Below are 67,864 nucleotides of genomic sequence, written 5' to 3' on the forward strand. Positions count from 1 at the left end.
TGAGAGGTCAACAAATACTTTTTATGCCTTGGAAGCTATCTTCTCTTCTCATGTCATCGATATAGTTGTGAAGTTGCATTTCAAGTCTTAGCAAGTCCGAGGCCGAAAAATCATTGGGATAAAATTCAGCAAGCCTAAGTACCTTGACAGAATAAATGAGGCAAATGAGTTTGAAGGATTCAAGACTGCCATACAAGAGAGCAACTCCATATTAACCTCATCAAATCGGGTATCAAGCCCTTGACTAATTCGATCAATGATGCCAATATATACTTCTCTTCTAAAGTGATCATCATTTGTTTGGATTGGAACAAACCGAGCTGATCTTCCTAAAGGCACGTAACCATCATCCATTGCAGGAACATGTATGCCATATTTTTTACAAAATAAAGTAACCTTTTGAAGAAATCCATTCCACCCATCAAACCTCAATTGTTGAATTCTATTCTTTGCCACGCTAACAAGAGATAGTGCATTTAGAATATCTTGGTCTCTTTGTTGCAAGCACAATGACAAATCATTTGTATATCCAAGAATTGTAAGCATCAAGTGTGCACTGAAAATGAAATCAAATGATTTTAGTATGAAAACCATAGCGCTTATTTTCGGCCAATCACTCTTCTGTGCACGATCTCGTCCAAGATTTATGAGTACTTCACGAATGGCTGGAAAAAGACTAATGATATTGACAATTGTTTTATAATGAGACCCCCACCGAGTCTCACCTGGCCTAGCTAGCCCCATCTCTTGATTTAATCCCTTTCCAGTACGGATCTCACCTGAATCAATTGCTTTCAATATATTCTAAAGATTAACATTTCGAAGCATGTCGTGCCGCTTACATGAAATCCCAACAATATTAAGCAAGAGAGACATTTGATCAAAGAACCAAACACACTCATCATTTCCCTTAGCAACACCAACAAGAACTAGTTGTAGCTGATGCGCAAAACAGTGAACATAATAAGCTGCAGGTGACTCTTTCAACAACAATGTTTTCAATCCTTTGATTTCTCCTCTCATATTGCTAGCCCCATCATAGCCTTGCCCACGAATTTGATCTAGTGTCAAATGTTGACCAACAAGTAAACTTTGAATTGCTTCCTTTAGTGATAAAGAAGTAGTATCTTCTAAATGTGCAAGTCCAAGGAAGTGTTCAACCGGTCTTCCCATCTTATCAACATAACGCAAACAAAGAGCTAATTGTTGTTTATGTGAAACATCACTTGCCTCATCAGCTAAAATTGCATAGTGGTTAGCACCAAGCTCCTCAATAATTTTTCTCCTAGTTTCAATTGCACAAGATTGAATAATCTCCTTCAGTATTTCTGGACTAGTCAAGGTACAATTAGCTGGAGCATTCTTCAAAACAACCTTATCCACCTCTTCATAATTTGATGCAAGCCATTTTAAAAGCTCTAGAAAATTTTCTCTATTCCTAGACTCTTCACTTTCATCATGGCCATGGAATGCCAATCCTTGATTCAAAAGAAACCTCAAACATCTAAGTGAATAAGTCAATCTGATTTTGTAAAGCCGTTTCTCCTCATTAGTCACTCTCACAATTCTATTATCAATTGCTGTGGCAGGAGTCAAATAAGAGTTATACCTCTCTTGGGCTGCATTGTGCGCACTACCAACATCACCCACATGTTTATCTAATGCATCATCTCTATTCCAATTTCTCCATCCACCTACAGTAAACGGACTATCTTTCCCTCCTTTCTTGAACAAGAAGCACACAAAGCAAAATGCAGCATCATTCTTAATGCTATACTCAATCCAATAATATTTCTGAAACCATAGAAGGTTGAACCATCGATCTCTAGTACCAATTTTTCTTTTCTTAAATTCATGTGCATAAGGTTGAAACGGACCTTTCATGATATACGCTCTACGAACTGCATCTTGGTCATTGATAGGATAACTTACAATGGGCAACCTTTCCGCGGGATCTTGTGGAAGACGATCCGGATCAAAAACCGGCGGTGGCAGCGGTGGCGATGGTGGCGGTGCCGGTGGCGGCGATGGCGGTGGTGATGGCGGTGCCGGTTCTTCTTCCGCTACATTAGTGTTGTCTTCACTTGATCTTGAAATAAGCGAAGATGAAGAACCTTTTTTTGCTGCAAATTTTTGAAACATAGATGCAATATTCCCATCTCTCTTCATAGTTTATACACTGATCTACAAAATAATAGAGTAATATTTCAATTAGTGAGTATATAAAATTATAACATACTGTGGGAATTGACTCATTGGGGATCAAACAATTGCGAACTTACTGCAGATCGGTGATCAAACAATTGGGGATCAAACAATTGGGAATCATACCGTGAGAAGCAGTGGCAGCAGGCCTCACGCCCTCACATCTACGGAGGGTCGAGGGAGCCGGGAGGAGTTGCGGCAGACACGGCGGCAGGGAACGGGTCGCGATCGCTAATCAATTTCGTGGAGTTTGGCGCCTGGCGGGTCGGAGTCGCTCGCATTGCAAGTCGGCAACGGAATCCCGATCGCCTGTCTGTGCTGGCCTGCAGAGTCCCGATCCAACTCCAAGTCGGTTTCTAAAAAAAAATCCAAGTCGCTTGGCCCAAACTCAGGGTGGGCCGCGGCCCACTTTATCCACCCACCAGCTCCGCCCATGCTCCAAACTGCAGTTTTGACGGTTATTTCCTGTCACAATGTATTTGTCAAATTTCCTATCACAATGTATTGTCAAATCCAATAGATTCATGATATCCTCAAGAGTATCTTCCAAGATTAATGTTAGTATGCGATTGTTATGATCCTGGACTGAATATTTAGAAAATTATTGGCCGTCAAAGTTTCAAAAGTTGAAACAAAAACGTGTCCAAGGCATCAAGTATTTTCCTTTTAGTGAAGGAGCAAATTGCTATGATCATCTGGTTACAAATACAAGCCATCCCTCTAGGCTGCCGGTCATTTGTGGGAAAGTTGATCACCAAACTCACCATGTAAACCTTCATACTGTATATGTGTAACATTTGCAATTAGCAAACACAATACTCCTTACATTTGCAAATAAGGCACTACGTAAATAATGTGATTGACAACAAAAAAGGAGCATGCAAGAACTTGCAAGCAACAACCTATGTACAGTTTGGCTGTCGTAACAAGAACAAAATAGCAGTACAGTACAGTATATAGCGGTACATTACAGAGTACAAAGCGCACACAAACTGCACTACATACCATCTGCACAACTGTCTCTAGTTTCATCTCCAACTCACTGCACCATTCATCCAAAATGACAGACCAAGAAGAAGAAAGCACTGAAAGATTTTCAACGCGATGAACAAAGCATGTCTCACAGCATCATGTAGCAGATGAATGGCAATTAATCGATGCACACGGATCGCCACTGATGAGAGCTTGTCGGCGTCGCGGCTGGCGGAGCGCTCCAGCTAGCCACGCGCCGGCGCTGAGGCTGCTTGCCGCCGCCATGATTGCCCTCGTTGTTCCTGGAGTTCGAGATCTGGTCGTCATCGCTGTTGTCGGCCAGGCCCAGCATTGTGCGCAGCGCCGTCTGCGCCATCTCCTTGTGAACGCCGGGGCTCGCCTGCTCGGCGATGAGCATCAGCGGCCGGTCTGCGCCCGCCGCCCTGGCGAGCCCCCGGAACCGCGGGCTGCCCCTGCTCATGGCGTACAATGCCGCGACACACCATTCCTGCAGCTCCGAGTTGCGGGATCCGTCGTCTGACAGGATGCCGGACGCCGTCGCCACGGCGCCCGCGTCCATCAGCGCGGCGCGGCCCTCCGCGCAGGCGGCCACGTTGCAGACCACCATGAGCGCCAGCCTGCGGATGGGCGCCGGCTCGGCGTCGTCCGATGCGACGGAGAGCAGGCTCCTGGATGCGCCCGGGGCGCGCGCGAGCTTGGACTGGTTCACGGCGGCGAGGGAGAGGTGGTACAGCGCCATCCCGGCGTCGCGGCGCGCTCGCGGGGCGTGGTCGCGGCCCGCGAGGACCGCGAGGAGCGGCGGCACGGCCCCGAGCACGCCGATGGCCGCGCGGTTGCCCTCGTGGAGCGCCAGGCCGAAGAGCGCGCCGGCCGCGTGCTCGCGCGCCTCCGGCGGCGCGGCGGCGGAGGCGATGGCGTCGACGAGCGCCGGCACGGCGCCCGCGCGCACGATGAGCACCCTGTTCTCCGGCTCCAGCGAGAGGTTCGCCAGCGCCGCGGCGGCGTCGGCGCGCGCCGGGGCGGTGTGGCGCGAGGAGAGCAGCACCCGCCGAAGCGCCGCGAGGAGGCGCGGCACGCAGAGCGCGCGCCGCCTCTCCGCGCCCTCCCGCGTGGCGCGCCGCAGCGCAGCCATCGCCGCCTCCACCTCCCTCTCGTCCCCCGCCTCCACCGCCTTCGCCACCGCCTCCTCCTCGGCGTCAGCGACACGCGCCGGCTCCTCTTCTTTCTCTTTCTCTCTCTCTTTCTCTTTCTCTTTCGGCGCCGCCTTCCCGCCGCGCACCACCTCCACCTCAGCCGCGGCCATCTCCCTCGACGACCTACCTGACGTCGACGACGACGACGTCGACGCAGCGGACGCCCCCTCTGACGAGCACGACAGGTTGGACGCCGACCTCGCCGGCGCCCGCGCCACCGGCACCGCGCGGAGCACGGCCTCCCTCGCCTCCTCGGCAGGAGGCGCCACGGGCGCCGCGCGGCCGGTGCGCGCGCACCACGTCCGGACGGCCGCCCGGAGCGCGTCGTTGGGTATGGCGACGGCAACACCACCGCCCGGCGTGCTCCCTTCGGCCGCCACCACTCCGTCCGGTGCGAGCGAGAGCCCCAGCTCGGCGCAGGCCCGGACGCACGCGCGCTCGTACGTCCGGCCCGACGGCAGGATGACTGGGTCCGTCATGGGCGCGCCCAGGATCGGGCACAGGAACTCCGCCGGCACCTCCTCTTGCGCCTCCTTCCTCGCCGGGGACGGAGGGACAGGGACGTCGGGCGGCCTGTTTTTCGCCTTGGACGCCGCCGCCGGCGGCGGCAGGGACAGGGACCGGAAGGGCAGCAGCTTCCAGCGCCGCGCGCGGTCGGCACCCATCTGGCCGCGTCGCCGGCGCCGGAGCTTTTGAGCAGCAAAGCAGCGGCCGCCTTTAGGTGGCGCAGCGCCAATAATGGCTGCTGCTTTTGGCTCGGGGCTCGGCAACTTTGGCCGGCTGGCTCGCTCGCTCGCTGGGGAGTGGAGAGTGGAGGGGCTTTTCCTGGGCGGTTAAATATTGCGAGGGAGAGGCGGTGGCTTAGCCGTGAAGCGACGAGCGGTTAGTTCGTTAGGCTGCCCGACGCGGGCGGAAGGCTGCGGCGGAGGGGGGCTGCCGTGGCTGCGGTGGGGCACCGGAGCAATGGAGCGTTACGGATGGACGGACGCAACCGCGTCGCCGTCGCGCGGGAGGAAAGCTGGCGCCGGTCGTTTACCTCGTCTTTTTGTCGGGGGTGGAGGATCCGGCTAAGCAACCATGGCCTCAAATTTCATGGAGTTTCATCATCTTTAACTAGGCGTTAGATGTAGATCCAACAACTCTATATCTTGAGAGTTAATAAAAATAGTGAGATATCAGTAATGGTACTGGATTAGTGTCGTGGTGACTAATGACACGTAGCAGTTCTAAATTTCCAATAGCGAAATTTAAAAAAGTTATTCTTATTTAAGTTCAATTTCCACCCTCCAACTAACACAAAGTTAGTTTTTAATCTTTAACTACAAATCGGATATGAAACACCATCCAACAGTTAAAAACGGACAAATTTAATCCCTTGAGTGGTTTCAAATATAGTTTTTCTTTTTTTCTTTTTGAAATTTAGAAAATTTTGGTTTGATCTAGAAAATTCAAAAGTAATTTTTTTAAAATAAAAGGAATATGAAACTGGTACCAAAAATCTTCTAAAAGTGTAACCTATTTATTTTGTGCTCTAGTTGAAGTTATTTGTATTTCATTATTAAAAATAGTATGTGTGACTACAAGGAAAAAAAAATAGATTCAAATAATTGACGCATTCTTCAAATAAAACCTAACTCTTTCAAAAAAACATAACTCTTCATCCCTTCGATGAACCCCTCCCTCCTCCCTCACACATTCTTATTGCCATTTAAACTCCCCCTTGTCACCTGAGCTTAAGCTATCAACACAACGAATAGCGACCTAACACGAGCGAGATCGGTTACTAAGTTCTGACTCGCTATATTTTTCGATGCACTATCTTGTGACATTGTTGTGGGTTTGTCAGTAGTAGCCAATAAGCTTACAAAAAGTTAGCGTGTTCGCTTATCTGGTTGATCTGGCGTGATGTGCGCCTCGCGTCCGGTTCAGAGCTGCTCGTTACCTGGCAAATCTGGTGCTTAGCTACGGTTCTTGCAGATACGATGCAGGCTGCCTATCACTCTGTCAAGAGTGTGACGCCGCATGCGAGACGAGAGCACCCTACCTGTGCGTGCTGTGTGAGATCTTGTCCTACATACTCCACTCCCGGCCATCAAATGTTCTGGAAGCTGCAAACGGCTGACGGCGTCCTGGCAAAATTGGCATGTACTAAACTGAGCTCGGCTGAGCTGAGCCCTGCAGGCTCATGTCCGTGAGCATGCAGCTGCAACTGTTTAACACTACCGCGCATCACAGCTCCATGGTTCAGATGCTCTATTTCTCAACAGTATATAGGATGGCACGCGCATAAGCTTGGTGCTTCTCCTCCGATTTTCACCTGTCAAAAGCGAGAGGCGCACATGTCTGCTGCTGGCCCCTTTCTTCAGTACTACCGGTACTTGCAGGGTGTTTTGTGAGAGTACAAGGAAAGAGGTAGTCTAATATTTCGAACTGAATCTGATGAACGCAAAGTGGTGGCTACCTGCTGGGTGCACTAAGATCCGGTATAGTATAAACTCTTCAGATCACAGCTCGCAGTGTTCAGAGCCTGCCATGATCCTGGCCAGATATACAAATCATTCCACTAGCAGGCAAGTGCGTGCGCTTTAACTTGAACGTGGTCGTGGTAAACATAATCTTTCTCCCGAGCACGATGATTTCAAGCGTTGTGGGGGGCTGTGGAGATCCCATCCCGGGAAGAAAAGGCGGTGGGAAAAGAGACCATCAGGCAAAAGCGGCAAGCTTTGCCAGATGCCCCGGTCCAGACAGCAGGATCCATCCGTGCCCAGCGACGTGCTTGGATGGAAAGCTTCGGTTCAGAGCATGGTGCGCGAGGTCAATAAGAAATTGTTAGGAAGCAGCTGAGACCCACCTTCAGATGATGAGAGCTCTGTGCACAACAGGTCGGATGAGATCATCGCTTCCAAGGAAGGTGGAGCCTGTGTGTCCGACCGTACCAGCAGAAACAGCGTCGTCACGAACCCGGCACGGCGCGTACGGTTCCCAGACACTCTGCGTTTAGGTAATGATATGGATTGGTCTCCACCGTATGATCTGAAGAGCACAAATCCGCGCAGGTATTGCAAAGCAGCCAGGTCACTCGATCGGCCAAGCTAGCGCAAGGTTGGCCTCCAGTTCTCGAGTAGCCGAAACAGGTACAAGGCCAACAAAAAGAACACAAAGGGTGTGTTCGTTTCCTACGCTCTAAATTTTAGACCTATCACATCAAAGAGAATCTTGTTATTTAGAAGTATTAAATAAAGTCTAATTATAAAATTTTTTGCACAGATGGATGCTAATTCACGAGACAAATTTAATGAGCCTAATTAATCTATAATTTGCCACAGTGATGCTACAGTAATCATCTGCTAATCATGGACTAATATACCTCATTAGATTCGTCTCGCGAATTAGACCTGGGGTTCTGCAATTAGTTTTGTATTTAGACTTTATTTAATATCTCTAAATGATAAGATTCTCTTTGATGTGACCCCTCTAAACTTTAGACCCCAGGATACGAACACACCCAAAGGCGCACTCTGCATCCACAAAAGTAAGGTCGATGCCGCTTCAAGTTGTATCCAAAGCATGTTATATACAGTGTATCTTGCCCATCACTCAAATTTTAGTGTAAGCTTCCAACTTACCATTGCCAAAGAGTATTTTCTTTTAAAAAATAGAATCATACCAATATACTAAATCTTTAAATTTTAAGAAATGCTTTCGTGCACGCGAGAGAGACCAAATTGAAAAATTAAATAAAAAAAATAGCTGCTACCGAGAGGTGTATCAAACCGCACAAATTTAAATCAACAAAGATGAAATTTACTGAACTGAATAAAACTGTAAATTATCTGTTACAAAATTTCATAAGACTTTCCTCACGTTCATCTGTCCATCTCTCACCTAAAATTAAAAGGGAAACTAATCTGAAGAGTTAAGCTGAAGCCGGAGCAGAAACCTCAGCCGGGGCTGACGCGGGTACAGGGGCCGGTGCAGCAGATCGAGCCGAGGTGGGTTCAGACAGCGCAGGGAACTTGGACACATCCTCGACGTCCAGCGCCGGCGCAGAATTGCTGCACTCCCGGTACCTATCATTGGCTGCCTGCCTCTGCCGCTGCGGGTAGTAGCCACCATTACCAGCGCGCTCCTGTTGGTATCTACCAACATTGCCACCCTGCTGCTGGAAGCCTCCATTGCCTTGGTAACCGCCGTTGCCCCTGCCGTAGCCATAGCCATCGTTGCCCATTTTGTACTCGTTGCGGCGACTGGAGTAGTCGCCCCTCGGAGCGTCGTCGCCTCGGCCATTGTAGACCCTTGACGCACCATTGCCATTTTGGATGGCAGCTTCGTTCTTGGTGCTGTTGTCACGGCTGCCACCCTGAAAAGGGCCATTGAAGCGACCACGAACAGAAGAGCCATCTTCATGGTCATAAGAGACACGCTTTGGCGGTCTGAACCCAAGGTTTTGGCGGGGGACAGTAACCTGAAAACAGATGATAAAGATTAGATTATATACAACACATCAAGTTGGCACTGAACTACAATATTTTAAGAAAATTCTTATACCTTCTTAGGTTTAGCATCCTTTGCAGTGGTCTCCTTTCCATCTGCCTCAACCGTTTCTTCCTTCTTGCTAGCATCCTTAACCTTGGGCTGAGCCTTTTCTGCCTTCATGATTGCTTCCTCATGATCCAGCTTCTTTTTTGCCAACATCTGCAGGCCCTTAAATTCTTCAGCAGTGACCTTCCTCACCTCAGTTTTTAAGGTCTCTGAGAACTTCTTTGTCTCCTCACGCATCCTCTCATACTCAGCAAGGGTCTAATCAAATTATGAAGGTCAGAAAACACACGGCAAGCAACAATTGAACGAAATTGCATGGCTATCAGCGAGGCATTACCTTTTTCTCTTCTTCCAGTGGTTGCTTTTCAATCTGTTTCTTCGAACCATCTACCTCAAAATCTTGCTTCTTTGCCTTCTCCGTCTCACTGCCGCTGCTTTTCTTAGCATTTTTCTTCTTCCTCTTCTCAGAGCCATTGAGTCTCTCCTTTCGAAAAATTGTCCTTTCTCCGGTGCTGGCACCTTGTCCGTTGTGAGGACCATCTTTGGTAGCACCCCTGCCAATAAAGCGTAACATTGATAAGTTTCAAACAAAAAACTCACATCTATGTGAGGAGATATCTGGAGAATTTGTACAGCAAAATATTAGAAGTTACCCAACAGACTTGTCTGATTCCGAAGCAGGCACGGCATCGCCATTATCAGCATTGGCCTCCTTTTGATCTGTCGCGCTAGCACACACTACATTCTCTTCAGGCCTTTCCTCAGCCTCTGTTCCAGCATCAGAGGATGCCTTCACCTTGCGCACATACACCTTCTTCATCCTGGGCTGGCCTTGACGATTTCCCTGCCTCTCACCATTGTTGTATTTACCCTGAACTCTCTCAACCTGCCTCTCATTATGTCCATATGAGTAGTGCTCACCACCATCACACATCTGGTCATTGTCCCCACAGTTGCCACCATCATTATTGTTGTAGATATTGCCATTAACGCCTTCATAATTGCTGCCAGATTCTGCATTGGTAAAATTGGAATTGTTGAGTTTCTTCCTCTCATCCTCCTCCAAAGGAATGTTATGCTCCTCGTAGAAAGCTTTTCTTTGAGGCACTAATATGGCTTCCTCGATCCTCAGTTTCCTCTGCTCCTGCCTCAGTCTCCTTTGCTCCTCGAACAAATCCTTGATACGGTCTTCATTCCCTTGCTTCTCCTTCAACTTTGTTTCCTCCTCCCTCAGTTTTATTAGAACCTCCCTCAACCTTTTCAGCTCTTGCTGACACTTTGTTACACCTAGCATCCAACAAGAACATGGCGGGTTGAGATAGGAACCAAATCACACGTGAAAACTAATAACTTGATACACACAGAGATTATAATTACCAAAACATAACAAAGTCGATCTACCAATCAGTAATAGTGGCATAAAAGGTAACTGAATATGACAATCGACATAAATGGCAAGAATACATCACGCGAATACAATAGCATATAAGACTAGAAATAATTGAACAAGATCGAAATAAGAAATCATATCATATAATTATAACTAGCTAGTAATTTATAAAGATTTGGACCACCACATGACATGACAACACGCATAGATTGACAAACGGATCGAACATATAAGAGATTGAACAATGATTGTAAAAATGGATCTACACTAATCTCTATCCACATGACAAACAACCCAGCGTGAGCGATCATCTAATCTAATCTAATCTCGATAAGACTAGTAGAGTGCACGTGCCCACGCACGTGTTTAAAATCTCTTGTTTTGGAAAACAAATCTAAATCACCACCAAACTAAAATCCAATAGACAAAAAATTTAGAAACCGTCCATAATGACATAAGAACTTAAGTACGTACTGCGATCCACTTTAATGATTACAACAGTTGTTTTGGTATGCAATAATATAATGCTAATTTCACCAAAGAAACATAAATAACTTTGTGCTCTTACTTATGTTCATGTGCTTTACCAGTGGTTACATTCTCCCTTTATATTTCAGCTTTAGGTACCAAATGTTAACTTCATTTAGTTGTTTACAGAAAAAATAATAGAAAGTTACTTACTTTGGGGCAGATGCCTGCTATACGCTGATATGGTAACAGAATTATAATTAAAAATATGCATTCATCTACAAATAAGAAAATAACGTACATCCGTTTTCATAACATTTTTTTTTTGCCATACTGAACACTTCATGTCAAGCATTTGCATCACATTTTTTTTGTTTACAGCCATGGAAACTGACAAAATTTTATCAGATCATGATAAGGTTTACAAATAGTTTCAAAACCAAGTTAAAGAGAATATGACTGAAGATGCTTTGGTCTTCTAACATTAATTTCTTTTCTTTTGTACTCTATGAGCATGGAAAAAAAATCAGAGTTTAGATAAGACTTGTCATATTGACATATGTGCTATCCGGAAAACATGCTATATCTGAAATTGCCATGCTTACATGCCATGCAAGGTGATTGAAACAAATTGAGCGTACTGCAGAAAACAGCAGAACAGAAAACTAAGTAGGTTGGTGCATTCATTTTTCTATATACAAGATCGCAACAGATCATATAAATGACTCTATGACACTGTACCATACAACTAACTAATTTGCAATAGTAAGAAAACTAATCACACTAATGAACTCAATTGTTTGAGTGTATTTTTTGCACCATTAGGCCACCCACATCCGAAATTAAATTCGTCTATGCATGATCGATGGCTCAATTTGCAGGGGGGTGAAACTTGCACGTGTGACGTGTTTACACTTGTCAATCGGCAACATTGAGTCATCTCTGAATCAACCAATTTGGCTGGCCACGAAACTCATTAGTAGTACTAATTTTCTAGCATGTTAAGCTCACTTAAATATCTCAAAATTTCATCTACCAGCGAGCAAGCAAGTCACCACGAGCGATCGTCTAATCTAATGTGATCTAGATAAGATTAAGAGGACAAGACGACGGGGAGGAGGATCGATGCATACCATTATCGTGCTGCAGCTTGGTGAAGTAGGAGTATTTGGGCTTCCCGTGGGCGGCCGTCTCGACGGGGTCGGCGGCGTCGGCGAGCTTGGCAGCGGCTGCCTCGGTCTTCTTCTTGCCGACGACGACGGAGATAGCGGCCTCCCCGGACTCGCCGTCCGCGAGCTCCAGCAGGTCGAAGTTGCAGGTGACCATTGCGGCGGCGGCGGCGCAAGTAGCTAAACCCTCGTGGCGAGCCCTGGTCAGACTCGAGAAGGCGGCGCTGCGGGCTCTCGATTGGACGATCCGAATGGTGGGCTGGTTGGTTGGTGGACGGGTGGCGTGGTGTGCGACGCGTTTTAAAGGGCCAGGAACCGGGACGCCCCTGTTGGATCGGCGTCCGGCGCGGAGGGGCATCGCCAAAAGAAAACGTTGCCCTGGACCTTGTCAGAGTTCGTGTCGAGATCGGCGACATCGCGTTGCGATAGCATGGTTCCCTGCTTCATTAGAGTCGTGTCTGTATTACGTATACCAACTATACACGCAGATGTCGCCCACCGACTATAAGCCAGTAACCAGGCTGCAGCCTGATCGACACGCTCGACATCGTAAACGTCGCTGCTGCTGCGACCTCGGGATACGCGGATCGACGACCGGCGGCGAGATGGCGGGAGGCGGCAGTATCAAGGCGAGCGCCAACATGTGGGCTCTCCTCTCCGACAACGATCCCGGCCACAGCGAGGCGGCGGCCGTCGAGCAGAGACTTGACGACGGGAAGGCCAGGGGCAAGGGGCCAGCCGCCGGGGACAAGCGGCAGGCCGTGGCCAGCGGCGAGCCGGAGAGCAGCGGGGTCGGCGGCGACGCTGCGAGGCACGATCGCGAGTACAAGCAGGCGCGGGTGGAGCGCAACAAGGAGCAGAAGAAGCCGCCGCCGCCGGCCAACCGCGAGGCGAGCACCTCCCTGACCGCCGGGGAGTGCCAGAGCCAGACGACGAAGGGGCCGGCGCCGATGATGATAAGCACAAACGGGGAGGCCGAGGATGGAGACGGCGGCTACAGCTCGGGCCAGTCCGACAGCGACGAGGAGGACGAGGGCGGAGCTGCGGCGGCGGGTGGCAGCAGTTGCCGGAAGCTGCTTTGCGGGCTGTTCAATGCGGCCGTTGTGATATCCTCGCCGCCGTCTTTGTCAATGTCGCTGCGGCGCCTGCTGGCACCGCCGGCCCTCCAACCTGACCGTCGGTGCTGTCAGTGCATCTCGACTTAGTCCACATGGTTTGTCTCTTTAGATGTCTTAATACACATGTTCGATTGCAAAAAGATTAGCAATCCTGAGTTTTGAAAAAAGTCTTGCATCTATTTATTAAATGCAACAGCCTTGTTTTAGGCAGATGGACGCATCGTTCTCTCTATATCCTCTCAATTTCATGTTGCAGTTGCTGTCTGCACTCACACGCACGAATCCTCCATATCTCACTTGAACAGCGATTTGATCTCTGTTTGGTATTTTGCTGTCACTTTGTCCGTCTTAGTTTCATGGTGGGTGTCAACAGTGCATTGTCAATCTGAACAGAAAATAATGTCAAGCTTGCAAGAAAGATAACTTCTTGAGTATAAATACGAGTGAAAACTTACTGTAAACGGTTCGTCGACAATCATGATAGGGCCGAAGCGGAAAGAGCAATGTGTGGTCCTGAAATTTATTGGCAAAATAATTCAATGCCTCCTCTGATTTAACTGCGATAAGCGCCAAATAGCCACATCATACATCAAATTACTATAATGAAATTGTGTCAGTGCACACAAAGAATGACATCGTCCCAAAAACCCATGTATGGCTGTAACTATCTCCCGATCAAACCAACAGAATTGCATGTACCACATTTTTAGTTCTGTTCACCGATGTTTTAAGATTCCCAGCAGTAAGAAGAGGGCAGCAGAATGAGAAAAACAACAACAGATCAGGCAACTCTTACCAGGTTCTCAGCTCATCATATAGCATATTCATGACCTTATTTTTCGCTACTTCGCCATTCTCATCAACGAGGGACTTCCTTTTTGCTTCTGCCAGAACTTCATCATTGTTGGGAACAATCATGGTACCGAGACACCGTTGATCCTATGCAGAGAACAAATGAAGGAATTTCATAACTACGAAGGTTAATAATCTGTTTACCATAGCAGTATCCAAATATAATCTTGTCACAACAAAAGTATGAGAGATAATTTTTGACAAATACAAGTACAATGCAATAGCAATAACATTGCACAGTTTCTGATAATGACTTTCCCTAGTTGAATCACAAACTGTTTTTCGTATGTCAAACATTGATATTTTTTAATATACTGATGGGCACGTTTTTGAAAGTGCGTCCAGACAGATTATAAAACATAGGACAAAAAAAGAGAGGATGGAGAAGTAGAAAAACAAACCTGTACAAAGTTTCATAGACCAGCGATACTGATATAATATAGTGAGGTTGGTAACACTGCAAATCTTCCTATCAAAGAAAATAGAAGAAGATGTCAAAATGCCCTAAGGAACTTCAGCATCTTTTGCAACAGATAGACAATAAAACTAGTAAACAACAACACAGATAGAAGTGCAGAATGGAGTTCTGCAGACTGCTGCATGCCAATACAAGATCTGACTCATTTTGCAGCTTGTAGTAAGCTGATGAAGAATATTATAGCATTAGTCATGCATCTGAGCACACAAATATAGTATAAGACCGCATGAATTTCTCAATGACAATAATAATAGGTGATTTATATGGAAGCTAACTATAGTAATCGTCCTTAATAACATTATAAAGTGCTTAATGCAAAGACCAAATATAGCTAGGTAATTTATGTTGGAATATGCAAAAACCGTACCTTCATATACTTGACGGCAGTGTAAACTTGCTGGATTCCGTAAGTGAAGATGAAGTACTCACAAGCACGCTCATAAGCATGCCATGGTGGAAGCATGCTTAGGAACCTATCACCAGGTTCTGCTGGTACAATGTCCCACAAATTCTTTATCTGTGGAACATATCAGCATAAAACATGTATAAATGAGGAATATATCAAACAGAAAACCTTAGCAGTTTGGTTGGAATTTTTTACAGGGCACTTGAATATTTATGTTTATAGGAAATCCAGGAAAAAAACATAATATTAAGCATAACTGCCTATACTGATATCATAAGGATTAACCGATTAGGAAATCACATCGAGATAACGAAACAAAATAGTGCCTATTACACAAGGCAGCATACCATCACTTAACGATTGTGGTTAAAATTGAGAGTTTGTCTTTACCTGATGCAAGAGATTTTGGTGGGTCAGCATTACGCCTTTTGGTGTGCCACCTGTTCCACTAGTATATATTAGTGTTGCCACATCTTCTTGAGTAATAGTTTCAAAGATTTCTTGCTGACCTGACAAATGAGAAACAACAATTCATAGTCTAGCCAATAGTTGTGTAAAAGCAACTGTATATGTGGTGCAGATTGACTACCAGGAAGTATTGAGCATGCATTTTTCATGCATTGCTAATTGTACAGGCATAATCGTTTACTGCATGATATAGCAGTATCATTGAAGAAAAGAAAGAAATTATGAAGAATGTAATTCAATCTATTGCATGATACAGCAGTATTATTTTGTTGAAGAAAAATTTTCTGAAGAACTAAAAGATGGGTGAGGTTTTTCATTTATTTTTCTAAATTTCAAACAAAGAAAGAAGTGTAAGTGCTCTTATTTAAATCAACATATTTCAAATAAATACCGCTTAGTAAGAATAAGCTTGGATTAATGCAGAAAGAAGTTATTTTTTAAGCTCTTGATATGACTAAATGATCAAGTCAAGCATTAAATCAGAGATCTGGAAAGGACAATGCATCCTAAATATTACAGGGCAGCTGTAAGTGGTACAGTATGGGATGCTTATGTTATGAGGTGTGATGCCATCACATAACGAGAATATTGCAGGACAACATATCTTAGGAATTTGTTGTCCTTTACCGCTAGAAATAGCCAAATGACCTAAGAACATGTTGACAAAAGTCAAAAACCACAATTCTTAAAGAAACTGCACAATCAGATGATTTTCATTTATGATATCACACAAAGTTACCTTGGTGGCCAGAAAGAAGCAGAGCATTACGACTCTCCCGACCAGTTTAGTCATATCCTTGTAGTCATAAAGTGGTATATCCTTCACAGCTTTGCTATCTATGCATGATTTGTCACCCCAAACTCCCAAAGTAGCACAATGAATCTTGCATTAATCCTTGATATGAAAGATTCTGCAAGCCGGTTAAAGAATTGAGGACTGTCCACAACAAGTGCAATGCTGTGATGGGAAAAACAATAAATTCATAATCACGGCATGAAAGTAAAAGAAATATATGTGCACTGAATATTATTATGCAGAATCTAAAACCACTCCTAGTACTGTCATCTCTCTGTCTACGTTTCCAGAGTTCATATGATAAAAAATTTATCAAGTTTGATGAAGGAATGCGCTTCACTCGCATATCTATATGCTGCGCAATACAATGATACTTTGATTCCGCAAGCAACCGGTGATGATGTGTTCCATTGTAAAGTTCAAGATGAAACAATCCAGTGAACATATATGGCATATGTATTTCTTGTAATCGAATTTCCGGTGATCAAGTATATGATAATAATAGCCCATCACAAATACTTTTCCTACCATAGATACCAAAATGCAAGCAGAGTCGCATGCTGAAATAGGTCTAATATAATATAAAAGGTGGACAATTTTTCTTTTTTTCGACCGTGCCTGAGCACGTTTTTCATTAAGAGGGAGAAGGTGGACTATTTGACCCGATGTAGCTCATCCAGTTCTTATGTAGAGGGAGTGAGGGAGAACGCCAAACTTGCACCCAGAGTTGCATGTCCCCTGAAAACATGAAGTAGAATCAATGGAAGAACTCAGTAAGGCATTTTGAAACGAATGGTCATTTATAGAGCTTCTTTCCATTTACAACTGCTACAAGAGAATTTGAGGGTTGAAGTCTCGTAAAACCATCTGGGTTGACGTAGATAAGGACCAGAACTTCATTTAATGACATGTCAGACTGGAATTCCTACGGCTCTAACCCTATATGATATCAACTATGTAAAAGTCCAATTTGGTTTAATTGAAATTTATTTTAAAAAACAATTCAGTAAAACTCACCTTTCTGAATGAATGTATATTTGAAACAATTCTTCATCAAGAGATCTTGTTCATCTAACAACATTGATTGCACCAGTAGCCATGATTCCTGTATATCATATGTTGTTAGTAAAAATCATCAATGATGAATGAATGTATTGGACAGTAGTTAAATGAAACCATCTAGATAACTGACTAAAAATAGTAAACACATAGTTAAGCAGATAAAATCATAAAAATGTAAATAGCATTGTGTTTTACGGCCTTAGAGCACATCTTTATCTATTTGAAAAATCAAGCCCAAGCTGATAGTTGTGGACTAGTATCTGTAAACTTAGATGTCATAGCTACCACATTGCTATGTGGGAGCTTCAACCATGGCATGTTTGCTACTTTGCTTTGGAAGAAATAGAATTCACATAAACTCCAAATGCAACTACAGTAATGCTAACCTTCTAGCGCTCCAGCAGCAAATATCAGAAAGGATAAATAACCAAAAAACTATCACCAGGAAAGAAACAATAAAAGGGAATGTCAGCATTGGGATCACAATGCGTATCTCAAAACAAACAAGGTATGTTACCTTGATCTGCAACTAACCACCGACATGAGTTGTCAGCTAAAAGAGCTAGCTTTTTCATCTGGAGCAATGCCAATGGCCTTTAGACCTTGAGAAAAATCCAATATTTCTTGTTCAAGCTGATAAGAACATAAATTAGCAATTAGATACCATACATCTGCGGCCATTAAATCTCTGAAATAAATGAGATCGTGTATTCTAAATGTGATAGGGAAGATGAATAAATTGTAGGTGATGAGAACATGTGACTCAAATAGAGCAGTACTCATTATTGTTCATGTTTGTGTGCATCTAAACTGAAATCATGCAGATGCTTGTTCTAAATATTCATAATGGCTTTTTTTATCTTTTCCTTTAAAGGGGATCATTCAGCAACGGAAGAATGAAAACATTTATCAATGCCCATATCCGTTGATTTCTCATTTTAATCCTAGATTATCAAGCATCAATGATTCATATTGGAGCCAGAGATGTACGTGTGTATATGTCCATTCTGTCGGCGGTTCATGATAAGGATCTATTACAGCTATGAGGTCAGGATATTTTTCTGCCGCTGTCCTCCAGATATCTGGAACTGCCTTCCATTCATGCACATTCAAGTCACTTCCGCCAGGTAATAGAACACTCTCAAGTAGAGGAGAGCAGTTTCTACGAAGTGGATGTTCAAGCTACAAAGTGGAAGTGGATTAATGCAACTTTCAGGCAAAACATCTTATATTTTGAGTAAGAACTCAATAATGCCCATGCAGTAATCCATAAAATATACTACTCATGCTTCACAGCATAACTATTTTGCAGCAGAATACTTGAGACTCCCACAGTTTCACAATTTCACGCATGTACCAACAATTTCGCGATTCCATGTAGAACAGTGGGAACAGATCCACAATCCAGATCAGCTTCCCACAGGGCTAAACAGGAATCTACAGATCAAAAGGGTCCAAATAACAAAATCAAGACTCCTCCCACAAAGCTAAAAGAGAATCTACACATCAAAGGGACCCAGCTAACCAAGGATCAGGATGGTAGGAACGGCTGTACCACCTCATCTGCCCCCCTTAATTGACATGGGTGATACTGCGGTACTGCCTAGCTCGATCACACTCGCACAGCCAATTTGGATAATGAACTCAATACCTAATTAAAGGTGGGCCGAAAGTAAGTGGCTCCTCCGTAACCAAAGCGCCGATTGCTGAGGCACAAAAGGGGTGGTACCACTGCCAGGTAGGGATCGCCCCCACAGGGGAGACTGAACCTCGGGCGCCCGGCATTTATAACAACAAAGCGGCGCCGTTCGGATCGCGGATCGCCGCAGCCTCCCCGGCCGGCTCACCGGAATCGGAGAAATTCCGGCGAAATGGTAACGAGCACGGGCGTTTTGGCCCGCCTCAACGCGGAGCACGACGACGAGTAGGAACAACAAGGGGATGGGATCACCGCGAAACAAACAGGGTGGAGAGCAAGGGCTAACCGCGAAATCGGCGGACGGGGGCGGCGGAGAGGCGGCCGACGCGTACCGGGGCAGGCCGCCGCGCGGCGGGGGAGCAGCGCTGCGGGGCGCCGAGGGGGGCTGATGAGCGGAGAGGGCGAGCGGCGCGGGAAGCAGGGCCCGGCCATCTGGCCGGACATAAAAAAGCAGAGACCAGCGGAGCCACTCTGGACTGGAGAGTGATGTGCAGCGGCTGATCGCGGGAAGTAGTTGCTATATCTAGCTACCACTTCTGCGATGATTGATTCAAAATTTTGTTTGTCCTGAAATACAATCAAAGTTCATTGAACATCTAATGGAAAGAAGTCATGTATATTTCTGTATTGGACAATCCGTGACCATACGGGAGCAGGTCGAAAATTTCGGCTCAAGCCCAGCCTACATATTGGTTGGGTTTGGTCGGTCGGGTGTTTTTCAAGTGGATTGAGTTGGGTTCGCCGAATCAGACGGCCCGCGATCAAATCTACAGTCCGCATATGCCGCAACCGCACCTTAAACTTCGCCTTCCGCTAACCACTTCAACTAGCCTCCTTTGTCGCCAACACTCCCAGGCTTCCTCCACCATCATGGCGGTGGCACTACCGCCACCTACCGTGCTGTTGAGATACCACTACCACCATGGTCCGAAGGCCTATCCTGTCATTCCTTTAGATCCCGCAACTATAAATCCCTACCCCAATCTGAAATGAAAGGGAAAACTCCGGTTTACACCTCTCAAACTATCATAAAAGTTTGATTTACGACCTTTAACTGCAAAATTGGATATCATAGACCATCCAACTGTCGAAACCGGGCAATTTGGCCCGATTTTGAAGGTGGTTTTGTATTTTTTAAATAAAGATTAAAAAATTAAAACTAATTCATTTTAAATAAAAAATTATGAAACTAGTACCAAAATTTATCTACAAAATTAATTTATCTATTATAGCTTTATTTGAATCTTATTTATTTAAAAATATTAGGCATAACTACAAACAATTAAATACTATGAACGTGAAAAGGTTGGATCCGAATAATTGATAAGTATAGTACCAATATATATAGGTTACATTTTTAGATAACTTTTGATACCCATTTCGTAATTTTTTATTTCTTATGAATTTTTAATTTAAATCTGAATATTTTAATTTTATAAAATGGAAAATCAGCTCCCAAAGGGCCAAATTGGTCTAGTTTCGACAGTTAGATGGTCTATTGTTGACATCAAAATTTAGTAAGATTCTTACAGGATTGGATTAAGAAAAAAATCAATCTATCAATGGAAGTTTATCCAAAAGAGAACGAGTTAAAAGAAGGAATTGTGAAGACTACGATACGGTAGTTTAAATTAATCTATTAATTAGACAGAGTCGGTTGTTTTTCCTTTTATCTTTAGGAAAGTTTATGCCGTGTCCAATAAGAAATAAGAATTAGTATCCACCTATGGGTATAAATACGTACACCTAGGGCCATTGTAATTTACCTCTCGATTAATACAATGCAACTTTCGGTGCATCGCCACCCTTTTTTAGGTTTTTATCACCGGCGTACACATGTCACCTGACGCGAGGCTGACGCGGGGCTGCATCGCTTGGATCCCCAGCGAAAGAGCAAGTCCTAAGTTCCGCCAGCTCTACCAATTGTATCGACCATATTGATGTTGTCCAAGGCTGCATGGTTTTGATGTCTTGAATTACTCTAGTTCCGTCGGTACAGGGCCTGCCAGTTATCAATTCTTAACAAGTCTTGCAAGGCTGCATCGTTCGACCTCTTACTAGATCTGATAGAATCATAGTTATCTTGACCTTATTTAGATGTATCAGCTTATATCTTTTGATCTGTTGTTTGGTGAAAGATTGATTTATTTAATGAAAACATCATATTAGCTCATATTAGCTGATAGTTTTTGTCTTAGCCTTATTTAAATTTTTATTGTACTGTTATCCTGTCGTGACTAAATTCACCGGCGCGATTGATAGTGACGATATATTAATTGCTATTAACTTAATGGTTTTCTTTATGATAAGTTTACTATTCAGTAATTATGTAGCAATTGTTTAATCATCGTCAACCCACTGATCGATAGCTTGTGCTATATAATCATCCTCTAGGTTGATTCGGCTCGTATAGCCGAAGACCTATTCATGCTCATCGAGATGCTGGAATCGGCTTCTAGCTAATAACTTATTTGTCATGTTTTATTTTATTGCACTGTTGCTACTAGCACAAGGATCATATCGGTCTGATTGACGGATCGTCTCGAACTTTAAAGGAATATTTTTACCTTATCAGTTGCATAATCAAATTGAGTGGCACGCCACAAGCCTCAAGATTCAGATTTGCTCTGGAGCTAAGCGGATCTTCCAACTTAGAGTGTTGCACGCAAGAAATCATCATCCGATCGATTTTTGCACCAACACCTATATTATTTTATTTTATAGTCGAAGGTAGAAAATTAGATTTTTATGATAGTTTAAGAGTGTAAACTGGATTTTTCCGACTTGAAACCTTAAAATCCTAATTTTAATTCCAAATCATAACTAATTGGAATTTTGTTGGAGTTGGATTCGTTGTCGGAGAATAGGAGATCACCGGATTACTCGTCGAAAAAAAGAGGAAGCTGATTTGTTACGTCTCTATTATTTTTTACCTTTTTGGCCTCCGACCTCCTCTCCTCTTCCACGTATCCGACGAATGGGTGGCTAAAATCGAGAGCCGATTTTGGATTTTGGATTTTCTTTTTACTTTTTTTTCTTGATCGAGCTTCGAGCCTTCCAGGCTCTAGCTTTTGTTGAAGTTCATGATCTCCCTAAACTGCCCTTCTCCCTGTTCTTCCCACTCCGTCCTCCAGCTGCGAACACTCCCCCTGTCCACTTCCCTTCCACTCCCCATTTCTCTTCTGCTAGGGTTTCTCCCCTTCCAAATCCTCGCTCCACGGCCATGGCGAAGACGAAACAGGGCAAGAAGGACGTGGATTTGTACACCATCCGCGGCACCAACAAGGTCGTCAGAGGTAATTTCCCCCACCCCCTGCTCCTGCGCTGCCGTGTGTGCGTGTGTATCCTTGTTTTCCGGCGAGGAATCTGATGCCGCTGCAATGTCCTTGCCGGGAAGTGGGCGACTGCGTCCTTATGCGGCCGTCGGACTCGGACAATCAGCCGTACGTGGCGCGGGTGGAGAAGATGGAGGCCGACGGGCGCGGCAGCGTGCGGGTGCGGGTGCGCTGGTACTACCGCCCTGAGGAGTCCAAGGGCGGCCGCCGGCAGTTCCACGGCGCCAAGGAGCTATTCCTCTCCGACCATTTCGACCTGCAGAGCGCCCACACCATCGAGGGCAAGTGTGTTGTCCACTCTTTCAAGAACTACACCAAGCTCGACAATGTGGGCCCTGAGGACTTCTTCTGCCGATTTGAGTACAAGGCGGCCACCGGCTCATTCACCCCTGATCGCGTCGCAGTGTACAGAGCTCAGTGAAGCCTTCTTTTATTGTTCTTTTCCTGTTGGTGCATTTTGAGCTTTCTTGCCAGCTAATTTTGATTTGTGATTTTCTGTTTTAAGGTATTGCAAGTGTGAGATGCCGTACAACCCCGATGATCTCATGGTACAATGTGACGCATGCAAGGACTGGTACACTTGTCTCAGGGATTTGCAATTTAACATTTTACTGATGATTACCTGTGTTTTGTCCACTTAGTGCTTGTAGAGTGCAGAAATTTCAAATTGATTTTGCAGGAAAGCACATTAATACTAGTGTGTGGCATAACCACACTCTTACTGTTTTTGGAATCGGAGATCCATGGCTTTGCTACTTAGTTGTAAAATTAAAATGGATAATGATCACAGATGTTTGTTATTGTATCATTCTTAGATCTTTACACAGCAAATATGACTTGATTTCAAGAGCCAAGGACTATAGGAAATGTGTCTATTGCTCTACATTGTCTCAAATTGGACACATTGTAGGAATTGAACTTTTGCTTTGTACATGAAGGATAACACCATTGCATATAAAATGAATTGTCTTATATGTCATCCTATATACAAAGTGATGCAAGAGGATTCAGGATTTCATGTAGGGGATTTAGATTTTTGTAGCTGTACTGCTGTATCAAGAGAACTGCTAGAGCATATAGCTAAGATTGTTTGGTCCTGACAGCTTCTTCATTTGTGCATGCCATAATCTGTTTCTATGTTCACAATATCCATGTCCATTTTGTTTGGAAACTTTGTTTCACCAAGGACAATGTGCAATTTCTCAAGAGCCTCAAAGTTTAGGTACCATCAACTTGCATAAAACTAATTGAGATATTATGTGAATCATATTTGCTTAGAAGTGAGATGTTATGTGAATCATATTTGCTTAGAAGTGCAAAATGGAGGTGCATGCTTTTGACGTGGTATGCAATCATGTAATTTGCCATGTCACCTGCACCTTTCAAAATAAAATTTGAAATAGTAATTAGATTTCCTCCATATATTGATGCGCAGCTCTCCTGCGCGTTTGAGAAAAAAAATTAGATTTCCTCCCATTGGATGTTTTATGGTGTCAGGACTCAGGGTCCATGCAAATAAATATAAAGATACCAATTTGGGAATGTACAGAAATTTTGTTTTCCCTGTTCCCTTTTATGCTGTTATTGATCTTCCATACACACATATTATTGGGGTCCCGCCTTATTCAAATTCTATACTATACAGGTTCCATCCATCTTGCATGGGCATGACCATTGAACAGGCGAAGAAGCTAGACCACTTTGTTTGTTCAGACTGTGTGAAGGAAAATGGATCAAAGAGACTTTCAAACGCATATGCTACGTCCCCAAATTCGGAGCCTAAGGTAAGCTAACTCCTTGTCCTTTATATATTGTATGCCTGATTATTTGTTTTTCTTTTCTAGATACTTAATTGTTGGACTCTTTAAGTTATATGATCCTTTTTCTTGGCATAACATTTATGGAATTGTTTTTTAGCTCATGACATTCTTTGCCAGCTATTTATTGAGTTAGCAAATTCTCAGAAGACAGAAGGCATTTTCTGATCTCCCATGGAATCTGAGTTTGCACTATGCTTATTGAAACCACGGGTTTTAGTGCCTTTGATTGGTATCTCGAGGGGCTTTTCTGTTTTGTGCTATTGTTCTAAAGCTCATACTTCTTTGGTGGAGCTTTTGCTTTCTGCCTAAATATCAATTTCAGTTATAGTTACTAGAGTAAAATGCATGGCCGGTCCTTAAACTTGTTTGGTTGTGTCATTTAGGTCCCTATACTCCAAAATTGCAGATTTGACTCCCTAAACTTAGCCTCGGGTGTCATTTAGGTCCCTTTACTCTCAAAATGCAAATCTAAATCCCTAAACTTAGCTTCGGGTGTCATCTAGGTCTGTATACTACTAAAATACAGTTACATCCCCACTAATAAAACATAATAGGATCAAATATTGTGCTTTCAAGCACGCCATTACTTTCACTGCCTTCTTTTCTAACCGGTTTTGTTGCCCCTTCATTTGGTAATTCATGGTGTTCATAAAGCCCCAGATTCTATTTCTAGATTGGCATGTGCAGCTACAAGTTATTTGAGTTTGAATAATCTTCCAAGAATAAAGTACAGTTTTCATGCACACCTAACAAGCTAAGATATTGCCTCCAAAATAAAACATCATCAAGTTAAGCTTCGTGGATTCATACTCATCAATATTCTTTTATACATGTTAAGCTAAAATTTACTTTATTTGACTATAATGAAATTATATCTATAAAAATAAGTTTGATCCATTTAATTGGGATTTCACTGCATTTTGATAGTACAGGGATCTAGGTGACCCCCGAAGCTAAGTTTAGGGATTTAGATTTGTATTTTGAGAGTAAAGGGATCTAAATGACACCGAGGCTAAGTTTAGGGAGTCAAATCTGCAATTTCGGAGTATAGGGACCTAAATGACACAACCAAACAAGTTTAAGGACCGACCATGCACTTTACTCTAGTTACTATCTTATGCTTATTTCAAATCCTTCATGGGATGAGCTTTATTCAATTTGCAGAAGCTGTATTGGGCTGCCTTTGCTTGTGCCTCACAATTATTGATGTATCTAAAAACTATTCAACTTAACTCCAGAATATCTACCGATTCTTCATGCATATTTTGTTTACCTTATCTCCATGGATAGCTGACATGGGTGTGGTTGATTCTCGGGAAAATTGGATGTGGTTGATTCTCGGGAAAATTGGATATGTACCACTAAAAGATCCTATCTTTTGCTATGTACCATCAAAGAATCATCTCTAGCTATGTAGCATTGAAAGATCACGTTTCTTCGAAATTTACCACTTCCGTTAGTTTTTCTAACATCCGTGACGATGATGGCCGGTGCACGCGGATGGTAGAGCAGGAACAGTGCGGCCTTGGCACACGGCGGCACCCTGGAGGAGGCATAGGAGGGCCACAACGCAGGATGCCGCGGAGAGGAGCGGTGGCCGGAGCGTGCGGCCGCGCAGCTCCAGCGCAGATCTGGCCATGGCGGCCGGGCTGGGCGCATGAATCCTGCGGGGGTTCTTGGTGGTGGTGGGGAAATTGCTCCCTTCTCCTCCCTTCGATTTGCTGCATGCTGCAACAAATCCACCGGAGCCACCAAGCTGCTGCTCAATTCAATCCCTCTCGAGCACGCATAGAAAAGCAGCAGTAGCATGCCAACTTCATTTACGAATTTTTTGCTACTGACAATATCTAATTTGCAATTCGATTGCTTGTTGATTGCCGGTCATACGTTCGATTCATGCTTAAGGACGCGAGAAATGCCACCTTGTTTGATGCCGCGGGTAGAGGAGCGGCGGCCGGCGCGGGCAGGCCCCAGGAGGCCGGGGTGGCGGCCGGCAGTGAGCTCCGTCACGCCCCTGCTGGCCGGCGAGCTCCGCCATGGCCAGTCAGGCGAGCTCCGCCGCACCCTGCAGGTGGGCGAGCTCCGCTGCGGCCAGGTGAGCTCCGCCGCGCTGCTCACCTCCGCCGTGCTCTGAACGTCGCTTGGCTTAGAAGGCAATCAGATGTTAGAAAAACTAACGGAAGTGGTAAATGTCAAAGAAACATGATCTTTCGATGCTACATAGCTATAGATGATTCTTTTGATGGTACATAGCAAAAGATAGGATCTTTTAGTGGTACACATCCAATTTTCCCTTGATTCTCAGATTGGCACAAGTCTTGATCTCTACATGTTTCGAGTGCTTCCTTTAAGATGTAGTATGCATGTTTTGTGCAGTATAAGGAAAAAGTGACTCTGGATTAATGCAGCAATATGAACCTATCTTATTACAGTACTATCTTTTTGGTAACCACTATGCATACTGCTGTGATCTTTATCTCTGCATCCTAATAGCAATTCAACCACACAAACATTAAATCCTCTACTATGTTTTTCCTAATGCATGCTTGTTCTCTTTTGGCTCATAAATTGTAGGCTGAATCAAAAAGGCAGAGGAGGTAACAGCTCGGAGCGCCAGCATCCATCGCCGAGGAGACGTGCTGCTTCTGCGGCGAACCAGCCCTTGTCATTGCGAGAGCGGAGGTGTACAGTGCAGTAGAGCAAGTGTTTGCGGAACCTTAGGCTCCGTTGTCTCTTAGGCTGTCAGGCATTATGTCCTGTTATCGGGGAACGGTTTTGTTCATTTCAGTCGGTGTGGCATGCCGTTGTATGGTGCGGCATGCTGTTGTTGTTCGGGGAACAGGGGGTGCTGTTGTTGTTAGGGGAACAGGGGGTACGGCCTCGGTGTTGGCTTGTCGGATTAGCACTGTGCATTGTGTTAACTGAACTGCTGTCGACAGTTACATCTGTGGCTGATGATTCCAGTCATGTGTAGTTGCCTCTGGGCTCTGTTGTTGCAGAGCCCCAACAAACACGAACAATGTTGCCTGTTAACTGCTATTGCTGCGGTTCTGTACCCCGCTTTCCTTTCTCCGTACTCGAGCCAATCTGCCATTTGTTACGGCAGATGATTACAGGCGGCGTCTGGAGATCAACAGCTGCTATATTGTTGCTGATTTGTTTGATGATCCTGCGGGTGATCGTGACTGCAACCAGTTGTCTGTCTCCGCGGATTGCAGTGGCCCTCGCCGCAGACCACTGGCGCCGAGGACGACCACGTCGCCGGAATGGGGGAGGCATCCGAGCCCAGCGGTTCCCAGCCGTTTGTTTTGCCTCTCCAAATCGACGCGAGTGGCGGGCGCGCGAGCCAAGCACATCCCTTCCCTCCCAGTTCCCGCACCCCTCCAGCTAGCTTAGCTACTCATGCCGCCGGCTGCTCTTCGACTGGTCGCCGCCGCGGCCGGCGCCGCTCCGCCGCGCGCTCGCGGCGGCCGCACCGGGCCGCGGCGCGGCGGTGGGGTGCGCCTGCGCGCCAGAGCGGCGGCTGGGGAGGCCGCGCCGCCGCCTTCCAGGACCCAGGTGAGCCGCGGGGCCGAAATGCGGTACGGTCGTCCAGATTAATGCGTTGATGTCGGTTGATACGAACAGAAATGTCGCGCAAATTGATGGGAATGTTGCCGGTAAAAAGTTAAAACATCAATGTACAACCAATCACTCTGATGGGAACAACTTTGAGGCTAATGTAGCACATTAATCTATTGAGCTTCCTCATGTGATTTATGTTATGAAGGATTGACAATGCTAAGCGGTGTAGGTGATAATGGAGAAGATCTCTAGTGGTGAAGAAGTTGGGGGCGCTGGAGGGGCATACTCATACAGTGCACTGAAAAGATTGGATCAAATATGGTCTAGTATATGTGAACCACAAGTAGGTATGCCTCGGATAATCTAAACATTATGCAGAGAAGTTCATCTGGATTTATTGTTTTTGATATTAGCTCCAAAGTTTGGCAATCATGATCGATACTTGGATTCATATCTTTTACACGTGAGTTTTGGTTGCTTCATCTGTTATTCACCGCATACAGCTGCAGGAAACTCCAATTTGGCTCATCATGTGGAAAGCTCTTCAAACCTATGAAAATCAGTTTGCTCAATAGGAAGCTTTTACAGGATTTGCCAAACACCACTTCTTCCTAGAAATCTTTTGTCCAAACAAGCATGGGATTGAAATGTGCCATACATATTTCGTTTGTTCGATGAACCGCTTGAGGATAGTCAGACAAGCATGATTGGTAGTGCTGATAGTCAGCAGTTAACTTCTGAAAGACTAACTGTATGGCTTTCCAGTTTAACAATGGACTTGCAACTGTATTTAGTAAAAAGTTAAACAATTGTAACTGAAAGTTTGATATCTCGTTAACTACATACTGATGGAAATGCATGCATGCAGATTCCAATGTCCCTGAAGTTGTTACTCGGGTTCAAGGGCCGTTGGCTGATTCTAATCTTGGTGCTGGTTCAGAGATATTTGATGTAATAGTGTGCGGTGGCACATTAGGTATATTTGTAGCTACTGCCCTCAGTTCTAAAGGCCTTCGGGTTGGAATTATCGAAAGAAACATAATCAAAGGGGTAATTCAACCCTATATGGCTATTCCTGAGTTGTCCCAAGAATATTTTACTGAATCATAAAACGTATCCCTATATCTGAAAAACAGAGGGAACAAGAGTGGAATATTTCAAGAAAGGAGCTTATGGAAATTGTGGAGATTGGCATCCTTTCGGAAGCAGAGCTTGAGCAAATTATTTCAAGTGATTTCAATCCTGTAAGACCTTTCAGATCACAAATTGACATCAAATACTATTTTTGTTTAATCATGCCTTGTTGTCTATCAATTTACCTTTTCCTTTTATTTTTTTGCTGTGCAGAATAGATGCGGATTTGAGGATAAAGGTGAAATTTGGGTGGAGAACATTCTTAATCTTGGTATTTCGTAAGTTTATCTGCTGGTGCCACATATAAATCAGCTTTCATTAGTTTGTATTGTGCCAGTTTCAAGATCTTGGGAAAATGCATGATGCCCACGTGATTTTGATGTTTACGAAATATGCAAGACGAGAGTATAAATATATGATCGAACAAATATGTTCTTTGTTTGTACTTATGGCATAGTCTGAAAAGGATAAATATGTAGTATCTGAAGTGGCAATGAGTAACAAAAGACTAACATGTATCTTGTTATTGTTACATAGGTCTTCAACATCTGCTTGCAAGTTCAATTCCTTCTTCCTTCTGTTTGGTTTATATTTTAAGTCAATTAATATCTAAAACATATGTATGCGGCAATTAGGAATACCATATAAAACTATTTCTTGATTAAAAGTCATCTTCAGGATAATGAATTATTAGCAAAACAGAAAAACAGAACTTCGGTATATGGTATAGTAACAAGACTAGTAGTGATACCCACATATAGTCTAGTGCCCTATGTAATTTCTTGCGGCAAGAGAAAGCTCTTAACATAAATAAAAGAAATAATTTTAGCTGATCTATCAGTTTATTTTACATTTTCAGGCCCGCTAAACTTGTTGAAACCATGAAAGAACGCTTCATTTCTTCAGGAGGAGCAATATTTGAGGGGAAGAGTCTATCAAGCATTTATGTCTATGATGATCGTGCAGTAAGCAAATTTTATTCTGTCTACTTAGCCATAATAAAACTGCTCCAATGGAGATTCTAAATTTTATAAGTACTTTTGGCATAGGATTTTTTTTTTTGGTAATAGATTGACCTGCATTATCCTTATCTGATTCTGGATGTATAATTGTCTTGTCTTGACTAATATAAGCAAAAGACACTCGACCACGGGATGGCTTCACTAATATAATAAACACATATTTTGATCAAGAAATCATTCCATTTATTATGTATACTTTTAAATGTTTTTTTTTTCAAAATCACTTACTTTAGAGTTTAGACCAGTAGATCTATCGTTGTGCTAGTTTGGCATTAGATAGTTGGTATTTCCAAGCAAGGAGGTATTAACATTCCACTGTTTTCCAACAGGTTATAAAACTGAGTAATGGTGATTCCTTGCCTTGCCGACTTGTTGTTGATGCTATGGGTAATTTTTCTCCAATCGTGCGGCAGGTATTTCCACACATCTATGTATCCAAAGTCACATCATAACTTAACACAGGCCTGATAATGTAGGGTGCTGGCTCGGCCCCGGGCGACACCGGGCGCCGCCGCCTCCCTCTCCCCAGCGCTCCCTCGCTCCTCCCCTCCGACTCGCCGCCGCCGGAGCTCGCCGGTGGAAGTCCACTCGGCCGCGATGAGGGCGGCGGCGGGCGCCCCTTTCCCTTCCTTTGAGGATCTCCCCTTTCTCCTTTCCCTCCTTTTCTTCCCGCCGGGCTTGCTGCACTAGTCTCCTGTCGCTGGCCGCCGGCGTCCTTTTCGCCGGTTGTGCGCGGATCCGGCACTGGTGGGTGCGGATCCGGGGCCGTCTGGCCCGTGGGGGCAAGCCCCTTGCGGTTCCGCTTGGGGCATGCCGGCTGAAGCATGAAGCAGCCCGACCTCCATCGTCGGCCGTTCAAGATGGTCAGGTGCTTGTTCCGCTGCTGGATTTCGACGCGCGGCCGTGGCCCTGCGCCATTCCCGGCGGCGAGCTGTTGGTGCCCTTCGTCGCCGCTTCCTTCGCCTTCCGCGTGCTGCGCGCGATGTCCCCCATTGCGGAGCCTGCGGGCGCCAGGGGATGGCGGCCGCGGCGGCTGGTGTCTTGCGTCGCTGCCGGCCTACGCCACTCCGGTCGGTCCGGCGGCCGCCGCCGTTTTCCGGCCTCCCAGGGCCCTGATCTGCCATTTGGGGAGGGTGCGCATCCGTGGCCCCGCGCCATTCCCGGCGGCGTGCCGTTGCTGCCCTTGGTCGCCGCTTCCTGCGGCCTCTGGGTGCTCCGCGCGACGCCCCCGCTGCGGGGCCTGCGCAAGCGCTGGGGGATGGCGGCCGCGGCAGCATGTGGCTTGCGTCGCCACCGGCCTGCCATTTCTGTCGGTGGCATTCTTGGCTGCTCCGTGCTCTGCAATGTTTTCGCTGGAGTGGTTCGTGATGGTACTGGGCCTTGCCTTGCCTCGCCGGAGCTCTTGCAGTGGACGACATGGTGGCAGCTTGGTGTGTCCCCAGTGGCAGCGGGGAACACTTCTTTGTCTCTGTTCTTCCCGATTTGTATATGGTGTGTTGGGCCTTGACCGAGCAGGCGAAAGCGTCGCGCCCGGTGCGCGGGGAGGAATTCCACCTCTGCTCGGTCCGCCTGTGCCTGGTGCTCGTGCCTTCATTGGCCGATGTGCAGCGAAAGCATCGCGCTCGGTGCGCGGGGGGTGCGCGGGGAGGTGTTTCACCTTCGCACATGTCACTGCTCCAGCCGAGTTCTTGGAGTCTCCTGCTGCTTCTCTGTTCGTACTCTTTTTGGACCTGCTTGATGTTGGTCGGTGGCCATTGCCGTGGTTCGGCGAGTGTTCTTCTTCGGCACCTCTACTACGTCGATCATCTTCTTGTTTGTGGCATCATCGAATCAAATGCCGGGTGTTGTATCTATCCACCTCTTCGGTTGTCCCCCTCTAAGGTTTCCTCCCCTTCTTGGCGTTGGATAGCAGTATGTGGAGCCTGGATGTACTGCAAGTGGTGCTGCCCTCAACATCAAGGTTGATGGTTGTGTCCGATGAGCTTCATTGGTGCGCCTTCCATTGCCCTTAGTCCCCACTCCATTGGGCGTTCCCTCAGATGGAGGGCAACAGTGGTGCGGCGTAGCTACGAGGGGTGGTGCGAATGTGTAATGGCAGGGTTACATCCGGCGAGCATGTTGCTCGGTGGCGACTCTATTCGGTTCGGTGGTCGGCCCTTGGCCCGTATCATGTCTTGTCTTTCAAATTGTATGAGTTGTGTTTCTTTGTTGTTCTTCTTTGTGTTGAGTTGTACCTCTCTGCTTTGTAATCTGTGGTTCGCCACACTTTTAATGACAAGTTCAGGCTGGCATCTTGCCCGCCGTAGTTCACGTCAAAAAAAATAAAATAATATAGGGTGCTAATAGTTGATAACTTATTACTACTAATGAGGCTTCCAACTTGTTTGATTTAGGAGTAGGTAGTGGCAACTGTCTCTCAATGCTGCTTTAGTTTCTTGTATGGTGCCACTTAGTACAATAATGGTAGTTTCTGAAGATTATATTCCTGTCATACAAGTTAGCATGTGCTTACACCTATAGGGACATACAGTGGTGGTGTTTTACTCTAATACATTCTTGTGCCATGTTGTATCCTTTCAGTGATGCACCCTGAACAGCTGCTGAGCTTGAACAGTATGATAAGTTCATTAGTATCCCAGGGTTCAGGGGCGGAGCTAGAAACTCCCTCCAACCCGGGCTAAACCAATAGGCAAGTAAGAGACTGAGTAAAATTGTACCTAATACTACTGCTTTGTGCCTAAATGCCATAGTAATTTACATGGGATGAGCAAAGCCGGCCCGTCCTGCAGCACGCCCAGCACGGGCCCTGGCTCCGCCCCTGCTAGGGTTGGCTAACCATGTCTTAGGCTTTAATGTACAAACCGAGTTCCATGTTCACAATATAGAAGTAATTTTGAGCAAAGTTTTACTACATCAAAAATGAAAATGACATGCATGGAAACAGAACTTGGTTTTTTGTAACGGGCAGAAGTTAGGGATATAGTTTGTAAAGTGTTTCAAATTTCCATAGATCTGAAGCTGTCATCTTCATAACATCTACTCCCTCCGTCCCAAATTATTAGTCGTTTTGGCTTTTCTAAATTCATAGACTTTGCTCTGCACCTAGACATAATAGATTTATAGATACATAGCAAAATCTAGAAAAGCTAAAATGACTAATAAGTTGAGACGGAGGGAGTAGATATTGGGATCATTGAACACTGTGCCTGTATCTAACTTTATTTTATTAGTCGCATATTCATCTTACTGCTGCAGTCATTTCCTGATTCCACTCTACAAATTAGTTATGACTCTTCTGTCCTTGTGCAAGATCCGGTCTGGTAGAAAACCAGATGGAATGTGCCTTGTTGTTGGTGCTTGTGCTCGTGGATTTGAAAAAAACACTACAAGTGATATTATTTTCAGTAGCTCTTCAGTAAATAGAGCTGGAAATTCAGGAGTACAACTCTTCTGGGAGGTAATTGTTCCTTTCTCAATCATCCTTTTTAATGTAAAATCATAGCAATGAATGGGATATCTAAACTTTGACATCATGTTCTCCACATTATTGTACTTTGTTCCACAAATGCAGCATTTTTTATAAAGAAAAAAAAGTGCTTTTGACACAGTTACCATCTATTCTTTGTTTTACTCTCAGTCATCATCCTCTTTTCGCAATATCAGCTGTCTTGTGAAATAATTAAAAAAAATGCTGTTTCATGAACTGCTAAAAATTAATCAGATGGGATTCAAACCCTTTTGATGGTAATATTCCTTGTCTCATTTGATCTGAGCGTTTCTATAGGCGTTTCCTGCTGGTTCTGGTCCCAATGATCGTACTACGTACATGTTCACTTATGTTGATCCAAAATTTGAGGGCCCTAAGCTAGAAGAACTTTTGGAAGTTTTTTGGAATCTTATGCCTGCTTACCAGGTGAATGATGTTCCGTCATATACTTGCAGATTGTAAAGCTAACAGGATTCTTTGTCATTGGCAACATTTTGTTTTAAATTGGTTTATATCCATACTTTTTGAGCAAATAAGTTTATGTCCATACCTTGGTATCTATGTATAGTCGAGTATCATTTATACAATTTGCTTTATACTTAAACAATCATTAGTCAATCAAGGAACATGATTCTTCTAATAGCATAGTCAATTATTATGTACATTCATGGTGCAAGACATATCCTGATATATAAATGTACATAGCGAAAAATATGTTGCACTATTAGACATATTATCAATTTCTGGTACATGGATGAAAGGTACAACATACGAGAACAGGCGGTTGTGATCTTTCTATGTTGATCGGTCCACCTTCCTTTTCTCTTAGGAGTCCAATATGACATTGTTAAGGATCCTTCTTGTTTATTGTTCTGCTGATTTTCCAAATTAATGGACACGGTTGGCTTTGATTTACAACAAAAATGATCTGATGTCTCCATGGAAGTTTATCTATTCGATAGTCTTACGCCAATTTATCAACTGCATAGTTGTATATCAACTGCATAGTTGTATATGGTCTAACAATAGCATATGCAAGCTGAAATGTTGAAAACAGTTACACTTTAAAATGTAATAAACCAGTTTGTCAGCAATTTGGCATGCATTGCTGTACACTATGATCTTGCTAATTTACGTGTGTTTGTAAATCATGTTGTTTATTTATGTTTTGTTTCTGTAGGATGTAATTCTTGAAAATCTGGATATAAAGAGAGTTATATTTGGAATTTTCCCGACTTACCGGGATAGGTATATCTTATGTCCTTCCTCTTCTGTCATGCCAATTTATGGCATATTGTATTCACGTCATGGGTGTTCCTTGGCTGAATGTGTGAGAAGTTTTCTATGAAGACAACAAATGCTCATTTGGACTTGAGAACTGTGCATTTTGTGAATACATATCTAGCATAAACATGCGAGTGATAAGTCCCAACATTTAGCTTTGTTGATCATTTTCTGGACTGTATCTGCAGAGTTTCATATGTCCTTCTCTTCTGATTATGCCATTATTGGCACTTTCGTGTTTAGGTTTATGTGCTAAGTCTGACACAATCAATTCCACCATTTCAGCCCCTTACCAGCTGCATTTGACCGTATCTTACAGGTATGTGATTTCTGTTATCAGAACACTATTGGTCCTGCATCTGTTCTGAACCCTTGATGCCCTTGCACTTCAGGTTGGTGATGCTAGTGGAATACAGTCACCTGTTTCATTTGGAGGTTTTGGAAGCTTGACGAGGCATCTTGGTCGTTTGTCAAATGGTTGTTTGTTGAATTTTACTCGTCTTTAATGCATTATTTTTTACCATGAAAAATATATGTTTGCTCTAACATTAATGAAAAACAGAGTCAAATTCATTCATATTGGAGTAAACTGAATAGAACTATACTTACATGGTAAATCATCAGAAACCTACGCCTTTCTTAACTCATTTCATGAAACTACAGACTTAGCCCATAGTATCACAAAACTACACTTTCTAGACTACACCATTAGTTAGGACTTACGACATCAATTGGCATCCTTAGCCCATATGTTAAGATGCTAGTAGTTTGGATGTTAAACCGCAGTATTACTTTATTGCTATGAATCTTGCTCGCCTTTACTTTTGCTGTGGTATCCTATCCATTTGGTTTCACATTCTTTTTCTTTTTATTCTTTGGAGCTAAAGGTATATATGAAGCAGTTGAAGGAGATTTCCTGGATGCACATAGTTTGCGGCTTCTGAACCCTTACATGGTTAGTGTACTCCATAGCCCTTTCATTATAATATGACATAGAATCTAATTAGGTTTTCGGTATTGCAGCCAAATTTAAGTGCATCATGGCTGTTCCAACGAGCGATGTCAGTAAGGCCGCATGTCAATGTGTCACCAACCTTTATTAATGAGCTTCTCTTTGCTAATTTTCAGTCAATGCAGGTAACTTGGGTTACTTAAAAGATAAGCTAGTGTCAATTGTTTTATTTATCTTATAGTTTTGATTCTTTTTTCAATATCAGAAGCTTGGGGATTCTGTACTCCGGCCATTTCTCCAGGTTGTTACTTGCACATTGTACTAAAACCCAGGAATTTACATTGTTATATCCATATACAAAATACTGTTGAAACTGTGCATTCGCAGGATGTGATACAATTTGGACCTCTCGTGAAAACTTTGGGTCTAGTAATGCTCACTCGGCCGCAAATTCTCCCTTCAATATTTAAGCAGGTAAAACTTGTGAAAAATAGCACATTCTCCCATGCTTCTCATTGGGGTTCATAAAAGCTGCGATGCCTTGGCAAATCCTTGCATTAAGGTTTGGCAAATTGGAGTTTAGTAGCACATTGATTCTGCTTTCTTCCAGGTTGGGCTTGGAGTCATCCTTGAGTGGTCAGGCCATTTTCTGATGCTTGGTTACTATACTTTCCTTTCTACCTTCATCGACCCAGTCATGAGGTACAATGGATGGCATCTGTCTCTAGTATCAAATTCCACAATTCTGTACCGTCTTAACAGTCTGGCATGCTTGCTATTTTCGCAACATTTTGAAGGTCTTGGGTCGAATCCTTGCCTCCAAGGGACAAATATCAATGGAAACGGTATCTTGAAGCATGGAGATATGGAGCTGGTTTAGATTATCGTCAAGGGGAATAAACAGCTTCATTTTAAAGAACTCAGGTCTCCCTTATAAAAACGAGAAACATGTATAGATAGATCTCCATGTGACATGTGTACAGCTTTCAGTTAGAGGAAAACATTTCGAGGGCAGCACAGATAGAATCACTGATTGATTAAGTCTGTTTCACTTGTATCTTAGCACTTAGCTGAACTGCTGAAGTGAATATGTATTGTCCATATCATTTTTCCAATAATGCTGAAACGAGCTCAGGGTGGTTTGATGTGTGTAAGTGTGTTGAACAATGTATCAACTATGCAAGATGAAAGTAAATGCCTCGTATTTTGCATGTGTAACAACAATTAAACTTACACTTTATCAAATAAACAAGCCATACAGGGAGATTCTGTGATTTGTTTCACCGCCAGATAGCCACTCCTGTAATAACGAACAGGTGGTCCAAAATGATCTCTTTCCCCCCTCCATGAAATGATCTATTTAGATAGCCAATAACAAAACATGTCGATGCAACAATAAAACGAGTCGCAACAAGTGTTATTCTGCATTTCAGACAATATACATTATCAGGTCTATAGAAGGAGCAGCATCAGTTGTAGGATTCACCAATATTCACAGTAACAGATTAGGAAGAGGTTGCGCTTTGGTGCAAGGCCACAACAGAGTACGCAATTCCTGAATTACAAGATGCATATTTGTATTAAAAAGAATCTTTACATGATACATTTGAAGCGGATGGTTCCTGTGTGGAGTGCCTTAAAAAAACTTTTCTATCTCAAAACCTACCACACTATCAACAACTGTTGCTATCTTTTAACACACTCGATCTGGACAGTCAGATCCTGAACCCCAGCTTCATGAAATATTCGTGAAGCTCTATTTCTTATGGAAGACTTGTCAGCTTCTGCGGATACATGTAGATGAAAAGTGCCTACGATGTCAGTATTTGTTAAGTTCCATACGTGAACATTATCAACTCCAAGGACACCCTCAATCTTCATAATATCATCCAAAGCTGCAGTCAAATCCTTTTCATGACTCCTCGGGACTCTCTGCAACAGAATTTCAGCAGAATTCCTTAACAATGGAAGAACAGAAGATATGATCATTACTGAAATGAATACTGAGCATATAGGGTCGGCTATAAGCCATCCCTTGTACTTGATCAGTAAGGTCGATATTACGACACCAACGCTTCCCATTGTGTCAGCAAGGACATGCAAGAAGATTCCTTCCATGTTGTGGTCAATGTGATGCCGGTGTCCTGACTTCTTAGGGTTTCCAGATTCTGATGAGCTCAGTAATTCTTTTGAAGAGTGATCTTCTGTGCCGTGAGAATGCATATTGCTAAGAGGAATCTCAAGAAGCTGTTGTCCAATACTAATACTGCTGCAACTTTGATGAGCACGATCTCCACTGTGATGGCAATGTGCTGAATGGTCATGGTGATGATGCTCATGGCCATGGCTATGGCTATGTTTATCCTTGCAGGTGTTATCCATGAGATTGTTACGAATGCCCTCACAATTACTATTACTGCAGTGATCATGGTTATGCCTCTCACCTCCATGGTGACCAGAACATGCCTTCGCATGATTAACAGTGTGATGATCATGATCATGATGTTGGTGATCTTCATGGCCATGATGTTGGTGATCTTCATGGCCATGATGATGTGAATGAGAATGTGAGTGGGAATGAGAATGTGAATGGGAGTGAGAACAGGTACCGCCATGAGCATGATGGTGCTCCTCGTGAAAGAAAACCAATCCAATGATGTTTACGACAAGTCCACCAATTGAAACTGCCAAAAGACTACTAGTTGATATTTCCCGAGGCTCAAGAATCCTCTCAAATGACTCCAGCACGATCAACGCACCAACAAGAACCAAGAACACTGCATTAACATACCCTGACAGTACCTCAAACCTGCCCCTTCCAAAGTTGTACATCCCATTCGCAGGCAATCTTGCAATGTAGGATGCATAGAGACCAATTGCCAGTGCAGCACAATCAAACAACATATGGCAAGCATCAGAAATCAGCCCAAGACTATCACTCATGAACCCACTGCCAAATTCCACAAACATGTAAGCTGTATTGATCAAGAGAAATGCAGCAATCTTCCTTGACTTGCGCTCAGTCAGGATATGCCTGACTGGACCCATGACTGCCTCATAAACTGACTCTGACACATCTTCGCTCCCAAGCTCCACATATCCTGCAGGAGCCAGCTCCCTGCTGGCGATCCACAAGAGGAACCCACAGATCAAGAAACCCGGTAAAGACAGCTTTGGGTAGTACACCAGCTCAAGAACAAGAATGCACAAGAACGTCATTGCAAAATCCACACTTGGCCTACCACTGCCGCCATCATGCTCCTGCCGTCGGCCCAAAGCCATCCCAAAGAAGGACGCGTTCAGCAGCACCCACCAGAGCGGGCCGACCGGCACTTCTCCATCAAGACGGTCGCTGGCGTCGCTGCCACTGAAAAAGGAGAGACCCACAAGTGCCGGCACGGAGAGGACGGCAGCGGCGAGTGCAAAGGCCGCCGCTCGGGCGCGCCGACTGCGTGTGGCATGCCGCGTGGTGGCCGAGTGTTCCGCCGAGGAAAGGAAGCCAGAGGCGAATGGGATCGCGAGGGTCACGGAAGAGGAACGGGGTATGCAAACCAGAGATAAGGCCGCGACGGCGACGGAGAGGACGCGGCGGCGGGAGGGGCGGCGGAGGGCGCCGGCGAACAGGGCGCCAGCGGACTCCGCGAGGACGAGGAGGCCGGGGGAGGGGAGGACGCGGAGGGCGACGAGCCGGAGGAGGAGGGAGAGCGCGAGGAGGAGGGCCGGGCGGAGGAGGGCGGGGAGCCCCGGGAACGGGTGGTGGGGCTGGTGGGCCTTGCGGGAGACGGCGGCGAAGTGGAGGAGGAGGAGCGCGGCGGCGGCGAGCAGCGCGAGGAGCGGGGGCAGCGCGAGCACGTGGCCCAGGGAGGGGAGCGCGCGCGCGGCGGGCGCGAGGAGGAAGAACGCGTGCAGCACGAGCAATCGAAGGAGCGCGGCGGTGTACGGGGACGAAGGGGAAGCGGATGATGCGGAGGGGAGGCCGCGGGCTTTGGACGGGGTGGGGAGCGGCGTGGAGGGGAAGCGGAAGGACGGGTGCGCGGAGAGCCGCGGCGGCACGGACAGCCGGAGGTGCGGCGCGTGGCGGCCGGACATGACCGGCGGCGGCGGATCGAGGTCGGAGGTCGGGGGTAGGGGGACCGGTGTGGACCGGAAGAGGCGAGGCGTGGACTGTGGACTAGTTGTCACTACTGGCCTCGCGGCCGGTAGTTGGTTTGGAAGCGATGGGCCGTGATTTCCTAAATAAATGATGGACCTCGTGGCCCAAATCCAGGGCTGAAACCAAGGATATGTTTGGTTGGAGAACCTGGTAGGACGGAACCGTTCCATTCCAGATTCTTGAAATGGAATGGTTCCATTTCTTGTTTGGTAGCCGGAACGGAACCGTTCTAATTTTTTTTGTTTGGTTCGAGAATTAAGTGGAACGGGATGTACCATTTTTGCTCCCCCCGCGCGCCGCCCCTGGCCCCCACGGCGCGCCGCCCCTGCTCCCCCCGGCGCCGACGCGCGCCCTGCTCCCCCCCCCGGCGCTCTGCTCCCCCGGCGCGCCGCGCTCCCCTGATCCCCCCCGCGGCCCGCTCCCCCCGCGCGCCGCCCCTGCCCCCCACGGCGCGCCGCCCCTGCTCCCCCACCGCGGCCGGCGGCGCCTTGCTCCCCTGCTCCCCCCGCGGCCTGCTCCTCCCCGCGCGCCGCCCCTGCCCCCACGGCGCGCCGCCCCTGCTCCCCCCCGCGGCCGGCGCGCGCCCCCGCGGCCGGCGGCGCCCTGCTCCCCCGGCGCGCCGCGCTCCCCTGCTCCCCCCCGCGGCCTGCTCCCCCCGCGCGCCGCCCCTGCCCCCCACGGCGCGCCGCCCCTGCTCCCCCCCGCGGCCGGCGCGCGCCCTGCTCCCCCCGCGGCCGGCCGGCCGGCGCCCTGCTCCCCCCGCGGCCGGCGCCGCCCCCTCTCCCCAGCGGCCTGCGCTGCTCGGCCCGGCGCGGCGCCATGCTTCCCCGGCGCGCCGCCCCGCTCCCCCGCGCGCCGCCCTGCTCCCCCGCGGCCCGCGCGCCGCCCCTGCTCCCCCCGCGCCGCAGAGGAGGAGGAAGCCACGAGGAGGAGGAAGAAGAGGGACGAGCGGGTACCGTCGATTTTTCGGAACCGGACCGTTCCGCATATGGATGGAATATTCCATATCGGAACCGATCGGTTCCACCTTGTCCACCAACCAAACAATACAAAAAATGGAATGGAACGGCTCCGTCCCATCTGATTCCTCCAACCAAACACATCGCAAGTGGACCGGGTCGAACCTTTCCTGGATCTATCTCACCAGATGCTTGTGTGGAATTAAAAAAAGGTTTATTTGAACAAGGCAGAAAACACTTTCCAACTTTCAATACCGTTTATTTTAGCTGACGTGGCAGTGGTTATTGCCACGCAAGCTAGTTTCTCATTTGAGGTGGTTGTCCAATGAGCAAATAAAAAATAATAAAAAGCCCATGACGCCGTGATTTTTCACATACTGCTATGAATTATTTCCTTTAGTTTCATTAATGTATTTTTTTTCATTTTCATTTAGTAAGTATTTAAATAGATGGATAAACAACAAATAATATATCACACTATTATATATTTTTTAACCCCTTTCTGAACCTATTGCATTTTTTTATGAAACCCCAACTTTTAACTTTGTTTGAATGTTTTCCTTGTCATTTGGAGTTTAAAAAATTCTTTCGAAATACATTTTTAAATACACATCAGCACAAAAACAACTTTTGTATGGCTCCAAAATTCAAGCGAGTTGAAGAAAGTAAAATAGACGCCCCCCTATCTTAGCTATCCGCTCCCCTCAAACAGAAAAAACCATCAGTTCGTATTGCCCCTTCAGCATTTTAAATACATATGTATTCTCCTTTTAAAAATATATATCCGATTGAACAATTGATGCATATGTATTCTCCTCTTAAAAATGGAACTTACTATCTAAAATGAAAAAGAATTCAGCCAATGATAAACCGCATGTCCTCTCAAAATAGAATCTTAATCAACTAAAAAGAGCATGTTAATCCGCTAAAAATATGTTAATTAAATATTCTCATGTTAAACCATGGTTGTCCCGTGCCACATATTAGAAATAAACCAAAAATCGACATAAAACCAGGATAAAAAAATTTATTTCCAGAGGGCAAAAGTCGAATACATACTGGGCGCATGGAAGCCGTTTTATTTATACACAGATGCGTCTGAATATACAGTATTTACATCCGGAATACACCATATTTTGTGTCTTCCGGAACTGGCTTGGCTGCCGCAGAGAGGCAGAGGCTCAGAATCCGCCTGGTATCAGCAGGGTCGATGACACCATCGTCCCATAGCCTAGCAGTGGCATAGTATGGGCTCCCTTCTCTGTCGTAAGCCTCCGTGACCTTTGCTTTGAAGGCTTCTTCGTCATCCTTGGTCCACTATATGCATGAACAAACAAGAATTGGTCATGTAAAACGGTCATTTTGAAATTCAAGCTGTTAGGTGTTTAATGTTCTCCACATCAAGGAATGAATGCAATATACCTCCACTCCTTGTCTCTTTTTGTTGTTCTTTTCTATTTGAGCGAGGACGCCGGCTGCCTGAAAAGGTTTGAAGGAAGAAACAATAGTAACTATTAACTGATATTGCTTTGCTCTGTTTTGAGCATTCCACCAAATGAAAACATCTTGCCAGGTGGCTTAATATTTGCATGAAGTTACATGCATTGCAACACCAGGAAAATATTGAACAAGATTGTAACAGCTTCAAACAGATCAGAAAACCACGATCTTTGGCAAGAAACTCCAGGAAAAACCTACAGCTTTTAGCATTCATGGCACAAATCTAAAGAACTCACTGAAATATCACACTTTCTTTGCATCACATAAGCATGGCATTCCATATTTTCTTTTTCTTCACAGACAACAAAAATTAGCTGGACAGTTTTATAAGTAGGATTCCAGCAATGCTAGAGTTTGAGACTCCAAACAAACTCTAAGATGCTAGGTGTTGATGCACCTTATCCCATTTCGTAGGCCTATGAATGGATTAAGCATCTTCAAAGACTAATACTAATGGCGCCAAATAGCAAATGCCGCCATCTTTAATGCAAAAAAATAAGCCTCTTTTACGGCGCACAATACTACCACTTGGTAGTATGTAGTATAGAAAAGATCCAACCGTCCATTAGAAGAGTAAGATTGTCATTAATAACTTAATATAAATTAAGGATAATTTTTATATTTTTTTGAAGTTTATCTATTGCAACCATTTTTGGCATATTGCAACACTTTTAGGCCATTGCATCAGGGGTGAAACATTGTAGTGAAATGATTTTTCCCATATTACCCTTATACTACCTATACTACCTAAATATACTACCTCATACTACTAATCAATGTGTCAGTGGTATAGGGAAATCTCGACCGTCCGATGTTTACATACGAGTCCTTTTCAGACAGTAGTATATGGTCGTATTGTGCGCCGTAAAAATCCTAAAAAAATATTGGCAATGTCAATTATTACATTATAGACATTCTGTCATTCTTACCAGGTATTGGTAATATGGATACTTGTAAATTAGTAAACACAATCTAGTTGCGGCAATAACTAGTGTGAGGGCTCTTACCTGGACGCCACCCATAACAGATATCCTAGCAGTTGGCCAAAGAAACAAAAAGCTTGGGCTATAAGCACGGCCACACATTCCATAGTTCCCAGCACCAAAACTTCCACCGACAATTATTGTAATTTTAGGAACCTGTGTAGACATATTTGCTTTACATATTATTGGCAAGTTCCATTGGTGCAAGGTTTGTTGTAAGACATCAAAGAGTCTAGAAAGGACCTTGGCGCAGGAAACTGCCATGACCATCTTTGCTCCAGCTTTTGCAATTCCGCTAGCTTCAGACTTCGACCCGACCTACAGCAGATAAACTAACAATTAACATGCATGTCAAAGGGGTTGAACATCTCATACTTCATAAAATAACTGACTTGCATGTTTAGTTTTAGCATCCGAACCATACTGTACAAATCCTACAGACTATTACTGTGCCATATGTAATTCATGTATAGCCTGGTTTCACACTCCATTAGTCAAAACTATACTATGAACATAGTAGAGGTGGTGAATTTCACATTAGCATTTCCATGCGTAACCAATAATTATATTCAGATAATGATTTGACTTGTGTATAAATAGAACATCGATACAAATAATAAGTTTATCTACTATGTGTGCAGTGAGTTATGATAAGTTTGTCTACTATCTATATAGTGGGTTATGAAGTGAAAGAGCTCGAGGAAGTAATTTGAAAAGTAAATAATACACCATACCATGAATCCAGTAATATTTTGAAGGAATATCAAAGGAATATGGCGCTGAGTGCACAATTCAATGAAGTGGGAACCCTTTAGTGCTGACTCAGTAAACAAAATGCCATTATTTCCAATAATTCCAACTGGCTGCCCGCATATCCTTGCAAAACCAGTCACCAGTGTCTGCATAAATTTAAAGCAAAACAAATTGAGTTGCACAATACACAGGATAAAGAATGCAAATGATAGTTAAGTTCAACTAAGAAAAAGAAACCCTTACTGTTCCATACAATTTTTTGAACTCATCAAATTCACTTCCATCAACAATACGGGCTATTACTGAACGGATGTCAAAGGACTGCTTCAGATCAGCTGGTGCGATTGAGCGAAGTTCCTCTACATCGTACAATGGTTCTTGGTAATCACAAGCAGAACTTTGAATATTTGTCCCTTTAGCAGCTAAGTGCAGGTTCTTCACAATGTTTCGCCCCATTTCAAGCCCATGAAGTTCATCTACATCAATTAGCAATGTGAGATTTGTCTCAGACAAACATCATCTTGAATGTACTTAAAACAAAATAATACATAAGATGAGCACCTATGGCAAAACAAAGAGATTGAAAATGCATGATGACGTAAGGAAGAGGAAAAATAAGAAAGTTAAAAGGAAAATGGTAATCACAACAGGTCCAGTTGGCCAATACAAGAGTCTACGCATTAGTTTCATGACCAAACAAATCATGAAGCAAGCAAAAAGATAGAAGAAAAGAGGAAATCGCTATGCAGTATATAGACATATTCCAAGACACTTTTCAGAGAACAAACAGCACCGTCCATACAATCTCTGTGGACGTCATTTAATAAGGTATTTGTTAATAGAATAAGAATAACAACACAAAGAAGTATTAACAGGAATGTGACACAACTAAGAAAAAAAGGACAAAGCATTGCATTTTAGAACTTTACTTGAAGCATAAAGAAGATACGAATGTTAATGAATGTCAGCATACCATCCTAACTAACAACAACAAAGTTTTTTTAGTCCCAAGCAAGTTGGGGGTAGGCTAGGGTTGAAACTCAACATGAGCGACCAACAAAAGGGGAAATGAAAGAGAAAAAGAAAATAAATACATATAAGGCGTCAATAATAGTAATTTTAATAGGGGATCTAAAGCTTGTTCATGGTGATGAAGTAATCATGTCACTTTGAAACTCAATTCCATCCTACCCCATTAATTATATGATACAGTAACTGCTGTTAAAGTTTACCTTGTGCAAAATGATCCGAGACTCCGGATACCTTACAATGTACTGATGCTCCACCAAGGTCCTCAGCAGATATCTCCTCTCCTGTAGCAGCCTAACAAATTTGCCCCTTTATACTTTTAGACATTGGCCAAGATCTCATCATGCACAAAATTAACTGAATAAATAATATGGTTGACAGAGAATACTGACCTTTACAAGTGGCGGGCCAGCTAAAAATATAGTTCCATTTCCCTTAACTATTACACTCTCATCCGCCATTGCAGGAATATAAGCCCCGCCAGCGGTGCAAGAACCTAACACTAAGGCAATCTGAGGGATACCATCTGAAGACATCTTAGCCTGATTGTAGAATATTCGACCAAAATTATCACGGTCAGGGAAAACTTCAGCCTGCCTGGGGAGATTAGCACCTCCACTGTCAACGAGATATATGCAAGGCAATTTACATTCAGAAGCAATTTCCTGTGCTCGCAGATGCTTTTTGACAGTAAGAGGATAGTATGTGCCCCCTTTTGTGGTTGGGTCATTGGCCACAAACATACATAATCGCCCATGAACAGGTCCAATGCCAGTTATTATACCCGCTGATGGTAATGCTTCTTCATAAACATCTGAGCCTGCAAGCTGTATTGTAAAACAGAGGCACTTTTTAAGAGCACCACAGGGTGAAAATTTAATTGCAGTTTTGAAACTGGTATATTTCCCTTAAGATGTTAGATCGCTACACACATGCCAAGGAACTGAGAAGGCATGATCAAGGAGCGTTATCCCAAGAGTGAATGTATTTTTGTAGCTCATCTGAGCAGTATGAGCATAATAGGTCTAACTGATTACAGACCATTACAACACAGAATTTTTCTCAATCCTACAGGAATTGAACTATTGGCTGTAAGACTCCTGTGCACCAATTACCAAACAGCCTAAGGGATTGCCTGCGGCCCTATGATTATGCTATGCCCATGTCAATTAGCAATTTGTGCATAAACAGCTGTCTTTGAGGCTGAAGTGATTTTGTCCGTGAACATAAGTTAGGACTAGCACCATACACATGTCTTACATCTTATTGTGTTGTCCAAGCCACAATTTCAGGAACTAATGGCAATCTTCAGGGGTTTTGACAGGAGGAGGGATTGGAAGTGGCACAATTCTACTTTTTGGAGTAACAAGTAGTGAGGGACATACAATGGAGCATCGTTATTTGTTGCTGTCGATTATTTTTTGTTTACACACACAAATGAATACCAGGTCAGCAGTACCAAGTTAACAAATTCATAATTCAATCAGTAGTCTTCTTAGCTGACAAAGGATCATATAGATTGTAAGCAACACTATTAAGAACTCCCTACTCTCCCGATCCCCAAATTGATTTGCAGCATTACTGACTACCAATTCTACTTTTTGGAGTAACAGATATAGACATACAATGGAGCGTCGTTCAATTCTTATTTGTTGCCCACAATTGTATTTGATTGCTCAGAACAATTAAACAAATGGATACCAGTCCACCAGTACCAAGATAACAAATTGGATCAGTACTGTTCTTAACCGACAGAGGAGGATCATATAAATTGTAGCAACACCGTTAAGCTTCCCAACCGTCCCGAGGCCCAGATTTGTAGCATCACTAAGGCGAGAGCATACAGGCATGGAGTTCACTCGACAATGCGGGCGGCCTGATCAAACGCAAGGGGAAGCGACGGACCTGCGAGAGCTCGAGGAAGGACGCGCCGGGGTCGAGCAGGCGGTCGATGCGGTCCCGCGGGAGCAGCTTCCCCCGCGACGCGTTCCGCCTCACCGCCTCCGGGCCACCCCCGCGCAGCACCTGCACAAGGGGAAGGGGACGCGCGCTCCCCCCGCTCTTCAATCAGGAGACAGGAGGGGCCGGCGAAGCGAGGGGGAGGGGAAGTGGGGGACGCGGCGGCACCTGGGAGACGCGGGCGCGCAGGTCGGCGAGCAGCCCGGCGACGGCGGCGGCGTTGCGCGCGTAGGCGTCGGAGCCCCGGTCGAGCGTGTCCGGGAGCACGGAGGCGGAGGCGGGCGCCACGCCCCCGTGGGCCGCCGCCGCCGCTGACGAACTGTACGCAGCCGCCGGGGCCGGGGCGGCGCGCGGAAGTAGGGGCAGCAGCCGCTGCCGCCGCCCCGCGGCGAGCCGGGCGAGCATGTCTCCGCTGTCTCGGAGATGGGTTCGCGGCTTCGTGGGAGGGAGGATCGATCGATGTCGCAGTGCTTCGTTCCGTTCCGCTCGCTCGCTCGCGCTGCTGCCGCTGGGCGGCTGGCTGGAGTGCGTTTCAGTTTCGGCTCCGGTGCTGCCGGGGCGCCGCCCGCGTGCGTGCGTTTCGCTGCGCTGCTCGTGCACGCAATTCGGGGCCCGGCCGGATAATGGTCTGACTACTCTGACTAGACGTCGCGCTGGGAGACGTCGCCGGCGTGGCGGATAGCACCCCAGGATAAGTAGCAGTGCCGTGTTCGCAGCGGCGAGCATGTGAGCGGGGGCAGAGCGCGATGGGAACAAACGTGCTCTGCTGCTAGACTGCTACTGTAGAGCTACACATAGAAAAAAAAGTGCTAAAGACCGACAGTAAGCTAGAGGCCGGGTCTTAAGAAATAAAAAAATAACCAGTTCTGCAGTTGTTGCAGGCCCAGCGAGCACAATAAACAGGGTTAGATGCACTTAAAATGTTATAATTTTTACACTCTTTCTCCATCATATCAATTTTAGGACCCATGCATGGAGCAGTAAATGTATGTAAAAAAAATAACTAATTGCACAGTTTAATTGTACATCACGAGACGAATCTTTTAAACCTAGTTAGTCGATGATTAGATAAAATTTGTCAAATAAAACGAAAACGCTACAGTTCCAAATGTTATAAAGTTTTGCAATGTAAATGGGGCCCATATTTTCAGGCGCATTTGAGAGGGAATCTGGGATTTCTTTTATTCTGAGATGAGATCCACCTTAAGACCCCGGGCAATATAGGTAGCAACGAACCTCATTAATACGCGGAACTAGATGCGGTAAAAGATCTTAAAATTTAATCTAGATAAAAGATATTTTTTTCTTCGTCCTCCCCTTCTCTTTTTCTTCCTCTTTTTTCATTCATTCTTCTTTTTTCATTCATTCTTCCTAAAAATGAAAGGAACTTTGGTATCCATTAATTATGGGAGATAGGGAGGCCTGAGCTCCTCTAACCCTCTTAGATCCGCCTTGTCTTAGCATCATCCAACTGCTCGTAGCCACCGACACTGTCAAACCATAACTACCTAGACTTCAATCTTAACATTGGCTGTGTTTAGTTCGGCAGGCGTAAAGGCAAAAAAATTTTTCAAAAGAATCTTACTAATTTGAAGTACTAAATAAAGTCTATTTACAAAACTTTTTACATGGATGGGTTGTAAATCGCGAGACGAATCTAATGATGCTAATTAATCCATAATTAAGCAATAATTAGCGGATGGTTACTGTAGCATCACTGTTGCAAATCGTGGATTAAGTAGGCTCATTAGATTCGTCTCGCGATTTACAGCCCATCCATGCAAAAAGTTTTGTAAATAGACTTCATTTAGTACTTCAAATTAGCAAGATTCCTTTGAAAATTCTGCGTTTACGGTTTTTTTGCGTTTACGGGGAGGAAACTGAACAGGGCCATTATCATCAGGCTATTGCCGGTGGCCAGAGATTAAAACACGGCACCTATTGGACTCCTAGGAATTCGAGTGCTCGCTTGTAAAGAAACATATTAAATATAGACTAATTATAAAACTATTTGCACAGATGGATACTAATTTCGAGACAAATCTAATAAGTCTAATTAATTCATCATTAGCACATATTTACTGTAGCACCAGATTGTCAAATTATGGACTAATTATTATTTATCTTGTAAATTTATCCTTCATCTATAGTCTATATTTAATAATTCTAATTAATAATCAAACATGATAGGTATTAAAGTTTAATTCCAGGAACCAAACACCTCATAAATGAAGTTTTTATTTTATGTAGTAGACGTGATGGAGCTATAAAGAGCAATAATCTGACATCGGGAGGTTGTTGTGGGCTCGAGGAGCTGGGAGGTCAACACAGATCAGAGAGAGCATTGCAAATGCTAGAAACTAAAGCTTACCCTAAAGCGCTCACTTTTGCTGCATAGATAGCCTAGAAATTAGAGTGCTAGATAGTGATGCAGTTCACCTAGTGGCGTAAGTTAATAACATTTTTCTATTCAAAAGAAAAGGATATACAAGAGACTGAAAGAGAGGGAGGTGAAGGTGATGTCGGGGAACTTCAATAAGCACAATTGAACTCACTCAGAAAGCCTTCATGCTTAAAGTTTTTGAATCCAAATGCTAATAGGTCAACGTACTAAACTTTAGCACTAACCTATCCAAACACAAGTACTAGTAGGATGTGCTAAACTTTAACTAAGATTTAAAAATTTTAGTATGAATATGAATACTAATTTAGCACTTAACTTTAACTTTAGATCCTTCGAATGACCGAACTCCAGCCTAGAAATGAATTCCTGGACTACAAAACACAAATCCAGATTATGGCTATCTCGCAACCTCATGTTTCCAAGCAAGGCTCGAAAATAAGATCCGGAGCCATATAGTTTGTGGACTGCTGAGTTTTGTGCCATGGCCCATGGGCTTTCGTAACGCACCCCTTTTGTTGTCTTGTTGAGGGGCCATTATAAAAGAATGGACTCTGATCTGATCTGCCCTTGTTGCCATCCAAGGCCACAAAGGAAGTTTGGAAGCATATCAATGGACTTCAGCAGGGCACCACTTATTGAGAGGCCCATAACAAGATAGACATCACGATATCGCTCCAGGATGACTGATACATTTGATTTGTTTATTATTATGCTTTATTTTCTTGTGTGCACGAGTCGTCTTCCCCGAAGAATCTCAGCACATGAGTCTCCGACTTAGCCAAATGGGCAAGTACGATCATCGCAAAACAAAATAACCAACGTGCCGTTGCATTGAACTATGTATAACCATGATCAGATTTATATGAAATATATCAAGATTCATAGCACAAAATTAGTACAATTAACCATCAAATATATTTTCATGACTTTTTTTATGAAACAAGAGAAGGATTATCCCCTACTGGATATACATTAAAAAGATAAAAAGTATTTGTACAAGAGTTTGTAGCCAAGCTTTCATGGCTTGCACAAATTTTGGTTTTACCCTACATATGAGTGACCAAAGAGAGATGGAACTTGAAACTTTCTTTTACATTCTGGATAGATTGCACCTCCGGCTCGAAGGATGAGAGCATTACGTGAGCCCCAAATGCTCCAGAGCATTCTAATCTCCATGAAGAAATGAACCTGCAGACTCGCTTTGAAAAGTTCTAATAACTGAAGAAAGGAGCCCTATGAAGAATGACTTAGTTTGTACCGTAGATGCAAACATTTTTTCCCCTACAAACTTAGTCATAAAGTGATGCTTCATGTTGAACCCCCCCCCCCCCCCCCCAACCCCCTCTTTGTTCTTGTTTATTTACATTTTTTACTTGATCTGCATTCCCAAAATTCCAGCATTTCATGTACCGTGCTGTTCTTGAGATTTGGGCTCACGTGGCCGTATCGTTGGGCGCCGTTCGTCTTTTGAGAAAACAAATGCAAGATGGGCGAAAGGTACCAGAATGAGTGAATGAAGACAAGTACAACTCCATACAAAATCGGACAGAATCGTGAGGGTTGGTATTTCTTTTTCGTGCATGAAATATTCCACCGACCACGTGTCATGCGCAAAACAAAATCCCGGCCCGCTTGTTGCTTTAAGTGATAGCAAGTGCGGTCGACGTCGGGTATATATGTATGCGTGCCACCAGGGTCGCCACAAACAATACTGCATACGTTAAACAAAATGAGAAAAATAGTAAATTTTTTTGGATCTGTCGAAGGTACCTCAAAATTAGTACCTGGCCAAATTTATTGATTTGAGTCGTTGATCGTGGTGCAACGTTTCTGGGTCTTTTTTTTTTCTGGGCGAAGAATCATGGTCCATCTTCAGGTGGGGAATGGGATAATTTTCAATACAAGTGCCGCTGAATGTTTTTATAAATTTGGTATCTATACCATTCCGTCTGTTCTAAATTATAGATCATTTTAAAATTTATATGTACGTAATTTTTAAACATAATTATATATATCTAGGTGCATAGCAAAAACTATATACCTAGAAATACCAAAACGATCTATAATTTGTAACTAAAGAGGGAATAATTTTAAAGTAAATAGTTTTATTTAGAAACGTATATACATCTATTAAGCATACGAGATGATGATCCAAGCTGCCATCAAACTTGATGATTTGCTTTGCCAGGCTAGTAGACCAGCAAATATCATCTTCCATGATTTTCCCCAGCCACAATTATGTCGTCAATTATGTGATGTACCCGCACGACGAACGAAACGGACGTCCCAGCAGAACCGGCACGGGCCGATCGGAACCGCCACCGCCCTCCGCAACAAGAGGAGTAGAGGACACCCCTTTCCATCTGCACCGGCACTGCAGCAGCAGCGAGCCTATCCCACCAACCCGAAGTCCCAGTCCCCAGTCTCCCCTTCACACGCGACCCGCGCGCGCACGCCCTCCAGCAATCCACGCCGATGGCCTCGCCGGCGATGGTCCCGCTGCGGCAGCTCTTCGTCGACGGCGAGTGGCGCGCGCCCGCGCAGGGCCGGCGCATCCCCGTCATCAGCCCCGCCACGGAGGCCCACATCGGTGAGCACCTGCTGCTCCCCCCCGCAATCGCCCGCCCTCGTTTTCTTCAACCCCCTTCTCGATTGTTTGTTCCCTCCCTGATGTGCTGGGTTTGCGCGCGCGCGCGCAGGCGAGATCCCGGCGGGCACGGCGGAGGACGTGGAGGCCGCGGTGGCCGCCGCGCGGGCGGCGCTCAAGAGGAACCGCGGCCGCGACTGGGCGCGCGCTCCGGGGGCCGTCCGGGCCAAGTACCTCCGCGCCATCGCCGCCAAGGTACGTACGCTGCTAGCCCTTCTGCGCGCCGGCGGGGTCGTGCGTGCGGTGCTGGTTTTGAGTTTTGACCGAATCCGGTCGAGTGCGCTGCCTCTGCTTCCAAGCGTTGCTGCCTAAGCTGGGACTTGCTGTTCGTGGGCGCCGATCCGGTGACGGATTTTGTGGAATTTTTCTGTCGTAATTTGAAGTGGATCGAGAGTGTCACAACAGTTGCATATGGTTAGTGGCTGTGCTGTCACTTGCGGTAGCTATTTTTATGATTCGGTGACTGGATCTGTACCCTCGCAACAGTCGGAGTGAACTTCTCAGTACTTTTACTATAACTGTCTGTCGTCCTTCTCCTTAGCTTCCTGATGGTGCATTCACTGACCGACCTTAGGTGCCTGAATGTTGGTTTCCATACACTTGTTACTGTTATATGTACAGAGGCGCAGGAACTGCAAATTAGATTTCAATGCCAAACCTGTCTAACTAGGGTGAATCCTTATGTTTCGTTTTCTGGCATGTATGTTATTTTGCTTGCTATCAAAACAGAGTGTATCGGACTTTATTCTGAGCTCCAAAGTCTAAGCGCCTCGAAAGATCTTTCTCTTTGAACTTCAATAGAGTAGTCCTTTACTGGTTGAGTCATCAATTTTTGTTGAAACATATTGACATATATCACGTTTTCCATGCGAAAATTTCTTATTCAGATAATTGAGAGGAAAGCTGAGCTGGCTAAGCTAGAGGTACTTGATTGTGGGAAGCCTTATGACGAAGCAGCATGGGACATGGTATATGACACACCTTATAGAAGTGTGCAGTTTTTCCAGCTTGAAGTTCTGATCTGTTTGATGTTCCTTTTATCAGGATGATGTTGCTGGGTGCTTTGAGTACTTTGCGGATCAGGCAGAAGCCTTGGACAAAAGGCAAAATTCCCCAGTTTCTCTTCCAATGGAGACTTGTAAATGCCATCTTCGGAGAGAGCCTATTGGAGTTGTTGCACTTATCAGCCCTTGGTATTTCATTTCAACCCCATCTCGTTGGTTTTTTTAATTTATGATCAAAACACTCAGGCTAGTATACCGGAGTTGTTGTATTCAGTAATGCAGCTTCATTTTTCACAATACCTCAAAGTTGTATAGCGGAAAAGCTGCATATTCAAATCTAAGCACACACACAGTCTGTTAAAGCTAGTTTAGATAATTTTCCTCATCATTGGCCTGGAATATTTCCAGTCACCCATATTTTTTACATCCTGTCCAGTGTTGATCTCATGTATCCAAATTACTGTCAAATTTATTTATCGCTTGCGTGAACGTTTGGCCAATTTCACTAATTATTCTTGCTATGTTGATACAATCATACAACAGCGTGCTTTGTCCTAGTAGAAGTGTCACTTCTGCTTCTTAAGTTCACTATTCTGCTGTTGTCCTTGTTCACGTATTTGTTGGTTGGGTGATTTCACTTTATTGTGTCTATATTGAAGATGCCGTTGACTCAGTAATTGATTTACTTATATTCTTAATATGTTCTTGTGTTACTTATTTTGATACTAAAGTATTATACTTTGTACTTTGGATTTGTGTTGCAGGAACTATCCTCTCCTGATGGCTACATGGAAGGTAGCTCCTGCTCTTGCTGCTGGTTGTACAGCTGTGCTGAAGCCATCTGAATTGGCATCTGTGTAAGTATTAGCATGTTATGTCATGTTCATGCTATTAGCAATGGCATTTGAAGTATATACTTTTTAAAATTATCAGGACTTGCTTAGAGCTTGCTGATGTCTGTAAAGAAGTCGGTCTTCCTTCTGGTGTCTTGAACATTGTGACTGGATTAGGTCCTGATGCTGGTGCTCCTTTGGCAGCACACCCAGATGTTGACAAGGTATAGCTGTTCTCATACTATGATATAGTCATGTGTGAGCATGCCACATCAATGAAAAAGACCTTCCTCATAGCATGGGTTCATTATGTATTTAGGTCTCTTTTACTGGGAGTTTTGAAACTGGTAAGAAGATTATGGCGGCTGCAGCTCCTATGGTCAAGGTTTGATCCAAATGTCTGAATTTATATTTCATTTGTAGTAATATGCTGTGTTGTGCTTCTTTTCTCTCTCTCTCTTTTAGTTTATAAATTATTAGGAGTATGATTTGGAATACCCTTTTGAATCTCATTTTGAGATGAAGTTCTATCACATTCCTTAATAATGCATTTTTCTTGACAGCCTGTTACACTGGAACTTGGTGGAAAAAGTCCTATAGTAGTATTTGATGATGTTGACATTGAAACAGGTACATGTTTGTTCTGAGGCTTACTAATTTCCAAAAATGGTGTTGGTGTGTGGGGATTGCTGCTATTTGTAAAAGAACTTACTGATAAGAATGCTAGCCCTTCATTGGTGTATGGACTTTCCACAGAATACTCAGCTGAGCAGGGTGCTAGAACAGGAGCTACTTTGACATTGAAAATTGATCGTTATTATTAGCAGCAGACAACCCGTACAATTGGGGTTGGGGGGGGGGGGGGGAGGATAAAAGCACATATGCTTGCTTTGGTTAGTGCTGGGGCATGCAAGTTGAATAAAAAGATGAAATGAAAAGTAGTTGATGCAATATGTATATGTGACATGATTTCATCTTTCATTGTTGATCCCAAGAAAGTAAGGATGGAACTTATGTAGAGAATGTAAGCTTTGGTTAATGGATTCTGACACTTTGTTGATTGTGAATTCTGCTATATTTCTATCATTGATCCTTCCTTTTAAACGTAAACAGCTGTTGAATGGACTCTGTTTGGGTGCTTTTGGACCAATGGTCAAATTTGCAGTGCAACATCTCGTCTTCTTATCCATGTAAGTGTCAAATGTCATTGCTGGTATTGTCACTTGGAATACTTCACAGACTTATTATCTATCGACCATAATATATTTCATAGAGTAGCATTGCTTTAACTTTTTCTCACCCTGTCGTTAATTTCTGATTTGAGAAGATTGTATGATGTCTGCATCACTCCACACTCCACAGAATAATAGCAGTCTACCATGTGCTTTACACCTGCTTTGAACAAAATATGCATGTCCCATCGGTTAGATCTAGGTTTGGGCTCGTATATTTGATGCGACCTGTGTGTGTTTTGGTTTGGTGCATACTTACTAAGGATATTAACTATCACAATGATTTGATTGTATTTTTAATCAACGATGGCAACTTACCACTCTATATTACTCATTTACTCTTTCAAATCAAATCGGACTTATGGACCAGTTAAGTTATTCTTGTCATCATTATCATAGTAATCAAGTTCTGGGTCCAATGAAATTGTTGCAGACAAAAATTGCCAAAGAGTTTAAGGAGAGGATGGTTGCATGGGCCAAAAATATTAAGGTTTCAGATCCACTTGAAGAGGGTTGCAGGCTTGGACCAGTTGTTAGCAAAGCACAGGTACGACGTGTTAACTTTGTCTAAATTCAAACAAGTTATCATTTGACAACTAAGTTTTGTGGCTTTGACAGTTTGGTACTTCTGGATTAGTGTCCGTACATTCTGGTTCTTGCTAGTTTCTACAGGATGTAGCTTCTTCCTGTTTTGAGAAGAACAGTGTTCAAATGCACTTACTGACATGATCTTCTTTAGGTTTACTTTGTTGTAACATCTTCTTTTACAGTAAGAACTATAGCATGGATTAATAGTTAATGTTTATGGTCCTATATATGTCTCTGTACTAGAAGAAAATGGACATCCTAATCACCACCGTCTTTGCAACCATATGCATAGTTGCAAATTACCTCGTTGCTTTATAGTTGTTCTTACTTGTGTTTTTGCATTGTCAGTATGAGAAGATTAAGAAGTTCATATCAAATGCTAAAAGCGAAGGTGCTACTATTCTGACCGGGGGTGTTAGACCGGCGGTAAGGCTCGGTGCATTTGAGAAGGGGTTCTATTTTGAACCCACAATTGAGATAGAACTAATGTTTTTATGTTTTTAACAGCATCTTGAGAAGGGGTTCTATCTTGAACCCACAATCATTACTGATGTTAGCACATCAATGGAAATTTGGAGGGAGGAAGTCTTTGGTCCAGTCCTGTGTGTTAAAGAATTTAGCACTGAAGATGAAGCCATTGAACTGGCCAATGATACACAGTGAGCTACTTGCTTTTAGCACTGTTTCAATGTCTTCTGCAGGATTACAGCTCGTGCATTGTGTAGCTTATGAACTTATTTCACTATTCCTTTTTGATAGTTATGGCTTGGCTGGTGCTGTAATTTCTCGTGATCGTGAACGCTGCCAGAGAATATCCGAGGTATGCACAAGTGATGGTGTTTACAGTATCTGGCTGGTGACTTAATGACTGTATCATACTGATATTCAGAGTTCTCATTTTTTACTTATGCTCTACCTCTGTCCACATTAGTTGAAAGTTGATATTCTTGATTCCATGGCACACAAATTGACTTTTGAGTTTCAACATAGAATCCGTGCAAAGTGCTCCCAGAACAGATTTGCAGTATTTCTACAACACATCTCTAATGAAAACTTGCCCAACAGGAGATCGATGCCGGATGTATCTGGGTAAACTGCTCGCAACCCTGCTTCTGCCAGGCTCCCTGGGGGGGGAACAAGCGCAGTGGCTTTGGTCGCGAGCTTGGAGAAGGGTGGGTAACACGGAATGACAGCATTTTTGCGGACATCAAACAGCTGATGTAATGAGATCTGACTGACACCTGGCCTTTTGTTTTTCATTACAGGGGCATTGATAACTACCTGAACGTCAAGCAAGTCACGGAGTACATCTCTGATGAGCCGTGGGGATGGTACCAGCCCCCCGCCAAGATGTAAGCTGGCACGAGAACTTTGTTTCACTAGAATAAAATCGACTCCATACAAAATGAACCTGTGTATCAAATGGATAATGACATTGTGAAGCGCTGCATCGGCGTAATAAATCGAAAGTGGGAGTTAAGAGTTCTGTTGTACGCTTGTACTTGGGACGCTACATGTGCATAGGTTATATGTGAGACGTTAAATTTGGCGTCGCAGCATGCCTTTTGGATGTGCCAACATGGTGTCTACGACCGTACATGACAAGAAATCTTGTAAGAAAAATCTGTGCCTCTCTTGACGAGCACTCTTTCGTGAGTAATGTATACCTGATCTTGCATAATCTTAACGTGAACTCAATGAAAACCTGGATGTACAAAGGTGGACAATCTAGGGGACACGCTTAGACCTGTGTTCGACGACGAACAGCTTACCTCCTCCAGGAGCTCGCCGGTGTCGGCGATCTCGGGGAACACGTGGAAGCTGTGGATGGCGTCCGGATACTCGACCACCTTCACCGGCTTCCCCTTCCCGCGCTAGCTTTTAGTGAGGCTCTATATATATACCCCTTCGATCCCCCAACGTAAAATAACCGGTCAAACTGCATAAGCTGAGCCTCAAGCACATTCTAAGCGCTCCAAAGTTCCTCAAAGTGAAACCCTAGCTTCCCCACTCCAAATCCTTGGTCTAGGGTTGGGTTTGAGCAAGATCCAAGCAAGATTCAAGCTTTCCTCAAGAGATTCACCTCTCTTGGGCATCTCTTAGCTCTCTCCATCGCTTTCCACATCTATTATTCTTGGAGCTTGGCTCCTAAACGGTTAGAGGTGCTCAAGAACAACCAACTCGTGGTGTGGTTGGATCGAGAAGTTTGTATTACCCTTGTTGCTAGTGAAAAGCTCAAGTTTGACCTTTGTGGTTGATTGAGAGAGGAAAGGGTTGAGAGGAACCCGGTCCTTTGTGGACTCCTCAACGGGGACGTAGAATCCTTGAGTGGATTCGAACCTCGGGTGAAAAATCTTGTGTCTCTTGTGTTTGATTACCTCCCTTCATCTCTTGCGCATTGGTTATACTTGTTTTTGTACCTCCGTGTAGTATTCTTGCCCGATCTACTTGTATACTTATCTTGTGCTAGATTTCTTCCGCATTTAGTGTTCCTAACTTGTATTAGAGCATTTCTATTCAAATAGATTTTGTATACAAGTTTTAGTTTTCGATCGGTTACATTTCATACCCGAGACTGCCCAGCGGACATTGGAAGTGCCCAGCGGACAGTCCCAGCGGACGGTCCGCCAGGCAGCCTCGGACTGAGTTCTTGTGTGCAGGTTTTAAGCAACGATCGCCTATTCACCCCCCTCTCTAGGCGTACTTTCAAGTGGTATCAGAGCGTGGTTCCTCAAATTTGAGTCTAACAACTCGAGGAGATCATGGCTGGAGAAGATTCACACAAGACTCTTGAGAAGAACAAGGGCAAAGAAGGTGAGATGCACAAGGAAGAAGACAACGCCAAGTTCGATATATCCGATTGCTCCAAGAAGAGTGGAGATCATAAGAAAAAGAGTAAGAGTAAGAGCAAGAGCAAGAGTAAGAGAATAGTAATTGAATCATCATCATCCTCAACATCAAGTAGTGATGAAGGGTCCATCTACATCAAGAGAAGAAAGAGGAAGAAATCGGTTACTTCTAACTACTCTCGCACTCCTTTCAACTATGATAACATGAGTTCCAATGACAATTTTCTTTCCGTTTCTCTTGGAAAACCCCCACACTTTGATGGAACTAACTACACTCAGTGGAGGACTAACATGAGATAGCACTTGTTTTCTCTTCACGCTAGTCTTTGGGAGATTGTTTGTGTAGGCATTGAGCAGCCGGATAGTGATGATGAAAGCTTTGGACCAACCATGCGACAATTGTTCCACCGCAATGCTCAAGCTGCAACCATCCTCCTTTCATCCTTGAGTAAAGAGGAATTTGATAAAGTGGATGGATTGCAAAGTGCAAAGGAGATATGGGATACTCTCAAAGTGGCACATGAAGGCACCAAGACCATTCGGAAAGCAAGAATTGAGTTGATTGAAGGAGAACTTGGGAGGTTTGCCATGTTGGATGATGAAACCCCCCAAGAGACGTACACAAGGCTCAAGAAGATGATCAATCAAGTGAGAAATCTTGGAAGCAAGAAGTGGACTGACCATGAAGTGGTCAAGAGGATGATTAGGGCCTTTTCGGTAAGGAACATAACCTTATGTACCTTGATAAGAGAAAGTCCCAACTACAAGAAGATGACACCGGAAGAAGTACTTGGCAAGATTATCAACCATGAGATGATGGAAAGTGAAGCTAAGTATGTGAAGGGCTTGTCCAAGGGAACCTCAACCTCAAAAGGGCAAGACATTGCCCTCAAGGCAAACAAGAAAGAGAAAAGCAAGAAAGTAGTGCAAGAATCCTCATCAAGTGACAATGATAGCGATAGTTCAAGTCTTGATGATGATGACATGGCTCTTCTCATGAAGAACTTCAGCAAATTGATGAGAAATCGCAACTATAAGGGCAACAAGAGGCATGAGAGCTCCAAAAGAAGGACAAAAAGAAATTGCTATAATTGTGGTAAAAGTGGGCACTTCATTGCAAATTGCCTATATGAGAAGAAAGAGGACAAGGAAGAGAAGAGGAAGGATAACAAGGAAAAGAAGTACTTCACCAAGGACAAGAAGTTCTTCAAGAAGAAACAAAGTGGTGAAGCACATCTTGGCAAGGAGTGGGACTCCGATGATGAGAGCTCCAGCTCGGATGAAGAAAAAGTGGCCACACTTGCCTTTAACAAGACTTCTCTCTTCCCCAATCTCAAGGATGGGAAAAACATCACTCACACTTGTCTTATGGCAAGGGGAGGTAAAAGAAAGGTAAAAACCATCCCATGTTCTTCTCCTAAGTACACCACTAGTGATGATGAAAGTTCATTTAGTAGCTCTAGTGGAAATGATAATGATATTGATATGATTGCCATGCTTAAGAATCTAGATAAAAATTCCATTGCTAAGTTTAACGAACTTATAGAAGAGTTAAATGAGAAGAATGACCTCCTTGAGAAACAAGAGGACTTGCTCATTCTTGAAAAGAAGAGAAACCTTGAACTCAAGGAGCTCATAACTAAGCAAGAAGAAAAATATAAGGCCTTGGACAAGGAACTTGCGGAAAGTAAGGAAACTGACACTAGTCTCAAGAGTGCAAATGTTGCACTTCAAGATGAACTTATTTGATTAAACAAAAGCCTTGAATTGCAATTTGACACTCTCTTGTCCAATGCCTCAACATCTCAACATGATCCATCAATTAGCCTCTCCATAGCACAATCATGCATTAGATGCAAGGATATTGATGTTGATGCTTGTGCTACTAATGTAAAGTTGATTGAAAGCTTGAAAGTTAAGATCACATCCTTAGAAGGTGAGGCACAACAAAAGAAGAAGGAACTTGAGGAGGAAAAACTCAAATATGCAAGAGGTGCATACTTGAACTCAAGACGCCCCAACATCAAGGATGGTATTGGTTTTCAACATTTTGAAAAGCATAATGCAAGAGTCAATATCAATGGGCATGAGTTCCCTAAGTTTGTGAAGGAAGAAGCAAGTGGGAGAGTGGCTCCCGGAACTGGGCACCCGAGAGTGCCTAGCGGACAGTCCGCCAGGACCCAGCGGACAGTCCGCCAGGGACCCTCGGGTGGCAGATTTTCAGTCTTCTGCCCCACTTCTTCCAATGCATCAAAGCTTCCTACTAATCATTTCTATGACTTTAATGCATCTTATGTGATTATGAGAAACAAGTTTGAAAGAGTATTTGCTAAATATGTTGGGCCACACCACAAGAGTCCAAAGACTTATGTGTGGGTGCCCAAATCACTTGTGACTAATGTAAGAGGACCCAAGCAAGTTTGGGTACCTAAAAACCAAGTCTAAATCTGTTTTGCAGGGCTATGCCTCCGGTGGATCGAAGTGGATCATTGATAGTGGATGCACAAACCATATGACCGGAGAAAGAAGCATGTTCTCAACTTTTGAAGAATATGACGATCCAACCGACTTAATCTCCTTTGGCGACAACAGCCAAGGAAGAGTATTGGGTGTCGGTAACATTGCTATATCTTCCGAATATTTCATTTCAAAAGTTTTTCTTGTTGAAACCTTGGACTACAACTTGCTATCCGTATCACAACTTTGTAAAATGGGCTACAATTGTATTTTTATTGATGAGGGTGTGATCGTCTCTAGAAGGAGTGATGGTTCAATTGCGTGTAAGGGTGTATTAATAGGAAAGCTTTATGTAGTGGATTTTATCAATGATAAAGCTCAACTTGATACATGCTTAATCACAAAGTCCAACATGGGTTGGTTGTGGCACCGCCGCCTAGCCCATGTTGGTATGAAAAATCTTCACAAGCTTCTAAAAGGTGATCATGTCATTGGACTAACCAACGTTGTGTTTGAGAAAGATAGGCCTTGTGGAGCATGTCAAGCGGGAAAGCAAGTTGGGTCAAGCCATCCCACCAAGAACATCATGTCAACAAGTAGACCATTGGAACTACTTCATATGGACTTGTTTGGTACTATTGCCTACATAAGCATCGGCGGTAACAAATATGGTTTAGTCATTGTTGATGATTATACACGTTTCACTTGGGTATTCTTTTTGCATGTTAAAAGTGAAACTCAAGGGGTTCTCAAGAAATTCTTAAGTAGAGCTCAAAATGAGTTCAACTTAAGAATCAAGAAGATTAGAAGTGACAATGGGAGCGAGTTCAAGAACACTCAAGTAGATGACTTGTTGGATGAAGAAGGAATCAAGCATGAGTTCTCCGCTCCCTATGCACCTCAACAAAATAGGGTGGCGGAGAGGAAGAACCGAACGCTCATTGAGATGGCAAGGACAATGCTTGACGAGTACAAGACTTCCGACCGGTTTTGGGCGGAAGCGGTCAACACCGCTTGTCACGCCATCAACCGACTATATCTTCATCGTCTACTAAAGAAAACTCCCTATGAGCTTCTCACCGGTAACAAACCTAATGTTTCATACTTTAGAGTTTTTGGGAGCAAATGTTATATTCTCAACAAGAAAGCTAAGAGTTCTAAGTTTGCTCCTAAAGCTATGGAAGGTTTTTTACTTGGTTATGATTCAAACTCACATGCATATCGAGTATTCAACAAAATCTCCGGATGTGTTGAAATCTCATATGATGTGGTGTTTGATGAGACTAATGGCTCTCAAGGAGAGCAAGTTGATCTTGATGAATTAGATGAAGAAGAAGCTCCAAGCGCAGCTGAAGCGTCCCCCCATCAGGGAAGACTTAAAAGTGATGCTTTATCAGTCCCAGGAGGCTGATAACACTTTTATTACATCAGATGGTACATCACCGTACAACTCTACGCGGTAATAGGCAGTGAAGCGCCACTATCGCGAGGATTACAACTAAAACCCACACTACTACACTAGCTACGAAAAGAGGGTCATCAGAGTCTTGCGCCATGCGGAGTTCCAGCGGTGGCCTTAACCACAGGCAAGACTGGGTGCAGGACGAAACCCTACTCGACGTCTTCGGGGATGTAGTCTGGATCTTCCACTGTAAAAGTAAGAATGGGGTGAGTACAAACGTACTCAGCAAGTCCAATCACACCCACGGAGGGGGTATAACAGAATTAAATGCACAGGATACTCCAAGGATAAGGTTATGGTTCATTTGCGGAAAACTCGGTTGTATGCAAAGGTTCGTGTAAAACACTTTCAAAACAAGTTTTCTAGTACCAAGGAGCACGTGTTGTTGATCCATACAGGATCCAAGTTTTAAGCTGCTACCGGACTCCCCGTCCGCCGTAGCACACGGCACAACTGCCGGATACTTTTCAAACAACTCACACCAGCCCAACCATTCCCGGAGAAAAACACTAGTTGTGTGACCACACCATAACTTGCCCAATACCGTGGGCACGGCTATTCGAATAGATTTTAACTCTGCAGAGGTGTGCAACTTTACCCACAGGTGGGGTACCACAGCACGATCACCTTAGTGTCGGTGCGGATCCCAACAAAACCATTACCCACCTTAGTTAGGCCTGACTAGCCACCACGGGATCCATCAAGGGGTCATTCGACCTATCTCCGAGGTTTAACCGGGGCATAAGTCACACAGAGCTTATCCCTTCTCCTTGATCACCCGTTGCTCTCAGCTCTCCTGATGGCTATCAGACTAACTAGTGGGATTTATGCTAAGCCGTTGCCCATACAACGGTCAAGTGGTTTGCACGACCGGAAGCTAGGTGAGATGACATATCAACTCGGTCCTTAGGGGTGACAAGATGGATATCTCCCTTCCTCGCTCAACCACACAGGTACGAGCACACCAACGGCAATTCACACAGAAATGCCATCCATCCCGTCTAACTCATCTTTCAAAACCACCTTTTATCCCTTCCCACACACACATTTTCTTTAGAAAACCGAGTGGTCAAGGTATGGCTATCACAAACAAGGGTGGCTATCCTACCATGTTTTCAGCAAGCAAAACCATGCAATTTTATAAAACAGGCCACTGGGTTGTGTTTATAAAAACTAGGACAGAAACATGCATCAAAGGGCGGAATTGAACTTGCCATCATCAAACCCTTACGGGAGGTCCTGATCGAAGAACTGTCCCTCGGGTTCGGGGTCGCAGAATTGGTCCTCGTTCGCTTGGTCACAGTCGGGTCCTACGGCGCAAACAAACAAGCACACAATCAATCGGAAGAACTGAAAGCTTTCATCGTTAAGCTTGAATCGGAAATAATTTGGTTACGGAGATAGGGGTAATATTTTTGGGTGGTTTCTTAATGGCACGGCTCAAACTATACTAGAAAGGGTGTGGTAAAGTTTCAGGTTGATCAGAGGTCGTTTGGTGCATAAAATGACGAGTTAAAGAGGGTTCGAGGGTTAGACAGGGGTCCAGGGGTTCATTTGTAACTAATTATGAAACGGAAAAGGGCTTGGTTATAAATTCTAGAGATGTTTGGGGCATAACAGAAAGATGCGAGGGTTTATTTGTTATTAGGTTTATATGGTGGAGGGTATTTTTTGGATTATCAGAAAGGACAGGGTTTCTTTTGCAAAAGAATGTAAAGGGTGAAAGGCTCTTGAGGGAAATAGGGGAAAGGCAGGGGGCTTTGGGCAAATTTGCCCTCCTTCTTCCTCCTCCCGTTAACAGGAAAATAGAGGAGAGGGGGTCCGGGCGCCGGCAGATTCCGGCGGCCCAGGGCGCGGCAGCGGCCACGGATGGGGGCAAAAGGGAGAGGGAGGCAAGGGGGTTTGATTCCCGGCCTCACCTCGGGCCGAGGCGGCGGAGGCCGGCGGCGGCGGTCGCAGAAGCTCGGCGGGGCGGCGCTAGGGCAATGGAGGAGGGGAGGCTGGGCGTGCGGTGGTGGTCGTGGGGCGCCGGGGAGCGGGGCGGAGGCCTATTTATAGGCGGAATGAGGCGGTGGAGGGGCGGCCGCGACGGTGGCCGGTGCGGAGCGCCATTAATGGCTCTTCGGCCGTTTGTTGGCGTCGCGACGCGGCGTGCGGCGGGGCATGGGCGTCGAGGCGTCGTCGGGCACGTGGGGGGGGGGGGGGCTGTGCGAGCACAGGGCGCCGGTGCGAACGGCGAGGGCGGGTTGCGGCAGCGGCGGGCGGCGTGCGTGCGTGTGCGTGCGGCGCGGCGGAGCGCGGGCTAGAGCGGGGACGCGAGTGACAGACGGCACGGCGCGGCGCACGGCCACGCGTTGCGCGTGCGCGTGCGCGAGGGGAAGGAGGCGGCGTGGCTGGCGCGGCGGGGGGGGCGGCCAGGCGCGGAGCCAAACAGGAGGGGAGAGGGGGGGAAGAAAGAAAAGGAAGAAAGGAAAGGGAGAGAGAGGAAAAAGGAAAAAGGAGAAAAGAAATGGGAGGGAGAGAAAAAGGGGAAAGAAGAAGGGGAGAGAGGGGTGCGTCGGCGCCGATCGCGGCGGCAACCGCGGCCGGTCGGCCACGCGCGCGCGGCATCCGCGCGTTGCGCGAGGAGAAAAGAATCGTGCCGGCGCTGATCGCGGAAAGGCGGTCGCGCATGGTGCGGTGATGGGACAACGGTCAAGTTCGGTGTCGGTCAGAAGGGGTTAGGGCTAGGGTTTTGACGATGAGTTGTTTTTAAACGAAGCACTCTAGCGCATGATTTAATTTGGTGAATTTTTAGGGCGTCACAGCAGCCGTAAGGAACATGTCAATTGGAGATGTACATCCTCAAGAATTAAGCAATGATCAAGATCAACAATCTTCAAACAAGGCATCTCCTCCAACTTAAGATAACGATCATCAAGAAGATGGCAATAATCAAGGGGGAGGTGTTGAACAAAATGAAGAAGAAAAGGATGACGAACAAGAGGAGTTAAGAAATCAAGTGCAACATCCTAGAGTGCATCAAAGTATTCAACGAGATCACCCCGTGGACAACATCCTTGGTGACATTGCAAAGGGAGTAACTACTCGTTCTCGAGTTGCTAATTTTTGTGAACATTACTCTTTTGTCTCTTCTTTTGAACCTCTTAAGGTGGAAGATGCTCTACAAGATGCGGATTGGGTAATGGCCATGCAAGAGGAACTCAACAACTTCAAAAGAAATGAAGTGTGGTCATTGGTGGAGCGACCCAAGCAAAATGTTGTTGGAACCAAATGGGTGTTCCGCAACAAACAAGATGAAAATGGTGTGGTGACTAGAAATAAAGCACGACTTGTGGCAAAAGGTTATTCTCAAGTTGAAGGTTTGGATTTTGATCAAACTTTTGCTCCCGTAGCTAGGCTTGAGTCAATTCGTATTCTTGGTGCCTATGCTACTCACCATAATTTTAAGCTCTATCAAATGGATGTCAAAAGTGCATTTTTGAATGGCCCAATCAAGGAAGAGGTATATGTAGAGCAACCACCGGGGTTTGAGGAAGAAGCGTATCCTAACCATGTTTACAAACTCCATAAGGCGCTCTATGGGCTTAAGCACGCACCTAGAGCTTCGTATGAATGCCTTAGGGATTTTCTCATTGAAAATGGTTTTAAAATTGGTAAAGCCGACTCTACCTTATTCACTAGAAAAGTTGGTAATAATTTATTTGTTTGCCAAATATATGTTGATGACATTATATTTGGTTCTACTAACAAAGGTTGTTGTGATGGGTTTAGTCAAACAATGGTCAAGCGATTTGAGATGTCTATGATGGGAGAGTTGAACTTCTTCCTAGGATTTCAAGTCAAGCAACTCAAGGAAGGGACATTCCTATGTCAAACCAAGTACACACATGACATACTCAAGAAGTTTAACATGGAACATGCAAAGCCAATCAAGACCCCCATGGGAACAAATGGACACCTTGATCTTGACATTGGAGGTAAATCCGTGGATCAAAAGGTATATCGATCCATGATTGGCTCACTGCTTTACCTTTGTGCATCTAGGCCCGATATTATGCTTAGTGTTTGTTTGTGTGCAAGATTTCAATCCAATCCTAAGGAATGCCATTTAAGAGCTGTTAAAAGAATCTTGAGATATTTAGTTCATACACCTTATCTAGGTCTTTGGTATCCAAAAGGTTCAAATTTCAATCTAGTTGGCTATTCCGATGCGGATTATGCCGGATGCAAAATTGATAGAAAAAGCACATCCGGGACTTGCCAATTCTTGGGTAGGTCTCTTGTATCATGGGCATCTAAGAAACAAAATTCCGTTGCTCTTTCCACGGCCGAAGCGGAGTATGTTGCAGCCGCACATTGTTGTGCTCAACTTTTGTGGATGCGACAAACTCTAAAGGATTATGGTTATACTTTTAACCGTGTTCCTCTCCTATGTGACAATGAGAGCGCCATTAAAATAGCCGAAAATCCATGTGAGCATTCTAGAACCAAACACATAGATATCCGGCATCATTTCTTGAGAGATCATAATCTTAAAGGAGACATAGAGATCTCTCATGTGAGAACAAACGACCAAGTTGCCGATATATTCACCAAACCCTTAGATGAGAAAAGATTTTGTGAGTTAAAAAATGAGCTAAACATTATTGACTCTAGGAGTGTTGAATGAAATGTTGCACACCTGCTTGCCTAGTGGAGAATTTCTTTTTGAAACAAAATGATTTTCAAAATAATGTATGCCTTGTTTGTGAAAATGTTGAATTCTCTTGATCGTTTGGATCGAATTGGTTAACATGATCATTTTTATATGATGTTCTCTTGAAAAACCATGTATTATATTCCAAATGTCCTACATCATATACATCCAATATACTCTCTAAGTTATTTGAATAATTGGATAGGTTACATGAGAGAGGAATGTTGCTGGCTGAAGGCTCCTGGCGTACAGTCCTCCAGGAGGCTTCGGGTCCAGTCAACCGAGCTGACCGATTTCTTGTATCTCTCGTGATTCTCTTGTGGGCCCTTTGTCTCTTATCCGGGGTAAGGTGCTGAGTGGGAGCATTATAACATAGGTGATGATGCGGATGATGAGTGATTGCTGCTCCTAGCTTCCATTTGTCTTTTCTCGTTTTGGTGCTTGATGCCAAAGGGGGAGAAAAGATTGTATCCTAGTGTGTTCTTAGAGTCACGGTGAGCTTGAGTGCCGTGAGTGCCGTGAAAAACTTATTTGGATATTTGGATGTATGTGAGACTATGTGTTTATTGCTTATCTCGTATTTGAACTAAGTTGGGTTGTAATAACTTATTTATGGATGATGCTATGCTATGATTGTGAACCTATTGCTTATTCTTGTTTATATAATCTTGGTTATATCTCATCATGGTGCTATAACTTTATTTGGAATGCTCATTATGAAATGGAGTTCATGAATATCTTGTGGATGCATGGATTTAGAGGGAGCTCATCACATATTTACATCCTCAAGCTCTTTTGAATTCATTGTTTCTATAGTTTCATTTTGGTTGTCATCAATCACCAAAAAGGGGGAGATTGAAAGTGCATCTAGGCCTAATAACCTATTTTGATGATTAATAACAACCTAAATGTGTAT

General features: G+C 44.5%; 7 protein-coding genes and 1 long non-coding RNA gene across 16 annotated transcripts; 3 read left to right on the forward strand and 5 right to left on the reverse strand.

The window, feature by feature from the left end:
• Positions 1 to 2,956: 2,956 nt before the first annotated feature.
• On the reverse strand, positions 2,957 to 5,377 carry LOC112897099 (U-box domain-containing protein 39-like). Its single transcript, XM_025965297.1, has one exon. The coding sequence runs from the start codon at positions 5,054 to 5,056 to the stop codon at positions 3,356 to 3,358; it is 1,701 nt and encodes a 566-aa protein (XP_025821082.1). The 5' UTR covers positions 5,057 to 5,377; the 3' UTR covers positions 2,957 to 3,355.
• A 2,847-nt stretch (positions 5,378 to 8,224) lies between these two features.
• LOC112896505 (golgin subfamily A member 6-like protein 1) lies at positions 8,225 to 12,349 on the reverse strand. 2 transcript variants are annotated; one of them, XM_025964495.1, is made up of 5 exons: positions 11,925 to 12,349; positions 9,596 to 10,220; positions 9,271 to 9,487; positions 8,940 to 9,191; positions 8,225 to 8,856 (listed from the first exon to the last, which is right to left on the reverse strand). In XM_025964495.1, the coding sequence occupies exons 1-5, from the start codon at positions 12,316 to 12,318 to the stop codon at positions 8,308 to 8,310; spliced, it is 2,037 nt and encodes a 678-aa protein (XP_025820280.1). In that variant the 5' UTR covers positions 12,319 to 12,349; the 3' UTR covers positions 8,225 to 8,307. The 2 variants fall into 2 exon arrangements, with proteins under 2 accessions (XP_025820280.1, XP_025820279.1); XM_025964494.1 differs by having other exon boundaries at positions 9,587 to 10,220.
• Positions 12,350 to 14,330: 1,981 nt separating this feature from the next.
• Positions 14,331 to 19,335, reverse strand: LOC112896509. Of its 2 annotated transcripts, XR_003229488.1 has the most exons (8): positions 19,126 to 19,335; positions 18,131 to 18,322; positions 17,658 to 17,773; positions 17,096 to 17,183; positions 16,022 to 16,816; positions 15,205 to 15,323; positions 14,776 to 14,925; positions 14,331 to 14,399 (listed from the first exon to the last, which is right to left on the reverse strand). It is a non-coding gene; the product is annotated as an uncharacterized LOC112896509 (long non-coding RNA). The 2 variants fall into 2 exon arrangements; XR_003229489.1 differs by lacking the exon at positions 18,131 to 18,322 and having other exon boundaries at positions 19,126 to 19,333.
• Positions 19,336 to 21,900: 2,565 nt separating this feature from the next.
• Positions 21,901 to 27,049, forward strand: LOC112896508 (chromatin remodeling protein EBS-like). 4 transcript variants are annotated; one of them, XR_003229486.1, is made up of 5 exons: positions 21,901 to 22,135; positions 22,237 to 22,591; positions 22,680 to 22,722; positions 23,820 to 23,958; positions 26,569 to 27,049. XR_003229486.1 is itself a non-coding variant. In XM_025964501.1 (5 exons), the coding sequence occupies exons 1-5, from the start codon at positions 22,063 to 22,065 to the stop codon at positions 26,593 to 26,595; spliced, it is 663 nt and encodes a 220-aa protein (XP_025820286.1). In that variant the 5' UTR covers positions 21,909 to 22,062; the 3' UTR covers positions 26,596 to 27,049. The 4 variants fall into 4 exon arrangements, 2 of the variants coding, with proteins under 2 accessions (XP_025820286.1, XP_025820287.1); XR_003229487.1 differs by having other exon boundaries at positions 21,904 to 22,135; positions 22,237 to 22,579; XM_025964501.1 differs by having other exon boundaries at positions 21,909 to 22,135; positions 22,680 to 22,748.
• A 196-nt stretch (positions 27,050 to 27,245) lies between these two features.
• On the forward strand, positions 27,246 to 36,641 carry LOC112896507. 4 transcript variants are annotated; one of them, XM_025964496.1, is made up of 18 exons: positions 27,246 to 27,575; positions 27,788 to 27,905; positions 28,427 to 28,608; positions 28,695 to 28,802; positions 28,906 to 28,970; positions 29,552 to 29,657; positions 30,044 to 30,127; positions 33,025 to 33,171; positions 33,499 to 33,627; positions 34,382 to 34,449; positions 34,771 to 34,804; positions 34,878 to 34,962; positions 35,373 to 35,440; positions 35,509 to 35,622; positions 35,703 to 35,738; positions 35,825 to 35,911; positions 36,048 to 36,139; positions 36,235 to 36,641. In XM_025964496.1, the coding sequence occupies exons 1-18, from the start codon at positions 27,261 to 27,263 to the stop codon at positions 36,335 to 36,337; spliced, it is 1,941 nt and encodes a 646-aa protein (XP_025820281.1). In that variant the 5' UTR covers positions 27,246 to 27,260; the 3' UTR covers positions 36,338 to 36,641. The 4 variants fall into 4 exon arrangements, with proteins under 4 accessions (XP_025820281.1, XP_025820282.1, XP_025820283.1 ...); XM_025964497.1 differs by having other exon boundaries at positions 35,706 to 35,738; XM_025964498.1 differs by having other exon boundaries at positions 27,316 to 27,552.
• Positions 36,642 to 36,982: 341 nt separating this feature from the next.
• On the reverse strand, positions 36,983 to 39,635 carry LOC112896504. The gene has a single exon (XM_025964493.1). It carries the CDS (start codon positions 39,524 to 39,526, stop codon positions 37,124 to 37,126), a length of 2,403 nt encoding a protein of 800 aa, XP_025820278.1. The 5' UTR covers positions 39,527 to 39,635; the 3' UTR covers positions 36,983 to 37,123.
• A 1,917-nt stretch (positions 39,636 to 41,552) lies between these two features.
• On the reverse strand, positions 41,553 to 47,381 carry LOC112897100 (methylcrotonoyl-CoA carboxylase beta chain, mitochondrial). The gene is made up of 10 exons (XM_025965298.1): positions 46,942 to 47,381; positions 46,720 to 46,839; positions 45,207 to 45,641; positions 45,018 to 45,108; positions 44,029 to 44,261; positions 43,767 to 43,931; positions 43,276 to 43,350; positions 43,057 to 43,188; positions 41,972 to 42,028; positions 41,553 to 41,866 (listed from the first exon to the last, which is right to left on the reverse strand). Exons 1-10 carry the CDS (start codon positions 47,176 to 47,178, stop codon positions 41,663 to 41,665), a joined length of 1,749 nt encoding a protein of 582 aa, XP_025821083.1. The 5' UTR covers positions 47,179 to 47,381; the 3' UTR covers positions 41,553 to 41,662.
• Positions 47,382 to 51,502: 4,121 nt separating this feature from the next.
• Positions 51,503 to 57,162, forward strand: LOC112896996 (betaine aldehyde dehydrogenase 2). The gene is made up of 15 exons (XM_025965154.1): positions 51,503 to 51,767; positions 51,877 to 52,019; positions 52,712 to 52,792; positions 52,869 to 53,017; positions 53,593 to 53,685; positions 53,762 to 53,885; positions 53,981 to 54,046; positions 54,225 to 54,291; positions 54,775 to 54,851; positions 55,327 to 55,440; positions 55,830 to 55,907; positions 55,989 to 56,140; positions 56,241 to 56,301; positions 56,547 to 56,653; positions 56,747 to 57,162. Exons 1-15 carry the CDS (start codon positions 51,653 to 51,655, stop codon positions 56,835 to 56,837), a joined length of 1,518 nt encoding a protein of 505 aa, XP_025820939.1. The 5' UTR covers positions 51,503 to 51,652; the 3' UTR covers positions 56,838 to 57,162.
• The last annotated feature ends 10,702 nt before the right edge of the window (positions 57,163 to 67,864 follow it).

This window comes from Panicum hallii, chromosome 6 (assembly GCF_002211085.1).
Source record: "Panicum hallii strain FIL2 chromosome 6, PHallii_v3.1, whole genome shotgun sequence".
Lineage (NCBI taxonomy): Eukaryota > Viridiplantae > Streptophyta > Magnoliopsida > Poales > Poaceae > Panicum > Panicum hallii.

What these genes read in the sequence shown, in the direction of transcription:
- LOC112897099 (XM_025965297.1), bottom strand. Translation starts at nt 5,056, where the DNA reads ATGGGTGCCGACCGCGCGCGGCGCTGGAAGCTGCTGCCCTTCCGGTCC.
- LOC112896505 (XM_025964494.1), bottom strand. Translation starts at nt 12,318, where the DNA reads ATGCCCCTCCGCGCCGGACGCCGATCCAACAGGGGCGTCCCGGTTCCT. An exon ending in CAAGCTGCAGCACGATAATG is followed by an intron (nt 10,221 to 11,924) that starts GTATGCATCGAT and finishes GTTGGATGCTAG; the next exon opens with GTGTAACAAAGTGTCAGCAA. An exon ending in AGGATGCTAAACCTAAGAAG is followed by an intron (nt 8,857 to 8,939) that starts GTATAAGAATTT and finishes ATCTGTTTTCAG; the next exon opens with GTTACTGTCCCCCGCCAAAA.
- LOC112896508 (XM_025964501.1), top strand. Translation starts at nt 22,063, where the DNA reads ATGGCGAAGACGAAACAGGGCAAGAAGGACGTGGATTTGTACACCATC. An exon ending in CACCAACAAGGTCGTCAGAG is followed by an intron (nt 22,136 to 22,236) that starts GTAATTTCCCCC and finishes CTTGCCGGGAAG; the next exon opens with TGGGCGACTGCGTCCTTATG. An exon ending in CCCCAAATTCGGAGCCTAAG is followed by an intron (nt 23,959 to 26,568) that starts GTAAGCTAACTC and finishes CATAAATTGTAG; the next exon opens with GCTGAATCAAAAAGGCAGAG.
- LOC112896507 (XM_025964496.1), top strand. Translation starts at nt 27,261, where the DNA reads ATGGGGGAGGCATCCGAGCCCAGCGGTTCCCAGCCGTTTGTTTTGCCT. An exon ending in AGCCGCGGGGCCGAAATGCG is followed by an intron (nt 27,576 to 27,787) that starts GTACGGTCGTCC and finishes TAAGCGGTGTAG; the next exon opens with GTGATAATGGAGAAGATCTC. An exon ending in TCTTGGTCGTTTGTCAAATG is followed by an intron (nt 34,963 to 35,372) that starts GTTGTTTGTTGA and finishes TTGGAGCTAAAG; the next exon opens with GTATATATGAAGCAGTTGAA.
- LOC112896504 (XM_025964493.1), bottom strand. Translation starts at nt 39,526, where the DNA reads ATGTCCGGCCGCCACGCGCCGCACCTCCGGCTGTCCGTGCCGCCGCGG.
- LOC112897100 (XM_025965298.1), bottom strand. Translation starts at nt 47,178, where the DNA reads ATGCTCGCCCGGCTCGCCGCGGGGCGGCGGCAGCGGCTGCTGCCCCTA. An exon ending in TCAAAAAATTGTATGGAACA is followed by an intron (nt 43,932 to 44,028) that starts GTAAGGGTTTCT and finishes AAATTTATGCAG; the next exon opens with ACACTGGTGACTGGTTTTGC. An exon ending in CTGTTATGGGTGGCGTCCAG is followed by an intron (nt 42,029 to 43,056) that starts GTAAGAGCCCTC and finishes AAACCTTTTCAG; the next exon opens with GCAGCCGGCGTCCTCGCTCA.
- LOC112896996 (XM_025965154.1), top strand. Translation starts at nt 51,653, where the DNA reads ATGGCCTCGCCGGCGATGGTCCCGCTGCGGCAGCTCTTCGTCGACGGC. An exon ending in CTGCAGCTCCTATGGTCAAG is followed by an intron (nt 54,047 to 54,224) that starts GTTTGATCCAAA and finishes TTTTCTTGACAG; the next exon opens with CCTGTTACACTGGAACTTGG. An exon ending in GCTGCCAGAGAATATCCGAG is followed by an intron (nt 56,302 to 56,546) that starts GTATGCACAAGT and finishes CTTGCCCAACAG; the next exon opens with GAGATCGATGCCGGATGTAT.